Below are 72,089 nucleotides of genomic sequence, written 5' to 3'. Positions count from 1 at the left end.
CGATGAACTCGATGCCCTCATCTCCGTCACCGGTGACAACGACCTGAACAACATGATGCTCGAGTATGATAATCTCTACAGAGATTCCCCTAAAACCGCTCGCATAAGGCTCTTCGTCTTCCCTGGCAACCATTTCAATTTGGATCGCAATCCCGCTTCCACCGAAACCCTAAAAACCAAGAAGACAGTCAAACAAAACTCCAAAGTCAACGGCGACAGTTTAGTTGTTGTTCTTCCGCCTCCGCCAGTTGATGTTAAAACAGAGCGGATTGATTGTTCTGATCCGACCCGATTTAATAGCCTGTTATCTGCTGCAAAGTATGATGTGTTTCTGAGCTTCAGAGGCGAAGACACACGCAACGGTTTCACTTCCCATCTTTGTAAAGCTCTGTCGCGAAAGCAGGTAAAGACCTTCGTGGATTTTACTGTTCAGAAGGGAAATGAGATCTCTGCTTCGATCCACCAAGCAATTGAAGAGTCGTTCGTATCGGTGGTTGTGTTCTCGGAGAACTATGCTTCTTCAAAGTGGTGCTTGGAAGAGCTTGTGAAAATAATGGAGTGCAGTAAAGAAAATGGACTGGTTGCTGTTCCTGTGTTCTATAAAATAGATCGATCACATGTGCGGAAGCAGCTTGGAAGTTACAGTGAAGCATTAAAGAAGTTACAAAATAATAGCATGAAGAAGGTTCAGAAATGGAGGGAAGCTCTCACTGAAGCAGCAAATTTATCTGGGTGGGTCTCCAGCTCCTGCAGGTAACAAACTAACGATGTACTTTTAATTGTAAATTGAGAAATCTCTATTCAGATGATGAATTATAGCGTGCGATAATTGTTTAACTTTTAGTTCAATTTTGTTTATTGCTGATTTGGTTATACCGTATGCAGGAAATATAATTTGCTCCTTATGTATTTTTCCTTTGAACTATTGTAGGGATGAGTCTGAGCTCATTCAAAAGATTGTGAAAGACGTTTTGCAGAAGCTGATTGATCACAACCCACCGAATGATATTAAAAGTTTTGTAGGTATTGACGGAAATCTTAAAGCTATAGATTCGTCGCTAAGAGAAGTCCTTGAAGTCCAAACAAGAATGATTGGAATTTGGGGCATGGGTGGGATAGGAAAGACCACTCTAGCAAAACTTGTATTCGAGAAATACTCTTATCAGTATGAAGGTTCCTGCTTCTTGGAAGATGTTAGAGAAAGATCAGAAAAATATGGACATTCGCTATATGAATTACGCAATGAACTTTACTCAGAGTTGTTGCAGGAAAATAATTGCAAAGACAGCACAAGAAAATCCACCAATGCTAAGGAAAGGCTCCGCAGTCAAAGAAATTTCATAGTTCTTGATGACGTGAGTTGTTCAAAGCAATTAAAATACCTTGTTGGGGAGCATCAATGTTATGGTCCAGGTAGTAAGATCATTGTCACAGCTACAGACAAGAGTGTATTTGCTCAATGGGAAGATGAAGAAATATATGAGATGAAGGTGTTAAATTCTGAGGACTCCCTTACATTGTTTAGCTTGAATGCATTCAATCAAGACCATCCGAAAATGGGATATGAAAATCTATCATGGGAAGCAGTTAAATATTGTGAAGGTTTACCATTAGCTTTGAAAGTGTTGGGTTCTTTTCTTCGTTCCAAGAGTGAAACTGAATGGGATAGTGCATTGCGAAACATCAAGAAGATTCCTGACGCACCAATTCAAAATGTATTAAGGTTGACCTATGAAGGATTAAATTATGAGGAGAGAGAAATTTTTCTAGACATTGCATGTTTTTTTAAGGGATTCCTTAAAGAACACGTAGTTAGTCTGTTAGAAAGTTGTGGCTTCGATGCAGCTAATGGCATGAGGTCCCTTCATGATAAGTCTCTAATAGCTATATCTGATAATTCTCTGAGGATGCATGACTTGATCCATGAAATGGCTTTGGAAATTGTTCGCAAAGAATCTATCAAAAATCCTGAATATCGTAGCCGTTTGTGGGACTATAATGATATTAGGGATGTTTTGGGAAACAACAAGGTAAGGATACACAATTGTTTTCAGGAAGACTATTTAGTAGAACACGTATATACCTTGATGAATTCTTGGACACTATTTTGATTTGATTTATTTCTCTTTTGTTTATCAGGGAACTGATGCAATTGAAAGCATAATGTTAGATATGTCTCATATAGATGATCTACAGTTGAGTGCTGACACATTCAAAAAGATGTCTAGATTAAGATTGCTCAAATTGTATGACTCGTCAGAGAAGCATGGTAAATTAAGTAATCTGCAGCTTCCTATAGGGTTGAAGCCATTAAGGTACTTTGAATGGCATGCGTACCCTTTGCCGACTCTGCCATCAAACTTTTGTCCCGAGAAGCTTGTTACCCTCCGTATTCAGAACAGTCAACTTGCAAGACTATGGGATGGAAAGCAGGTTTGTATATATACATAGTATATGCTTTTTTAACTTTTTGCTTGAAAATGGTTGTGATTTCCTCCCGTCTCTAATGATTTGCCTTTTTGATGTCTCCATTTGATTTTTCGTAGAATCTTGTGAATTTAGAGGAAGTAGATCTAACTGGGTGCCAAAAGTTGGTTGAACTCCCAGATCTCTCTAAAGCAAAAAATCTTAAAAGTGTACAGCTGTCCAACTGTAGAAGTTTGGCCCATGTGCATCCATCTATTTTATCACTTGGCAAGCTTGAGCTTTTGGATCTATTGAATTGCATTAAGCTTGAAATGCTCGGAAACAAGAAGCATTCAAGATCTCTTAAGCACCTGTGCGTTGCTGGCTGCTCAAATTTGTTAGAATTTGCTCTATCTTCAGAAGAAATAGAATACTTGGATTTAAGCCACACTGGCATCAAAGTATTGCACCCATCTATTGGGCGTTTCACCAAAGTGAAAGAGATATCTCTTTGTGGGATAAGACTTGAGAATCTTCCAGACGGGTGGTCTCGCTTGAAATCTCTTGAGAAACTTTCGCTCTTTAAATGTGGAAGGGTGGTTTCCAAGCAGAAATTACATGATATATTTGATGGCTTGCAATCATTGCAAAACCTGTCTCTGGTGAACTGTGATAGTCTATTTGAACTCCCTGGAAATGTCGGCCGCTTATCATCGTTACAAAAGTTACAGTTGGATGGAAGCCATGTGGAGACTTTGCCTGGGAGCATCAAGCATCTTCCAAATCTGAAAACACTCTCATTAATAGGTTGTAAGATGCTTCAATATTGGCCAGAGCTTCCTCCATCCATTCGACATTTGAAGGCCCTAAACTGCACATTGCTGCAAAAAGTAGCATTTGGTTTATTTAGTTATGAGCTACAAGAAGAAAAACGCGTAAGTATTTCGTTGCAGAATTGTGTGAATTTGGATGTGGAGAACTGTATTTATTCATTCCTTCAACATGTAAGAAAACAGGCATATGAATGTGAATTTAGGAGGAGAGGAGTAGGAAGAGAAAACATTGTAGTTTGGAGAAGTGACTTCTTTAAAATTTGTTACCCGGACTCCAGAGTACCAGAGTGGTTCACATATCGGGCAGTGGGGTCTTCTATTACTTTTGAAGTTGCTCCTCCTTCCAGTTACTATTTTGGTTCACTTCTCTGCATTGTTCTCTCTTCGCACAGTTTGGATTTCGAGCTTGATATTAAATGCAGATGCTACTTGGAAGATGGAAAAATGCACAAGTATTCGCTTGGCATATTATTTTTAAGTCACGTTCCAGTGGAAGGGCATTCAGATCATGTTTATATGACGTATAACTTCAACAGAATCTTCGATGTGATCAAGCTGGACCAATTGAATAATAAGATTGCCTCCTCCGGACATAAACCAAAACTCACCTTTGAATTCTTTGTTAGCAGTGGCATGGCTCAGGGAAAAAAAGATTTAAATTTGTTGATCAAAGAGTGTGGTGTCTATCCGTTAAATGACTCCAATAAATTTGTTGATCAAAGAGTTGGAAGTTCCAATTAGCAATGACTGTACTCTCCCGCAAAGATAAAGGAGTTCGGCTAAATGTGTAAAGACGCCCTTCTTTCTTTCAATTTTATATTTGGTCTATTGAATGGCCTATTTGACAAGATGACTCTGTTAAATTTAACAGTAAATAAATTTCAAAAAATTATATGATTGAAGATTTTAAGGTTTTAATACAATGTGTTATTGAAATATATCATAAAAAACGTATGTTGAAATTTTATTTTATTTATTGTTTATAAAATGCATTCTTGAGGTAATAATTAACAACATATTTCAATTATTCAAGTTTTAAAAAAAAATCAGATATTGTAATAATTTGATTTGACATGAACTATTATAAGCCAAGGAGAGGTTACCTTACATGAGGCCTCTAAATATTTATGTATGATCTTTGTTTTGTTTTGTTTTTTTGTTTTTTGCCTCCTCCAATTATGCTTTGCACGTAGAGAGCTCTTAAGGACGTGTTTTCAAATTTTGTTTTGTTTTGGTAGATATACAGGTCCAGGTCTGGTAGCTCTCCCCCTCCTCCAACACTCACATTTCTCTCTTTTTTATTTTTATTTTTGTTATTATCTTTTAATGTTTCTAAACTCTAATAATTATTGTTGGAAGTCAAAGAAAAGCTTTTATTAAGTCTTATCTTCCTCCTATTTTTGTTACTGATATAGTGAATATTGTTGTTTGATTTTTTTTTCCTCTTTTTTTTTTTTAAATATCGTTAAATGAAAGTACAATAGCAAGGTTTCTGTCACAAATGAGATTGTGCACATTGCACAATGAATCAATTGGGGTGACTGAAGCGGCTGAGGAGGAGCACCAAGATTAAGTATTCAAGAGGATGGTTTGTAGCTTTTCTCTGCCTCGCACAGCTGCACACATGGGTAAATGATGGAAAGAGAAGTCAACGAAGAATGGTGTCTAATTCAGGATGGAAATTCTATTCTCTGAATTGCACAAGGTACCATTTTCCACTTTTTAATTTGAATATGGGAGTAACGGTGGTGTTGAACTCAGATATGGGAAATACAGGTGCTTTACGATTATGTGGTGTCAATGGAACAATTCGGAGGGTCCGAATTGTGTTGGATATTCCATTTCATGAAAAAGATTGACAACAACAAACAATTCGGAGAGTCCGTTTTCTAGCTTCTGAAATTCATATTTGCCCAACCACAAGTTGGACCATACGATTTCTTAAGTAAAATTTTAAAATCAAACAACTCGCATAGTCTACTCTAAATTTTTTTCAATTTTTTAACACAAATCGGACCCTCCGATTTGTGTATTCTGAATTTTTTTCCACTTTTTAAACACAAATCAGAGGGTCCGATTTGTATATTCCCACAATTTTAAAAAACACAAAAAATTACCATGTTAAAGTATATTACTCATCTTACTTCCATATTAAAATTTTTTAGCCACCATTTTCTAGGTGTTTTAATTCAACCGTAGTTACATTTTGATCCAATTTATACTTTTATTTTATTTTACTTTACCAAAATATCCTTTTTCAATAAAAAATTATGAGAGTAATTATACTGAAAATGATTCTCTAGTCTATGTTACTCAAATAATTATATCTTAAGGTAACTAATTTAAAATAAAAGTTATATACTTTGTTGGCTTTTAATTTTAAAATATTGGTGTCTATATTTTGCTTTTTCAATTTTTTTTAACAGTAAATTGCAAGATCTTGGTACTTTCTTTATGATTTATCTTTATTAAATAATGATTTCAACAAAATATGTATTCATCATATATTTTATGTTTTTCAAACTAATATGTAACATCGGCAGAGATCCATTTTACTTCATTGTCATTTGTGCAAAATTTTACATTGTTCATCATCATATATTTTATTTTTTCAAAAAGTAACGTTTATTATCACTAGACATTAATTTTAGTTCATTTCTCACTATACAAATTTACAGTTATCGAGTTACCTCAAAAAGGACTATACAATTCTACCGTGCAAAAACTAGTCAACTCATGCATAAACTCTTATTTTGCCGAATGAAATAAATAATTTATTTAATCATTCTTAACGTAATTAATATATTTCACACATTAGATTTGATTTTGAAGTCAATTCAATTTTTGCACAATTATTACACGAGATTTAATTTATAAATAAATAAACTCAAGTCAGGTCAATTTATTTTCAAAATTTAGTCAGTACAACACTACCATAAAGAGTCTACAGGCTGCTCTGCTGCTCTCTTCTCTGGGTTCTCTTCTCAAAAGGTTGAAGCAGGAAGCTCTTAGCCTCATCCAGATGTCCTCCTGTTCTTGCGTTTTTCACTTGCCTAGACCCACAAGCCACAACCACACCCAAGAATTGGCAGCACCACTAGTGCGGCCCGGAGTTATTGCTGGAGAATACAACTGATGGTGTCTCTGGTACTCCCCCTAGATTGTGTGGTCACCTTAGGGAAGACAACCGATCACAGCACCACCCAAAACTGCAGCATTGCTGGCTCTTCATTGGTTCGTTCTTTCATCTCCATTTTCTCTGACTATGCCACTTTTTTATTCTTTTATTTTTTGTTCCTAGGAAATAATTGATCAGTTTATGAACTTTATGTGAAAAACTGCATGCCTTTTCATTCGTATTGTCAACTTAATCTTGTTCTATATTTGTGTATATTGATTAATTTGATTTGTCCATGTATATATCATTTTTGTATTCATCATTTCTGGTTTGGCATCTTATTCGGTGCTGTATCTATTTGTGGCTGTATCTATTTGCAGGCCCTTAGAATGGCATCAAGGTGTAGCTGCGACGGAAAAGGAGTTTTTCTTTGAATCTTTGTGTGATTAGAAGTTAAAACATATAATTTCTTTTTGAAATAATAAGTTCAATTGTTTTTCTTATTCTTATGATCTAATTATCCTTCGTTCTGCAATTATGACATTTTAGATTGAAAATATTTTGTTTGGTGATTCTTGCAGCTTCATATTTAAATATTGCCATATCAAAATGTAGGTGTTAGGAAATTATTTTAATTTTTTAATTTATTTGTGGATAATATATATATTAATTGTAATTACAAATTATGTTATTTTAAATTAAATGACTTATATAATGATGATTTCATTTATTGCTATAAATGCTAAATTGAATAAATCATAATTATTTTTGATTTGGAATTAAATGAGAATAAAATCAGATATTATCTATTATCTTTTGTTCCTTAGATAATTATCTTTTGGATTTTAGATATATTATTTTTTGGACTTTAGATACTATTTTATTTGGGTTTTAGGGTTTAATGGGTGTCATGCTCAAATATAAATAATACCGTTAGGTTTCGGTCCCTAATATACCAAAGCCGCCTTTGTTGCTCTTTTCCCATCAAAAGAGTTGCAATTCAGCTGCCTATGAATACAGAAGATTTTGGTTGAGGAAGATCGAAAGAATCACAAGATTCTAACTCTTCCAATCATGATTCATGTTTATGAATTTAAGTAAGCTTTCGCATTCAAATATTTTTTTGTTAATGATTTACATGATTCAAGCATTTTTTTTGTTAATGATTTAACATGAATAATCTTTGGGCTAAAGAATTCTGATAAAATTCCAACAAGTGATATCAGAGCCGTTTATGTAGCACATGTTAATAAAATTAGAAGAGTACATAAAGAGGACATAAATAGTACACAAATAGTACATGAAGAGTATATAAAGAATAAACAAAGTATATATATATAAAAAGATAAATTCTATCCAACCTCTTCTAAAGTAACATGTAAGTTACCTTTCATGATGTGTCAAATTTTAATTGGTTATCATCTTAATCATAGTTAGATTATTTTGTAATTTATTATTTGAGATGGGTAATGATATAATTTTTTAAAATATCAAAACCCCACTTCCGTTAATTGAAGCACCTTTCCACTCTCCCATTCTTTCTTCATCATCTAGCTTCCGTCCTGTAATCATCGCCGTCGTGAAAAGAAGCGTCAATGTAAATATTTGTAATCATCGTCGTCGTCATCATCTCTTAACGACGTCGTTAATGTAACTTTGTCATCCTTCCCAATATAGCCTGCTGACCTTATCACTATCTCCTATCCTCTCATTCGATCCCTTTTTCTGTTGTGATATTTAAGAGATAAATATGAAATACATACCTAAAATAAATAAAACAGACAAAAATAATTCTCTATTTCTCAAGAGTACTTCTATTTATATGTTTTATTTATTTTAGGCATCTATTTTATACTTATCTGTTAAATATTTATACAATTTATTTTTATAATTAAAATTTTTAATATTGAATATTTTTTATTTAAAATATTATTTTTACGTTATTTTTTAAACTGTTATATTGATTTTTTTAAGATAATACAAAAAATTTAAAGTACTAATAAATTAAAAATTAAAAGAATAAAAATACTATAAAAAATACAGTAAAAAAGTTAGATTTTATCATTTTAAATTTTTGTTATTAATTTTAACAATTTATTCAATTTTTTAAAATAATTTATGTATTATAAAGCATATGTTTACTTGTTTGGAGTACAAATTTTACTATTATATTTATATGTTCATGATTTTAATTATATTTTAAGTATTCTAAATAGATTTACATTATTATATTAATAATATATATATTTTTTAATAAAAAAATTTAATAATCAAACTAATCATTAATTATCTTAGTAAGAAGTGATTCACGTTAAAAAGAGGGATCGAATTAGAAGATAGCGGAGATAGCGATGGCATCAGTGAGAAGACTGCGGAGATAGCGATGGCATCGGTGCTGGCTATATAATTAAGGAAGGACGGGAATTTAACAACATAATTAAGGAATGATGCATTGAAAAAAAAGAGAGATTGCGCAAGAGTGCAGTAACGACGACGACGACGCTTCTTGTCACGACAATGACGATACTTGGAAAGACCGAAGCTACGCGATGAAGAAAGAATTGAGGAGTGGAAATGTGCTTCAATTAAGGGGGTGAGATTTTGATATTTTAAGAAATTACCCTATTAACCATCTCAAATAATAAATTACAAAAATAACCCAACTATGGTTAACATAATGACCAATTAAAATTTAACACATCATAAAAGATAACATACATATTATTTTAGAGAGGGTTGGGTAGCATTCACCTTTTCTGTTGTTCTACATTGCTAGTGTGGTCTTGACATTCAGATGTTTCAAGATCCATTGGTTCCCCTTGGTTTTCTTTGTATGGTTCATCAGCAGTCATATCATGGACGTTATGATGAACTTCTTGTAGTTTTTCTTCTAAATGTTTGGCTTCTTCCATACTATCTGGCAGATCATAATAATTTTCATTTGAAATGTCCTGGAACACATTGTTTTTAACTCAATCAATACATAGAGGCAATGCAGCATTAGGTTCAATTGGTGTTTCTTCAATTCCTTTGCCTTTGATCTGCACAATGTAATTTTAAAATAGCGGTAAAATAATTATGACTATGTTTGTAATTATGGCATGTTTTGAGTAAGATGGAATGAAGTCAACAAAGCTTTTTCAATACTTCTCTAAGAACTCAGGATTATAAAACACTTCCAGCCTCTACCAATAATATTATAAGAAGGTAAACAACTATGGTAGATATACAACTATTTTTTCTAATTTTATTGACTGATAATATAATTATTTTATACTGTCAGAGTGTCAATATATAAAAATTAATGTCAGACATAAAAGAAAAATTTTTACTTACTATGTTCTCCTCATCACTTTTTCCACCACTAGCCTTGTTTTCATTGGGAGCGGATTCCATCTTCTCTTCTGAAAATGTCAATTATAATGACTAATAAATAATATAATTGCAAAAATTTTACATTATCCGTACTTTTAACTAATATAATTGCAAAACTGACCAAATTGTAGTAAATAACCATTCACCTTAATACAGTTTATGTACAATGATTTGACAATTTGTGTGGAAATGGTACTAATTTATTACTGTAAAAGCATAATTGTATGAGATTAGTGAGGTGAATTTTTACTACAATTTAGTTACTTACCGATTTTTCGATCAAAAGATGATTGTTCATTCATTTCTCTTTTTCGCTTTGATATCTGGTTTTGGATGTCATTGCTCTGCTTCTCATCAAATCTTTCTTTCTTTTTGTCTTGAGGTGGAGTCTGGACATGGCTGTGATGTTGAGATCCATGTGGTGGATGAAAGTGTAAATGCTGCACTGATGATTCCTCCTCCATGTCTTTTTTCTTCTTATCTAATTCCAGTAAAAATCTCTGCAATTCTAATTCATTTATGATGTGGACACCACACTCTTTAATAATAATGGAGTCATCAACTTCCCGTGTCAGTTGCAACACTGAACTTAAGATGAAAACTTGGCCCATATTGTCCGAGAATTTTGTCAGTGAGGAATGGATCATACCATATATATACATGATCTGAGTTTAATTCACTTATGGTTATGTCCTCCCACGAAGAATTCTTGCCTCCTGCAAAGTTGTATTCGCATCGGATTTTGGCACCGTTCTTTTCCATTCCATGACGCGGTGAAAGAACAACTGAATAGATAAAGCCAAGAAAATTGGAAGGAGATTCAGGGAGTTCAATTGTTATGGAGGAGGATTTCTCCGTTTTATATGCAAATTGCTTCGGGATTGTATCTCCTGGCAAACAGACCTCCACACTATTGTAGTTGTAGCTATGGACATCAATTGCATAGCTTCTTACCGTGACATTGCTAGATACAGCACTCACCATTGTTGAATGGATGCTTTCCATGATCGAATGCAATGTGTGTCCAGCCGACAATTTCAAGCTATTATTGAAGGAGATGCATTTCGTCTTTCCCACCATCTTTGTTGCCAGAGTGTTTAGAGCTGATACAGACTCCAATGAGATGCAGTTATCAGCAGAGAACTCCTTGATAGAGGATGGAAGCTCTGGCAGTGTCTCAAGAAACTTGCAATTATTTAGGGACAAAATTTCCAGCTCTTGAAGACACTTGATGGTTGCAGGCAACCAGGTCACATTGCTTCCATCTAGCCTTAATTCGCGCAATTTCGATAAGAAATCAATGTTGTCAGGGAATTCAAACAAGTGACTACAATCCTTCAAATGTAGTATTTGTAGAGATGATAAGCCGTTAAACAGGCCTTGCAGCTGATGCTTATCAATTTCTAGTCCACTGTATAAATGCTTCAACTCCTTAAGCAATTTTAAGGCTGATAGCTCCTTTGGAAGATGCTTAACTCTTGAACCTTCTAGAATGAGGCATTCAACCTTATGTAATTTCCCGATTGATTTGTCAAGCTTTTCAACCTTTGTGTTGCTCAAATCCAAGTTTTCAATTAAATCTCTGACGATACCACAAATTCTGAGATTTGAGCAGCTTTTGACACTTATGTGCTGCAGAGAATTCAAATGCCTTTCGGCCTAAACACACTGCAAATTTGTACACTTATCCAGGATCAAAGAAACAAGTGTGTTGGAGGAAAAAACAGATGAATGAAGAATAGGCAAAGTCTCACAACCGGAGAGACTCACCCATCTGAGTCTTTTAGCCTCAGACAAATCTGGAAGCTCTTCTAACTCTTTGCATTCGCTTAACTCGATCCCTTCTAAATTATTAAGTTCCTGTTCCAATTGCACAAAGTACTGAGTCATCAGAATGGAAAATCTTCAAATCTGAATTTAACAAAAAGAAAACCTTATCATGACTCATGAGTATGTATGTTTATATCTTTACCTGCTTTTCCTCCCAGAGTTTCTTGACATGGCTGTGGGGCATGCAAATCTCAACAAGTAACTTAGCATAAAAACTTGGTTCAGAGCTAAAGAAATTCCCCCGGCATACTTAACAACCTTATTCACCAGAATCTCATAAGGCTTTGGACGGATGCTTTCCTCGAATGCTTTCAGGCTAAGAAGCTCTATAGATTTTGAGTCGTCTCATTGTTTGACCTCAAATATCCAATCAACACTGTTTTCAAGCAAATGCTTATGTGTTGTTGTTATAATAAGTTTACTTTCTCGACTGTGGCTCTTGTACCCTTCACACACTGCTTCTAACAATGGTTGATCAGAATCCTTCACATTGTCAAGGATAATGAGAACTTTCTTATTGCTAAGGCTGCTCATACTGTTCACGAACCCTGTTGCATCAGTGGTAATTCGTTCCCTCAATAGCTCTGAGAGAAGCCTTTGAGGCGTATATTCTTTTGCATTTTCCGCATAGCAAACATGGTCATAATGAGGAAAGGATTTTGCAAATAACATTTTAGCGATGGTTGTCTTCCCTATCCCACGCATACCCCAAATTCCAATTACTCGGTGTTGCTTCATGTTGACTTTAACAATCTTACGGATTTCTTCAATTCCAACCAGGCTTGTTGGCACTATGGGATGCTTTAGGATATGCATTTTCAATACATTATTCACAACCTTTCTGATGAGTTCATGATCGTCCCTACAATGAATTCAAAAACCAAATAAACTGGCTCTCTTCTTCTCTAAGAAATATCATGTTATTACATAATTTTCGTAACTGTTTTTTGGTGTTTAAAAACCTAAAATACTTCAAGTCGTCAAGTACTCAGACTTCCATTCTCTATTACCATTTCTACTAAGATAAGAGAAGTGCTAGGGCTAGGGCAAGTAGATTTTGTGATTTGTAGTCATTAATTCACTATCATTAGTATTTGTGATTTGAATTTGGATCCTCTAAATTTTAAATTTTTATTTTAGATGATAAAGTGTGATTTATCATCTTTGAATATTTTTTCTCTCATATTTTCTCTTGGTCCCACATATATAATAAATAGTGAGATATCATACTTTACCCTCTAACGTGAAATTCAAAATTTAAAAGATCTAAATCTTTGTGATTTGTAGCCATTAATTAACTATCATTAGAGTTTTTAATGGTGTGAGATTATATCTAATAGTATGAGATTACTCACTTTTCTTTTGTTGATTAAATAATGGACATATTTACTAATTCTAAAAAGGGACCTACACTATTGTCTTGCTATACTTTTTCCTTTATTGTACTGGACACATCAATGAATATCTTTTTCATTTTTCTAATTTCTAATTTCAAATATATGTATTCTGTATATTTTCAAAACAAATTATGAATGAAATTATTTTTTTTAAAACCATTCATCAATTTTTAAGACTATATATTTTGAATAAAGGAAAAAGATGGCCTGTATTCCAAATTACTTGATTTTCGTTTCTTAATTTTTTTTATTTTTTGTTTTAAGATTTTGTAAAGTAAAAAAAGAGTTTATTCTTTTATTATTTTCTTTTTTTTTCTTTATATAATTCTAAAACAAATACTACTAAACAATGAAAAAAAAAGGTAAAACCAACTTATCCAACTTTAACTATTAATTTCATTTGAACATAAAATTTGATTATCTTAAATTTTATTGGTTTTGATATATATAAATATTTTATTTTAATTTTAGTCCAAATATTTAAAAATTGTTTTGATTTGGTTTCATATAGAGCAGGTCATAAATTTTCAAAATATTAGATTTTAGTCCCTCAAACTTTTCAAAAAAAAATTGGAACTATTATTTAATGGACTTAAACAAATTATCATTATATCAAAGTCACCAAAAAAAAACAAATTATCATTAATTTTAGGGTAAAAAACTAAAATAAGCTATGGTAGGTTTAATATTACACGAATAAGCCAACAGAAAAATTGATTCAGCAATCAACCAACGTGCATAACTATATAATTCAAATCACCACAATTCGAACTCAATTTGAATGTAGTTCGAATTAGTGCAATTCGAACTACTCACACCCACGCATGCAACGTAATTCGAATTGATACAATTCGAATTAGCTTCATATAATTCGAATCATGCTGATTCGAATTAGCATGAGGTTGTAGCACTATATAATTCGAATCTCACTGATTCGAACTATGCACGTTTCGCCACTAGTAGTAATTCGAATTGGGATATTTCGAATTACACATTGGTGAATTCGAATTGTGCTAGTTCGAATTAGTGAGGATGTTCACATTTTGTATTGTTGGTTCACCATAGAGGTCTAGAAATTAAATGCATACATGTGGGGGACAATAAGATAGTTACTGAAAGTAGCATTGAAAGGCCGTTTTCAAAGTACAACATCATGATAAAGTTCTAACGAACCGAAACATAAATAGTCAAAGTACAATAACAAAGTTCGCTAAAATACAACAATGAACATGAAAAAAAGCCATACAAGATACAACAATCATCTAAAAAGATGTGAACCGGTGAAGCAACAACGGGGTACCCGTGTCCTCTGACCACTCCGGATAAGCGGCTCCTCGTCCTCAATCTCATCATCCTCGTCGTCCAGGGCAGGCTGTGCATGTGGCCTAGGCTGGACGGAGGCCCCAGACGGCCTGGCACCTGAATGTGACGCAGCAGTATAGGCGAAAGGAGGAGTACCACCCAATGTAAAAGGGTCAGCAGCTGGCATCGTAGGAGGCTCGTTAAGATCGACAGCTAAAGGTGCAGGCGTGCCGGAACTCTGACCACGCCGACGGGCCGCATCATCCTCCTGCATGATGGCAGTAAGCTCATCTAGAAAGTGTGAACCGCTGTATGCCGCATCAAGCCCGTCAGCTGCCAGGAAGTCTGAAAACATGGAACCCGGGCTAACCCAAGGCGTACTCTCCTGAAGTGTCTAATCATCGGCAGGGACACCAACGAAGTAATCGCCTAGTGGGCCTGAGCAACTCCACCGTCACCCTGATCTGTGCCGTCACCCATATCGGAGCCGTACCACTCACCTCCATGCCCTACATGATGGGGACTAACACCCCCTACTGCAGCATGCCCTCCAGCATCCCTACCAGATCGTCGTTGTCGTCGTGACCATGATGTCCGTGATCGTCGGCCGCAGCACGCCCTCTCTGTCTGCCTCCGGGCCTCGTCGTCGTCCTCCAGGGTGGCCGTCCCCATCACCCTCCTCCATAGCCTGATCCAGCCACCTCCACTCGCGCTGGCTCTGACGTGTTCCCACACGAGCTCTCCTCTCGACCCGACGCCTATCCGGGACGTCGTCAGCACGATACATGTCGGGAACTCGCCCAGGACCCCTCTGCGACGTCTCCACAGGAATAGGAACGGCTCTCGGATCACCCAAATACATCTCTGGTGACAGAAACCTCTTTCCATGCCGACTCCACCACTGCAGGTAATCATGTGATGGTCCAGGGTCTGCAACAACATCAAACCGAAGAACGTGGTCGGCACGGCTCTCCCAATGAAGATGCCATATCTGAAGAGCCGACGGAAACCAACGATCACCCCCTCTCCCGTCCTTCGACATTAGAAAGTCGATGTTTAAGGCGGGATGTGGACGGGGTTGGACTCCGCCGAACTGCGGTAAAACCATATCTATCTGATGTCACTCTATCACGGCAAAGTATATCAGTGATGTCACAGATCGCCACATCGCCGTATGCCGAGGCTCCAACACCTCCGGATGCACAACCTGCAATACCTCGGGAGTGCTATAGGGCATCCAGATAAATTGCAGAAAGATTCCATCATTTTTCTGTTCAATCCATGATCTAAAGTCATAAAGTTTAATTAATTAAATAAACATTGCCGGTTAGTATACTCACATTGGTGGCCTATAACATGTCTAGCCTTAGTCTCCAGTTCTGCACTCTAGGTCCCTTCTCGCCACCGGGAGGGTTGTAACCTGACCACCTACATCTCACATTGGTGTTACAGCTAATTAAAAGTGTGACAGATTTGTATAACATAAGAAGCGAACATGTAATCAACTATTTTAAATTGAAATAGAAAGGTCTACGTACGGTACCTCGAGGCCAAGGGCCAGCTGCACGTATCATACCCAGCCGGCCTAAACCTAGAAAAGCGCCAGAAGATCCAGGACTGAAGTAACTGAAGTGAGCCCGCTAACTTTACCACATGTCTGTTCGCCACTCAGCACATGCACCGGTACAACTATGCTAGTGCTGCAGACCCCAGCTGTAGGTACCCATCTCCTCAAGCCTAGCAACGTATGGAAGCCATCTGATGTGAATGCGGTTGCCGGACTTGTCGACAAACAGCTGAGTACCCAACAATATCATGATATATGCACGAGCAAAGCGCCGCACAGTCTCCTCATCGGCTCCCACGGGGCACTCCCCAAAAGTCTCCTGGAACCAAGTGCAGTTTACAGCGAACTTTTGAACTTGGCTCGGAGGAGGAATCACTCCAAGCAACTCCTAGAACCACACCCAGGCAGGACGGCCACCCTCGATGTATACATGAAAATCTGTAAGGCAACCAGTGACATAGCGTCCGTCCACTGACAATCCCAACTGGTATGCCACATCCTGAAGTGTGATCGTGCACTCTCCGAACGGCATGTAGAAGTTGTGCGTCTCCGGATGCCACCGCTCGACGAATGCACTAACAAGGGGCTCATCTAATCAGAACCATCTATCGTTCAGTCTAGCAAGATAGTGTAATCCGGCCATCTGTAGGTACGAAACGTATCTCTCATCCAGTGGCATGCCCTGCTGTCGCCGCATGCTCGAGATGCAACGCTGGGGCTGCCAAAACCATGACCGCATACAAAAGCAATATAATAAACCACATAGAAAAGCCATATAATAAACCACATACAAAAGTAATATAATAAACCACTACCGAAAGCGCATTTAAATCCACTTACATAAACCGCATACAGTACCGCTACAACATGCAAAACCACTGAACATAAACCACTACCAATACCACATGCAAAGCCAGTAACAGAAACCGCTAAACTAAACCGCCTATCAAACCACAAACGAAACCACTTCAACAAACCACATGCAATACCACCAACAAAAACCACGTGCTGCATCACAAAAATAACCAACCAAAAAAAATACCAACCTCCTCGTTGATGACCCCGGCAATATGAGCCACTCCATCCAACCGATATAGTCTACATGGATCGTCCTCCATCAGCTAAATACTCTGCTCCAGCCTTTATCGGAGCGAAACTGGGTCATTTTTTCTAGGATTTGGTGGGGTCTGAGAGTGGGAAAGTGGTTCGAATGGGGTGGATTCGAACTCCTTTTATAGAAAAATCTTGTGTAATTCGAAATACCCCAATTCGAATTACTACTAGTGGCGAAACGTGCATAGTTCGAATAAGTGAGATTTGAATTATATAATATTGCAACCTCATGCTAATTCGAATCAGCATGATTCGAATTATATGAAGCTAATTCGAATTGCATCAATTCGAATTACGTTGCATGCGTGGGTGTGAGTAATTCGAATTGCACTAATTCAAACTACATTCAAATTGAGTTCGAATCGTGGTGATTCGAATTATATAGTTATGCACGTTGGTTGATTGCTGAATCAATTTTTTCATTGACTTATTCGTATAATATTAAACCTACCATGGCTTATTTTGGTTTTTTACCCTTACTTTTATGAACTTAAAACAAACATAGTATTTTCATATAGTATAGGGTCCAAAAACCAAGAGAAACAAAACAAGCTAGACATTTTCGTATTTATAATCAAACTTTAAAAGTAATGTAATTAAATTTTGCAAATAATATAATTAAACTTAATTTACATTTATAATAAAATATATATAGTATTTTGAAACTAAAGAAAACTATAATTTTTAAGGGCCAAAACAAAAATATTTATCATGTGTACATGTATGTGCCTTTGATACAACTATATTTATCAGTATATTAATAGGTATTATTTACTCTTTTATTTATTAAATATGTATAAAAATTTTAGTTGAGATTATAAGTAATTTATAATTTAAGTATGACATGTTGAATTCAAGTCTTGTAAATAGCAAAATAAATATTTTTTATAGATTTTATTTTAAGAAAAAATTGTTCACTAACTTTTGTTATATTTCGATTATATATAGTATAAAAGTATACAGAAAAATAAAAAAGAAATTAATTAAAGCAGATTTTTTTATTATTTTAATATAAGATAATTAAAATTTTAAAAAACTTTTCTCCTTAGCAAGGGTTTTATTGCTGTATCTGTAGGAACTTGTTAATTAGCTAACCTAACCAAGACACTTTCTAATTACTAAACTTGATCACATGATGAATAATACAAATTTATTAAAATAACTTCTTTTTTTTTAAATGCATGGTGTAAGACAATATAGGCAACATTAATAATCTCAGGTAAATAATAATAATAATTGGAGCATTTTTCATATATAAACTTAGTAACTTACGCATAGTTTGTGGAGTGCTATCCAGAAATATTAGCTGATTTCTTGAGAGCGTCTCTCCAGTTGCTTATCTTGTCTCTGTTGGATTCACTCTCTGCAAGATCTCTTTTGTATTTTGCAAACGCCTTCTCAAAACTCCCATTTTGGTTCTGTATATCTGACGGATCTGTTCTATAAAAAACGGGTATAACAACCTGACCGTGATATTCCCTCCATTGAAGAATCTTGACGAGCTCTTCCAAGCGCGTAATTTTCTGAGAAAACCACGATCGATATTAGCGAGCTCTCGATCGCTTTCTCGAGTGCTGGCCAGACTTCATCTCCTCTCCGGAGAAGACAATCCATGTATGCTCGGATTGTCTTGTTTGCCAGAAGGTTAAACAGATAGACAGTGAAAGTTTTGCGGGTGTCCTCACGTCTGAAGCTAATGAATACATCGTACTTTGTTGTACAGAAAGACGACGACATATTATCGAATTACAACTCTAACTATTATTGAGATTATTATTGCAGAGAGTAAATATAACATAAAACATATATCACGCTCTTCTAGCTTCCTGTATCGGCTTTTAGATCTCTTTGGATTGTATTAGGAGAAAATGTTTTGATTGCGTCTTATTCTTATATATATGGTCAACGATTGCTCAGTCTCTAAATCCAACGAACTATTATACTACCAAGTACCAACTTGATACTAAACAATCACAAAATTAAAGTTGTCTTAATATGAAGATTATTAATTTTTTTAATAGAAAATATTGATTAATATTAATATATATTAAAATTAGTTGCTAACAAAAAATATATATTAAAATATAAATATATATAAAAAATTAATAATATATATATAACTAATTTTGATCTACAAATAATATTTTTTTAATTTTATATGCACAATTTTCATATACATCTCATATATTTTTTATTTTGGTATTCAAAATGTACAAAATAATAATACAAATTAAACATCATTTTCCTTTCTTGTTAAATATTACGAGGAGAAAAAATAATATGAATTAAGTCCATTCCTTAAATCTGCTGCATCTAATTTTCTAGTCATCCTATGACACTGGAAGAAGGAAATTGCTGTCAACCAACTAATTGAAAAATGAAAAAAAAAGAATAAAAATATTAAAAAATGCAAGCGGTTGAATGAGTTATGCAGCGAGCAAAGCACACGGCATGTGTTGTGCAGTGCAGCATAACAATGATGTATTAGGTTGGTCAACTCCAATATTGTAATTGTTCTGGCAAGGATATCGCGAGCTATAACTTGTTACCACTCTGAGATGAATGCTTTGACAATTGACACTTTTCTTAACAGCAAGAATGCTTTGACAATTGACACTTTTCTTAACAGCAAGAATGATGATTTTCGGAGCTTCAAAATCTTAAAGTAATAAATTTATGGGTCTCTTATTTTATAAGTTTTTATTTTTATTTTTTAATGTAAAATTAATTTCATACACCTCACACTTGCAACATGAACGTAATATTATGAATACCATTGCCAAAGAAAATGAAACGGCCACTGTTAGCATTAAATTAAGGAAAGACTGGAAGATCACTCATGTATGTCACCTATTCAAATCATACTCATTAGTGCCATGCGATTTATAAGCAAATCTCCAGCCACCAAGTACAAGAAATTTACCTTATATATGGCTACACTTTTTATTAATTAGTTATGCTTATAAAGTATAGCCTTTTCTAATAATAGGGTATGCTTGGACTGCCTTTCAAGTTTCATCAAGTTTCATGTATATTTTTTTTGGTGTACTTTTCATTTTAATGGTATATATAAAAAGTAAATTACCATATATATCCATGAAAGATACAGACGCTAATAAATACGCTAATAAATGTATCAATTAAATAAAAAACAATTATTATACCCATAAAAAATGAGTTCCTAATGATAGAAATACCTAAACCCTACAAAAAACCCCAAATTTCCCACCTTTCAACTGCCACCATCATCCTCTCTCTTAATTTAACAATTAATACAATTTTAACAAGAATTAACTAATAAACTAAAAAATTAACTAATCATTCAATGATCCAATCAATCAAAAAAAGGAAACAGAGTACAATACAGTAGTACAGAAATACAGGTTATGATGCATGTACATTGATATAGATATAGGATACAGCACGACATGGGACACATCGACACACAAATTTTAAAAGTTTATAAGACACGGGGACACATGCATACATTTTTTATATTAAAATGTAAATTAATTTTTTAATTATTTTTAATGTCTTATTTTAATTATATAAAGTATTAAGAATAAGGTTGGACACACCGACACGTGATGATATTTAGGTGTGTACAAACATGTCCGAGAAAGAATTTTTTATTTTTTATTTAGACATGGTTGAACACGGCAGACACGCGTGTTAGACGAGTGTCGATAAGTGTCGTGTCCGAAATGTTTCCGACATGCTGACATAACAACTCATTAAAGTGTCCGTATATCATAAACATAGCCAATCATTCAATGATTCAAATTTAAAAATCAATGAAGAATAGAGAAAATAATTACCAGAATCCAAATAAAAAATCAATATAAACGGAGTTTTAACCAAATTTTTACCATAATTTTAAATTTTTAATAAAGATTACAAGGTTAACCAATGAACTAAATCAACTAAATTAACACCGTTTTAACAAAGATTAACCAGTGAACTAAAAAATTAACTAATCATTATGATTCAATCAATCAAAAACAAGGAAATAGAGTACAATACAGCACATAAACACATTCAATGGTTCAAATTTAAAAATCAATGAAAAACAAAGAATAGAGGAAACAAGACCAGAATTCCCAAAAAATCAAAATAAATAGAGTTTTAACAACATTTTTAGCATAATTTTTAATTTTTAATAAAGATTAATAAGGTTAATAGTGAACTAAATCAATTAAATCAGCACAGTTTTAATAAAGATAAACCAATGAACTAAAAAAATAAAGTAATTATTCAAGGATTCAATTAATCAAAAACAAAAAAATTGAGTACAATATAGCATAAGAATAGAGTTAATCATTCAATGATTCAAATTAAAAAAATCAACAAAGAACATTGCACAAAAAAAATGAAGATCAGAATCCCAAAGAAAATCAATGTTCTAGCAAAATCTAAAAAAAAAATCATTGAATCAATGTTCCAAGCAATGAATGAAGAACAAAGAATGAAAAATAAAAAAAATGTGCCTTCGTTCTGCGCAGTTTGAGCAGAGAGGCAGAAGCACGGCAGAGACAAAGATTAGGCGCGAGCAGGACGATGGATGGCGGCAGAAACACGGTTGGAAAAATGAAGAGCAGACGGCGAATGATGTGCTTGAGTAAGAAGTTGCGCTTAGTGAATGAGGAGAGGAGTTGGAGACTTCGACCACGACTTCTAGACCAGGACGGTTGTGTCTGAGCGCGACGAACGGTGACTGTGAAGACCAGCAACTAAAGACAAGCTCGAGAAAGATGCACAGTTTATTAAATGAGGAAAAAGCGCAGAGCCACGAATGACCAGACGAAAACACGGTGATGTCTGAGCTCAATCAACAGCGGCGCTGAGTGAGACCTTTGTGGCGGAGGGGGAATAACCTAGGGTTTGTGTTGGGAGGGTGGGGATATATCTAAATGAGGAGAAGGAGAAGTGAAGAAGAAGACGACTTTCTTTTTTTTTTTTAAGAAAATGCAAAACAGTACCATTTTAACAGAACCGGTCTTATATCGGTTCGATTCGACTTATCGATTCTCACTCAGTTCAACGGTATTTGAACAATTTTATAATCGGCAATTTTAAATGTTGAGCCAAATCGCAAAGAGATTCGGTTCATGGTTGGATTAGTCCGTCTAGACAGTCTAGTCAGATTTTCAAAAACATAATTATATGAAATCAATATGTGTAAAAAGTTGGTAGCGTAATTTTTTAGAATTTAACTATCTTAGTGCATATTTTAATAGCGTAATAATAGAAATTTTTTAAGTTTTTGATATGCTCACTATATTGAAAATATAAAAGAATTTATTTTTTTAAATAATTTTTAATAAATTATTTTTTATGATATTCTTAAAATGTGCCTTGAACAAATGATAGCAAGATCTAATATTTTATTAGGAACAAAGTCATCCTCTTGATACGCAGACATTGTTTCAAAATGAACGACTGCTAATAGTTTCTTGTAACACATAGCCTCAAACCATATGGACAAAGTTTCGTATGAAGCTTTCCAACCTCCAAAAATTGACTCCACTGCCATCTACTTTGCTAATCATGCTTTGCAATAACTTATGGTGTAGTTAAATTTCGACTGTACTTCTGCAATCACTGATTTCACCTTTATAGATGGGTCAATTTCTACCAATGGCTTTATTTCTTTTGCAATTATGTTGGAATCTAGTTTCGAATGATCTTGAGAAATGGTGGCCCTAGTACAGGTGTGACTACCAGTGTACCTCCTTATTTTCCAACAGTACTTCTTGGACATTTTGCTAACTCTGATAAGCCAATCACAACCTGCGTCATATTGGGTACATTTAGCATAGAATGTCATTAGTTCTGACTCATGCACCCAATAATCTACACCTCTACGGATGGTATAATCTTTCACCGCCTTAATCACTGTCTCCCTAGAATTAAATTTCATTCTCACAGTGAATTCACCATTCGTCATAACAGGAAGTTCTGCTGCAATCACGCCACAAAATTTATGTTTTGATAAATAATTCTTAAATACGTGTTTTAATAATAAAATTTATCTATCTATGATCCGTAAATCAAGAATAAATCATTCAAAAATTAATAAATTAATAAAATTGGACCGTCCGATTTGTGAGAATACAGAAATTGGACTGAGAGATTTGTGAAATCGGACCGAAGAATTTGTGAGAGTACAGAAATTGGACCGAGGGATTTGTGAAATCGGATCGAGGAATTTGTGAGAGTACATAAATCGGACCGAGGGATTTCTGTTAAAAAAAATTAAAAAGTTTGAAGTATAAAAATCGGACCATCTGATTTGTGTATCTTCCACACTTTTAAAAAACACCAAAAATTACAATGTTAAGATATATCACTACTTTTACTTCCATATATATAAAAAAGAGCCCATACATGTTTACTTGATAAATAATAATTAAACAGGTAGTAATTGCATGCATGAAATTAGTAGGTCCGATTTTTTTGCATAAAAAAAATTTCTTTCAAACTTGAAATTGATGGGTCCAATTTTTTTGCAAAAAAAAAATGTATGAAATTGGTGGATCCAGGGACGGACTTACGGGGGCGAGTGGAGGCCTCGGTCCCCAACTTTTTTTAAAAAAAATTAATAGTAATAAGTTATTAAGTATGATTTAATTTTTTAAAATTGTATTTAGTATTTAGTCTAGTATAAATAAAAGTTTAGTCCAATCTAAATATTAATGATTTCTAATATCTAAAAAATAAGTAATAATATTAAAAAAATTTGAAAAAGATATTATTACTAATATTTTTTAATTAAACAAAAACGAAGTGGATTCTTTTTCTTCTTGTGATCGTCCTTCTTGATTCATTTGATATTAATTCTCGTTGTTTCAACTGGTATAACTCAAAGATCTTTTTCAGCTATGAATATTGTGAAAAAAATTCAGAAACAAGATGAAAGATAAATTTTTTGTTAATTGTCTTTTAATTATATTAAAAAAATTGCTAAAAATTTTGACACAGATTCTATTATCAATAAATTTTATTATACGAAAAATCGACCACTTCGTTAGTAAAAAGTACATATATTTTTTATACTTTAAAATATATTCTCTATCAATATATTTTTATAATACATCTTACGTTATATAATTTTTACATAATTTTTAATATCATATATGTTATTGACCCCCATAATAATATTTTTGGATCCGTTCCTGGGTGGATCCGATTTTTTAACAAAAAACTGTTTGTCCAGCACAAATCGGACGATTTAATTTGTGTTCGTCTCTCTCCAAAAAAAAAATCAAACTGTCCAATTTTTTTAAGTGTACAATGTGTACAATAGGCTAAATCTTTAGTACAATATGAACATCATCCATACTATTCAGAATAACCATCCGAGTTTTGGAGTTCACAAAGGATTGAACTGTTGATTTTTCAAATCTAAAACTCTAATACCATATTATGAAACCGGCAAGGAAAAGGTAATGCTAATAATTATATCTCTAATATTGAATAAACATTCATTGTACACATTGTACAAAATTTCTATTGGCTCTCTGTACTTTCTCTATCAAAAAAATTAGCCTAAAATTTTGTATAAATTAATGGTTTTTAATCCAAATACCTAGTATACTTTTTGTGCAAGTAACCATTTTGGAGCAAATTTAGTGGGAACAATCACTTTTGTCTTCTCCAATACAACTTTTTCCCTCACCGAAAACAAAAGGAAATACTGTGTGTTGACTAAACCTAATCTGGAACCTTCCTGGTAACTTCGTTGCCGATAGCAAAATTAAAAAGAAGTTATTTCATTGATTTCTATTGCTAACGCTCCTTCTGATTACAAACTCCAAACGCAGAAAGAAAAGTTCAGAACATGGAGAATTACGACGTGAAGTTTCTCTGCAGCTATGGCAGCGAGATCCACCACCGCCCCAACGACAAGAAGATCTCCTACGTCGGCGGCCGCAACAAGCTCCACTACGTTAACCGTGGAATCGACTTCACCGCCATGCTCGCGGAACTCTCCGCCCTCTTTGACGCCGCCAGTGACATCCACTTTAAGTATCAGCTCCCCGGCGATGACTTCGACGCCCTAATATCCGTCACCAGTGACAACGGCCGAAACAGCCTGATGCTTGAGTATGATAACCTCTACAGAGATTTCCCTAAAACCGCTCAGATGAGATTATTCATCTTCCCTGGTAACGGTCCTGATTCTGCGTCCACCCAACCTTTCCCAGCTAAACTGAAATCAAAAGTCAACGGCGGTGCTGTTGTTCCTCCGCAAATTACGCCGATGAAGTTCTAAGATCTGCCACCGATTAACAATTTTAATACCTCATACCGGGTGTTGGATTCAGATCCAAAAGTGAATCGAACGGTCGAAGATTCTAGTTCTTCCTGTTTGACTAGTCCGTTACCTGCTTTACAGTATGATGTTTTCATCAGTTTCAGAGGTGAGGATACACGCACAAGCTTCACTTCCCATCTTTTCAAAGCCCTGTCCCGAAAGCAGATAGTTACAAACACTGATGACTTGCTTCACGAAGGAGATTCGATCACGACCTTCCTCCTCAGAGCAATTGAAGAGTCTTACCTTTTGCTTGTTGTATTCTCAGAGAACTACGCAACCTCAAAGTGGTGCTTGCAAGAACTGGTTAAAATAATGGAGTGCAAGAAAGAATTTGGACGGCTTGTTATACCTGTCTTCTACAACGTTGATCCATCACATGTAAGGTACCAGCTAGGAAGTTACAGTGAAGCATTTAAAAAACACTTGCAGAATAACAAGAAGGCGGAGGTTCAGAAGTGGAGGGAAGCTCTCACTGCAGCAGCAAATTTAGAAGGCTTGGACTCCCTTTCTTATAGATAAGTATGCGTTTATTGAGTTAAGGAACCCCTTTTGTTCAATTTTGTTGATGATCGTGTTACACTGCTCCTAATGTTATGTCTTGACCCCCCCTCTTCTTTCCTCTTCCTTCATATTGTAGGGACGAAATTGAATTCATTCAGAATATTGTCAAAGATGTTTTGCAGAAGCTGATTGACCATTACCCACCCAATGATAGTAAAAGTCTCGTTGGCATTAGTGAAAATCTTGAAAAGGTAGAATCACTATTAAGTGAATATGTTGAAGTCAGAATGATTGGAATTTATGGCATAGGGGGTATAGAAAAAACAACTATAGCAAGACTTATATTTGAGAAATATTCTTATACGTTTGAAGGCTCCTGCTTCTTAGAAAATGTACGGGAAAGATCAGGAAATTATGGACTAGCTGAGTTACGTCGTCGACTTTATTTGGAGCTCTTACAGGGAAAATTTTGGCAAAATAACACAGGAAAATCCACTTTTGTTGAGGACAGGGTAAGAAAACAAAGAAATTTCATAGTTCTTGATGACGTGAGTAGTTTAGAGCAATTAGATTACCTGGTTCAGAAGCTTCAATGGTGTGGCGCAGGTAGTAAGATCATTATCACAGCTAGAGACAAAAATGTGCTGGTTCCAACGGTTGAAACAATATATGAGATGAAGATATTAGATTCTCATGAATCATTTAAACTGTTTAGTTTGAATGCATTCAATGAAGACTATCCACAAATTGGATACGAGGAGCTATCATGGAAAGCGGTTGGCTGTTGCAAAGGCATCCTACTAGCCTTAATAGCATTGGGTTCTTTTCTTCATTCAAAAAGTAAAACTGAATGGCATAGTGCATTGCAAAAGCTTGAGAAGACATCAGATCCATAAATTCAGAATATTTTAAGATTAAGTTATGATGGATTAGATGATGAGGCAAAACAAATTTTTCTAGACATCACATTTTTTTTAAGGGAGAGCTTGTAGAATACGTAGTTAATCTGTTAGACAGTTGTGGCTTGTATGCAGCTATTGGCATGAGATCCCTTCTTGATAGAGCTTTAATAGCTATATCTCATAATTGTGTGCGGATGCATGACTTGATCCAAGAATTAGGTTGGGATATCGTTTGTCAACAATCTAGTGGAAATCCTGAAAATCGTAGCCACTTGTGGGATTCTAATGATATTCGGGATGTTTTGGGAAACAACAAAGTAAGCCACACACTCTTTTCTGGGAGAAAATTTGTTAGAACAGAGATATAGTTTAGTTGAATTCCTAGAGGCAATGTTTTGATATTACTTGATTTCATTTGATTTAATTCATTTCTTTTTCTTTTTGTTTATCAGGGAACTGATTCTATTGAAAGCATAGTGTTTGATATGTCTCAAATAGTAGATCTACAGTTGAATGCTGATACATTCAAAAAGATGCCTAAGTTAAGATTTCTCAAATTATATATCCCATCAAAAAGTGATGGCAGATTAAATAAACTGCAGCTTCCCGTAGGACTAAAGCCATTTCCTTCTAAATTAAGATACTTGGAGTGGGATGCCTACCCTTTGCCATCTCTGCCATTGAATTTTTGTCCTGAGAAGCTTGTTACTCTTCGCATCCGGAATAGTAAACTTAAAAGACTTTGGGATGGGGTTCAGGTTTGTACACAATGCATGTTTTGTCATTTGTTTGATGGATGGGTGTGATTTTTTAACCCCATATTTTGGTTTACCATTTTGGTTTTTCCATTTGCATTATTGCAGAATCTTGTTAATTTAGAGGAAGTAGATCTAACAGATTCCCAAAAGTTGGTGGAGCTTCCGGATTTCTCCAAGACAGATAATCTCAAAAGTGTACATCTGTCTGGCTGTCGAAGTTTGCGTCATGTCCATCCATCTCTTTTATCACTTGGAAAACTTGAACTTTTAAATCTTCTGAACTGTGCAAAACTTGAGATGCTTGAAACTAAGATGCATTCAAAATCTCTTAAGCACCTCTATATCAAGAGCCGCACAAGTTTATCCTATGTCAGTCACTTTTCATCTTTACGGAAATTACTTCTAGATGGAAGCCCTGTGGAGACATTGCCGGTGAGCATCAAGCACCTTACGGAGCTGAAAACACTGTCTCTAAAAGGGTGTAAGATGCTTTAACATTTGCCAGAGCTTCCATCATCCATTCGTCATTTGACTGCTTTAGACTGCATAATGCTGCAAAATGTGACATTCAGTTCAAATATTCCTAGACTACAAGAAGAAAAATGCATAAACATCTCGTTCCATAATTGCATGAAGTTGGATGTGGCGAATTGTATTTATTGGTACCTTAAAGATATAAGAAAACTTGCTTACGTGTGTGAATCCAGAAGAGGAGAAAAAGGAGTAGTTCAGAGAAGTGATTTCTTCAAGATTTGTTACCCCGACTACAGAGTACCAAAGTAGTTCATGCATCGGACAAAGGGTATTTCATAACTTTTGAAGTTTCTTCACCTTCCAGTTATGGTTTTACTTCCCTTCTCTGCGTTGTTATCCCTAAGTATAGTTTAGATTATGAACTTGATATTAAATGCCGTTGCTACTTGGAAGATGGTAGTAACATGCACAAATATTCATTTGGCATATTATTTCTAAATCACATTCCGGCAGAAGGGTGTTCTGATCATGTTTATATGGCATATAATTATGGAGGCATCTTTGATGTAATCAAGCTGGACAGATTGAATAATAAGATTGCGTCTTCTGGGCAAAACCCAAAAGTCACATTTGAATTCTTTGTCAGCAGTGGCGATACTGGAAGTAAACAAGATGATAACTTGTTGATCAAAGAGTGTGGTGTCTATCCACTAAATGACTCCAATTTTAGAACTGAATAGACGCTACTATTTTGGAGTTGGGCATGAAAAACAAGGCATTGGGATGCTGGATTTTGTAGCACATGGAACCATGAGGTTGGAGTTGGAAGCTCCCGGGCCCCAGCTAAAACTCGTGTACAGTTGTCTTTTTTTTCTCTTGAATTTTTATCATTCATGTTTGCCTTGCTTTCTCTTGTTACCTTAGGTTAATTTCTAATTCCATAAAGAAAATCTTGCTTTCATGAATTCCTTGACAAAATCTTACAAATGAGAATAAAAGGTATAAAACTGTTAGATTTTTCATAATTGAAACTGAAAAAACAAAAGTTTTTTTGAACCAAATATGTTCATTACTATGTTTTATAAGGGGAGTAATCGTGCATTTGAATTATACTATAATTTGGTTTAAGAAAAAGTTAATGAATTTCATTTCTATCTGTTTTATGAATCTAAAATCAAATAAATTTGATATTTAATGATAATATTATTTTTTTTATTTTATCTTATGGATCACAATTGTATTCTTACTAAATAGGAGATAAGTGAAAGAAAAATAGAAGGAAGAGAAGTTGTAAAACACCCTTTATAAATTACACATAAAAATCTGCAATTTTTCTTTCATTCCTTCTATTTTCTTCCATTTTTTCTCCAACCAAACATAACTTAAAAGGACCTATTTTAAGCTTTTCATATATTTGATTTCTGTTGAGAAGTTTTTGATATTTTTAATGTATTGAATATATAAAATTTTTTTAAAGAGTATATTATTGTCCTTAGAAATCTTTTAACTAAATCATTAAATTAATTATTTTTGGTACTATTTATTTCAGGTTAGTCACATGAAAGTTTAGTGATTTATTTAAATGTCTGTATAATTTTTTTCTTTTCTAACATTTTCCCCCCTCCAGATTTGCTCTTGGCTCTATCTAGAAGTGCACGCTACCGCCAATGGTGGCGGTGGCGGTGGCAATGGTGTGTGGATAGGACAGGGTCAAATTTGGAAAGAGAGAGCTGAATAATGGTTGACAATTTAATTAGATGGACAAAATTGAAATACTTTGGAAATGTTGAGGGAATTACTTTAATAATTTGAGGCCAGTTATACGGTACAGATACATACAAATCACAGGATATGTTGACAAGTGGCAAGCCGTTGGTTGTTGGAAATAGGTTTGGCAGAGCTCTGTAAGCTTGTCTGCCTTGTTAGTTGGAGGGGAGAGCCAGCTAATGGAAACAGTGAATAACGGATCTAATTATTTTTTTTGTTTTTGATTCAATATAAGGGGCCAATTTGAGAGATGGCCAATTGGATTTACAGAGCTAGGCTGTACCGTTTGTTTATTATTTTTGGTCATGGTGGGTGGACTCTTTTAATCTGTATGGCCTTATATGTCTTCTATTTTGTTTATGGGTGTGACCAAACACTGCAGTTATGGAATTGAATGTTCTAGTTTCATACTCCATAGTATTTTGCTTCTATCATGACAAAGCATGGAATTCATTCTTCACACTTATTATGAATATGTCCCTATACGTAATCTCTAACCATATGGACATGTCTAATTTATATGTCCAAAAATGATAAAGAAAGTGATATTGTCACTTTTCTATTTTGTGATTTTTCTATTTTTTTCTATTTTTGTTATTTAATTTTCTATAATGGTAGACGAAGCTTTTCATTGTGAGGATAATTTCATAAGAATATATTAGATAAGTGATATTATTAATTAAAGAATAATAATATACACTTCCAAATTATAAAAACCTTTGATATAGATGAACTCTTAAGCCTTAAGCAAAATTGCTGGATTGTTACTTTCAAATTTCAATTTTATTATTTTACAAGACATGTTTCTTTTGTAAAGTTGTCCTTATTTTCTAGGTTTTGGGTATATTTTTCTTGTTATTGATCTTAGCTTCTTACAGTTACTTGGTCTTTAGTAAAAGAAGGTTTCTGCCATCAATTGCTGGATAGTTTTTAGAGAGGTGAAAGATAAAAAAGAATGCAGATTTAGTTGCATTTGGACATTATTCGAGACAGAAATACAAAAATAAATGATACAAAAACTCATTTAGTTATAAAAACAGAAACAAACACACAATTGCTTTGTTGCCAATCATAACATAATGCTGCAACATTGAACGTGTGTGAATGCCATCAGAAATTATAGATAGAGCAGCAAAAAAAACAAGCATTTAATCATAAATGAACTATGATCAAGTTGACTAATTTCCCATTTTGCATTTCCATAGGGTTGCCCAAGAAAACTGGGATTATATAGTTAAAATAATGAAACAAAAACATGCAATGTATACACAAGCCTTTTCATTGCACTAAATCTGACAATCTATCAGTTAGAAAGATTGAGATAAGAGCTTCACGCATTCACTCTGGCACCTCCTAAGATTTTGATAAATAAACACTTTTGAGATTATCTGCCTTGGAGAAATCCGGAAGCTCCACCAACTTTTGGGAATCTGTTAGATCTACTTTCTCTAAATTAACAAGATTCTGCAATAATGCAAATGAAAAAACCAAAATGGTAAACCATAATATGGGGTTAAAAAATCACACCCATCCATCAAACAAATGACCAAACATGCATTGTGTACAAACCTGAACCACATCCCAAAGTCTTTTAAGTTTACTGTTCCAAATGCGAAGAGTAACAAGCTTCTCAGGACAAAAATTCAATGGAGAGATGGCAAAGGGTAGGCATCCCACTCCAAGTATCTTAATTTAGAAGGAAATGACTTTAGTCCTATGGGAAGTTGCAGTTTATTTAATCTGCCATCACTTTCCGATGGGATATATAATTTGAGAAATCTTAACTTAAGGCATCTTTTTGAATGTATCAGCATTCAACTGTAGATCTGCTATTTGAGACATATCAAACACTATGCTTTCAATAGAATCAGTTCCCTGATAAACAAAAAGAAAAAGAAATGAATTAAATCAAATGAAATCATGTAATATCAAAACATTGCCTCTAGAAATTCAACTAAACTATATCTCTGTTCTAACAAATTTTCTCCCAGAAAAGAGTGTGCGGCTTACTTTGTTGTTTCCTAAAACATCCCGAATATCATTAGAATCCCACAAGTGGCTACGATTTTCAGGATTTTCACTAGATTGTTGACAAACGATATCCCAACCTAATTCTTGGATCAAGTCATGCATCCGCACACAATTATGAGATATAGCTATTAAAGCTCTATCAAAAAAGGATCTCATGCCAATAGCTGCATACAAGCCACAACTGTCTAACAGATTAACTACGTATTCTACAAGCTCTCCCTTAAAAAAATGCGATGTCTAGAAAAATTTGTTTTGCCTCATCATTTAATCCATCATAACTCAATCTTAAAATATTCTGAATTTCTGGAGCTGGTGTCTTCTCAAGCTTTTTCAATGCACTATGCCATTCAGTTTTACTCTTTGAATGAAGAAAAGAACCCAATGCTATTAAGGCTAGTGGGATGCCTTTGCAACAGCCAACCGCTTTCCATGATAGCTCCTCGTATCCAATTTGTGGATAGTCTTCATTGAATGCATTCATACTAAACAGTTTAAATGATTCATGAGAATCTAATATCTTCATCTCATATATTGTTTCAACCGTTGGAACCAGCACATTTTTGTCTCTAGCTGTGATATCTTACTACCTGCGCCACACCATTGAAGCTTCTGAACCAGGTAATCTAATTGCTCTAAACTAATCACGTCATCAAGAACTATGAAATTTCTTTGTTTGCTTACCCTGTCCTCAACAAAAGTGGATTTTCCTGTGTTATTTTGCCAAAATTTTCCCTGTAAGAGCTCCAAATAAAGTCGATGACATAACTCAGTTAGTCCATAGTTTCCTGATCTTTCCCGTACATTTTTTAAGAAGCAGGAGCCTTCAAACGTATAAGAATATTTCTCAAATATAAGTATTGCTAGAGTTATTTTTTCTATACCCCCTATGCCACAAATTCCAATCATTCTGACTTCAACATATTCACTTAATAGTGATTCTACCTTTTCAAGATTTTCACTAATGCCAACGAGACTTTTACTATCATTGGGTGGGTAATGGTCAATCAGCTTCTGCAAAACATCTTTGACAATATTCTAAATGAATTCAATTTCGTCCCTACAATATGAAAGAAGAGGAAAGGGGAGGGGGGTCAAGACATAACATTAGGAGCAGTGTAACACGATCGTCAACAAAATTGAACAAAAAGGGGTTCCTTAACTCAATAAAGGAATACTTACCTATAAGAACGGGAGTCCAAGCCTTCTAAATTAGCTGCTGCAGTGAGAGCTTCCCTCCACTTCTGAACATCCGCCTTCTTGTTATTCTGCAAGTGTTTTTTAAACGCTTCACTGTAACTTCCTAGCTGATACCTTACATGTGATGGATCAACGTTGTAGAAGACAGGTATAACAAGCCGTCCAAATTCTTTCTTGCACTCCATTATTTTAGCCAGTTCTTGCAAGCACCACTTTGAGGATGCGTAGTTCTCTGAGAATACAACAAGCAAAAGGCAAGACTCTTCAATTGCTCTGAGGAGGAGGGACGTGATCGAATCTCCTTCGTGAAGCAAGTCATCAGTGTATGTAACTATCAGCTTTCGGGACAGGGCTTTGAAAAGATGGGAAGTGAAGCTTGCGTGTGTATCATCACCTCTAAAGCTGATGAAAACATCATACTGTAAATCAGGTAACAAACTATTCAAACAGGAAGAACCGGAATCTTCAATCGGTCGATTCACTTTTGGATCCGAATCCAACACCCGGTCTAAGGTATTAAAATTGTTAACCGGTGGCAGATCTTGGAACTTCACCGGCATAATTTGCGGAGGAACAACAGCACCGTTGTTGACTTTGGATTTCAGTTTAGCTGGGAAAGGTTGGGTGGACGCAGAATCAGGACCGTTACCAGGGAAGATGAATAATCTCATCCGAGCGGTTTTAGGGGAATCTCTGTAGAGGTTATCATACTCAAGCATCAGGCTGTTTAGGCCGCTGTCGCTGGTGACGGATATTAGGGCGTCAAAGTCATCGCTGGGGAGCTGATACTTGAAGTGGATGTCACCGGCTGCGTCAAAGAGGGCGGAGAGTTCGGTGAGCATGGCGGTGAAGTCGATTCCACGGTTAACGTAGTGGAGCTTGTTGTGGCCGTCGACGTAGGAGATCTTCTTGTCGTTGGGGCGGTGGTGGATCTCGCCACCATAGCTGCAGAGAAACTTCACGTCGTAATTCTCCATGTTCTGAACTTTTCTTTCTGCGTTTGGAGTTTGTAATCAGAAGAAGCGTTAGCAATGGAAATCGATGAAATAACTTCTTTTTAATTTCGCTATAGGCAACGAAGTTACCAGGAAGGTTCCAGATTAGGTTTAGTCAACACACAGTATTTCCTTTTGTTTTCGGTGAGGGGAAAAGCTGTATTGGAAAAGACAAAAGTGATTGTTCCCACTAAATTTGCTCCAAAATGGTTACTTGCACAAAAAATATACTAGGTATTTAGATTAAAAACCATTAATTTATACAAAATTTTAGGCTAATTTTTTTGATAGAGAAAGTATAGGGAGCCAATAGAAATTTTGTACAATGTGTACAATGAATGTTTATTCAGTATTAGAGATATAATCATTAGCATTACCTTTTCCTTGCCGGTTTCATAATATGGTATTAGAGTTTTAGATTTGAAAAGTCAACAGTTCAATCCTTGGTGAACTCCAAAACCCGAATGGTTATTCTAAATAGTATGGATGATGTTCATATTGGACTAAAGATTTAGCCTATTGTACACATTGTACACTTAAAAAAATTGGACAGTCTGATTTTTTTTTGAGAGAGAAGAACACAAATTAAATGGTTCGATTTGTGCTGGACAAATAGTTTTTTGTTAAAAAATCGGATCCACCCAGGAACGGATCCAAAAATATTATTATGGGGTCAATAACATATATGATATTAAAAATTATGTAAAAATTATATAATGTAAGATGTATTATAAAAATATATTGATAGAGAATATATTTTAAAGTATAAAAAATATATGTACTTTTTACTAACGAAGTGGTCGATTCTTCGTATAATAAAATTTATTGATAATAGAATCTGTGTCAAAATTTTTAGCAATTTTCTTTTTAATATAATTAAAAGACAATTAACAAAAAATTTATCTTTCATCTTGTTTCTGATTTATTTTTCACAATATTCATAGCTAAAAAATATCTTTGAGTTATAGCAGTTGAAACAGCGAGAATTAATACCAAATGAATCAAGAAGGACGATCACAAGAAGAAAAAGAATCCACTTTGTTTTTGTTTAATTAAAAAATATTAGTAATAATATCTTTTTCAGATTTTTTTAATATTATTACGTATTTTTTAGATATTAGAAATCATTAATATTTAGGTTGGACTAAACTTTTATTTATACTAGACTAAATACTAAATACATTTTTAAAAAATTAAATCATACTTAATAACTTATTACTATTAATTTTTTTTAAAAAGTTGGGGGCGAGGCCTCCACTCGCCCCCCTAAGTCCGTCCCTGAATCCACCAATTTCATAAATTTTTTTTTTGCAAAAAAATTGGACCCATCAATTTCAAGTTTGAAAGAAATTTTTTTTTGTGCAAAAAAATCGGACTTACTAATTTCATAATTTTTTTTACAATTACTTTTACTTCTCTATAAGATCTTTTAAAAGAAGATAACTCGAAAAAAGATCTTTTCTTACAAGCTCACCCAAAAAAGCCCAAAATCCTTTCCTCATTATGACCATGTTTGCTATGCGGAAAATGCAAAAGAATATACGCCTCAAAGGCTTCTCTTGGAGCTATTGAGGGAACGAATTACCACTGATGCAGCAGGATTTGTCAACAGTATGAGCAGCCTTAGCAATAAGGAAGTTCTTATTATCCTCGACAATGTGAAGGATTCTGATCAACCATTGTTAGAAGCAGTTTGCCAAGGGTACAAGAGCCACAGTCGAGAAAGTAAACTTATTATAACAACAACACATAAGCATTTGCTTGAAAACAGAGTTGATTGGATATTTGAGGTCAAACAATGGGACGACTCAAAATCTATAGAGCTTCCTAGCCTGAAAGCATTCGAGGAAAGCATCCCTGCAAAGCCTTATGAGATTCTAGTGAATAAGGTTGTTAAGTATGCCGGGGGAATTCCTTTAGCTCTGAACCAAGTTTTTATGCTAAGTTACTTGTTGAGATTCGCATGCCGCACAGCCATGTCAAGAAACTCTGGGAGGAAAAGCAGGTAAAGATATAAACATACATACTCATGAGTCATGATCAGGTTTCTTTTTGTTAAATTCATATTTGAAGATTTTCCATTCTGATGACTCAGTACTTTGTGCAATTGGAACAGGAACTTAATAATTTAGAAGGGATCGACTTAAGAGAATGCAAAGAGTTAGAAGAGCTTCCAGATTTGTCTGAGGCTAAAAGACTCAGATGGGTGAGTCTCTCCGGTTGTGAGACTTTGCCTATTCTTCATTCATTTGTTTTTTCCTCCAACACACTTGTTTCTTTGATCTTGGATAGGTGTACAAATTTGCAGTGTGTTAAGGCCGAAAGGCATTTGAATTCTCTGCAGCACGTAAGTGTCAAAGGCTGCTCAAATCTCAGAATTTGTGTATCGTCAGATTTAATTGAAAAATTGGATTTGAGCAACACAAAGGTTGAAAAGCTGGACAAATCAATTGGGAAATTACTAAAGGTTGAATGCCTCATTCTAGAAGGTTCAAGAGTTAAGCATATTCCAAAGGAGCTATCAGCCTTAAAATTGCTTAAGAAGTTGAAGCATTTATACAGTGGACTAGAAATTGACAAGCATCAGCTGCAAGGCCTATTTAACGGCTTATCATCTCTACAAATACTACATTTGAAGGATTGTAGTCACTTGTTTGAATTCCCTGACAACATTGATTCTTTATCGAAATTGCGCAAATTAAGGCTAGATGGAAGCAATGTGACCTGGTTGCCTGCAACCATCAAGTGTCTTCAAGAGCTGGAAATTTTGTCCCTAAATAATTGCAAGTTTCTTGAGACACTGCCAGAGCTTCCATCCTCTATCAAGGAGTTCTCTGCTGATAACTGCATCTCATTGGAGTCTGTATCATCTCTAAACACTCTGGCAACAAAGATGGTGGGAAAGACGAAATGCATCTCCTTCAATAATAGCTTGAAATTGTTGGCTGGACACACATTGCATTCGATCATGGAAAGCATCCATTCAACAATGGTGAGTGCTGTATCTAGCAATGTCACGGTAAGAAGCTATACAATTGATGTCCATAGCTACAATTACAATAGTGTGGAGGTCTGTTTGCCAGGAGACACAATCCCGAAGCAATTTGCATATAAAACGGAGAAATCCTCCTCCATAACAATTGAACTCCCTAAATCTCCTTCCAATTTTCTTGGCTTTATCTATTCAGTTGTTCTTTCACCGCGTCATGGAAGGGAGAAGCACGGTGCCAAAATCCAATGCGAATACAACTTTGCAGGAGGCAAGAATTCTTCGTGGGAGGACATAACTATAAGTGAATTGAACTCATATCATGTATATATATGGTATGATCCATTCTTCACTGACAAAATTCTCGGACAATATGGGCCAAGTTTTCATCTTAAGTTCAGTGTTGCAACTGACACGGGAAATTGATGACTCCATTATTATTAAAGAGTGTGGTGTCCACATCATAAATGAATTAGAATTGGAGAGATTTTTACTGAAATCAGATAAGAAGAAAAAAGACATGGAGAAGGAATCATCAGTGCAGCATTTACACTTTCATCCACCACATGGATCTCAAGATCACAGCCATGTCCAGACTCCACCTCAAGACAAGAAGAAAGAAAGATTTGATGAGAAGCAGAGCAATGACATCGAAAACCAGAAATCAAAGCGAAAAAGAGAAATGAAATGAATGAACAATCATCTTTTGATCGGAAAATCGGTAAGTAACCAAATTGCAATAAAATTCACCTCACAAATCTCATACAATTATGCTTTTACAGTAATAAATTAGTTCCGTTTTCACACAAATTGTCAAATCATTGTACATAAACTGTATTAAGGTGAATGGTTATTTACTACAATTTGGTCAGTTTTGCAATTAGTTAAAAGTACGGATAATGTAAAATTTTTGCAATTATATTATTTATTAGTCATTATAATTGACATTTTCAGAAGAGAAGATGGAATCCGCTCCCAATGAAAACAAGACTAGTGGTGGAAAAAGTGATGAGGAGAACATAGTAAGTAAAAAATTTTCTATGTCTGACATTAACTTTTATATACTGACACTCTGACAGTATAAAATAATTATATTATCAGTCAATAAAATTAGAAAAAATAGTTGTATATTGTCATAGTTGTTTACCTTCTTATAATATTATTGGTAGAGGCTGGAAGTGTTTTATAATCCGGAGTTCTTAGAGAAGTATTGAAAAAGCTTTGTTGACTTCAATCCATCTTACTCAAAACATGCCATAATTACAAACATAGTCATAATTATTTTACCGCTATTTTAAAATTACGTTGTGCAGATCAAAGACAAAGGAATTGAAGAAACACCAACTGAACCTGATGCTGCATTGCCTCTATGTATTGATTCAGTTAAAAACAATGTGTTCCAAGACATTTCAAATGAAAATTATTATGATCAGCCAGATAAGATGGAAGAGGCCAAACATTTGGAAGAAAAACTACAAGAAGTTAATCATAACGTCCATGATATGACTGCTGATGAACCATACAAAGAAAAGCAAGGGGAACCAATGGATCTTGAAACATTTGAATGTCAAGACCACACTAGCAATGTAGAACAAACAGAAAAGATGAATGCTACCCAACTCTCTCTAAAATAAATGTAAGTTATCTTTCATGATGTGTTAAATTTTAATTGGTCTTAACCATAGTTGGGTTATTTTTGTAATTTATTATTTGATATGGTTAATGGTATAATTTCTTAAAATATCAAAATCTCACCCCCTTAATTAAAGCACCTTTCCACTCCTCAATTCTTTCTTCATCGCGTAGCTTCGGTCTTTCCAAGTATCGCCGTCGTCGTGACAAGAAGCGTCGTCGTCGTCATTACCGCACTCTTGCGCAATCTCTCTTTTTTTTCAATGCATCATTCCTTAATTATGTTGTTAAATTCCCGTCCTTCCTTAATTATATAGCCAGCACCGATGCCATCGCTATCTCCGCAGTCTTCTCACTCGATCCTTTTTTTGAAGTGAATTACTTCTTACTAACATAATTAACATAATTAATGATTAGTTTGGTTATTAATTTTTTTTATTAAAAAATATATATTAATCTATTTAGAGTACTTAAAATATAATTAAAATCATGAACATATAAATATAATAGTAAAATTTGTACTCCAAACAAGTAAAGATATGCTTTATCATATATAAATTATTTTAAAAAATTGAAGAAATTGTTAAATATAATAACAAAAATTTAAAATGATAAATCCAACTTTTTTACTGTATTTTTTAATAATATTTTATTCTTAATATTTTATTCTTTTAATTTTTAATTTATTAGTACTTTATTATTTAATTAATGATTAAACAAATTATTTTATGAAAAATTATTTTTTGTATTATCTTAAAAAAGAGATCAATATAACAGTTTAAAAAATAACGTAAAAATAATATTTTAAATAAAAAATATTTAATATTAAAATTTTTAAATACAAAAATAAATTATATAAATATTTAACAGATAAATATAAAATATATGTCTAAAATAAATAAAACATATAAATAGAAGTACTCGTGAGAAATAGAGAATTATTTTTGTATGTTTTATTTATTTTAGGCATGTATTTCATAAAAAGAGGATCGAATGAGAGGATAGGAGATAGTGATAAGGTCAGCACTGGCTATATTGGGAAGGATGACAAAGTTACGAACCACGAGAATTTCACGGCGGCGATGATTACAAGGACGGAACCTAGGCAATGAAAAAAGAATGGGAGAGTGGAAATGTGCTTCAATTAACGGAAGTGTGGTTTTGATATTTTAAAAAATTATATCATTACCCATCTCAAATAATAAATTACAAAATAATCTAACTATGGTTAAGATGATAACCAATTAAAATTTGACACATCATGAAGGGTAACTTACATGTTACTTTAGAGGAGGTTGGGTAGAATTTACCTTTTTTTATATATACTTTGTGTATTCTTTATGTACTCTTCATGTACTATTTGTGTACTATTTATGTCCTCTTTATGTACTCTTATAATTTTATTAACATGTGCTACATAAACGGCTCTAATATCACTTGTTGAAATTTTCTCATAATTCCTTAACCCAAAGATTATTCATGTTAAATCATTAACAAAAAAAATACTTGAATCATGTTAAATCATTAACAAAAAAATACTTGAACGCGAAAGCTTACTTAAATTCATAAACATGAATCATGATTGGAAGAGTTAGAATCTTGTGATTCTTTGGATCTTTCTTAACCAAAACCTTTTGTATTCCTAGATGACTGAATTGTGACTCTTAAAAGAGTGACAAAGGCGGCTTTGGTATATTGAAGACCGAAACACTAAAAGCACTATTTATATTTGATCGTGGCACTCATTCAACCTTAAAACTTGTATCTAAAGTCCAAAAGATAATTATCACAAGGACAAAAGATAATATCTTATTTTATTCTCATTTAATTCCAAATCAAAAGTAATTATGACTTATTCAATTTAGCATTTATAGTAATAAATGAAATCATCATTATATAAGTCATTTAATTTAAAATAGCATAATTTGTGATTATAATTAATATATATATTATCCAAAAATCTTTATCTTTATCTTTATAGTATACAAATCTTTATAGTATACAAATGGGGAGCTCATATGCTGACGTGGCGCTCATACGTTGAGTCTGGGAGTTTATTTGCTTAGGTGTCGTCACTAAATATGTTGAGTCTGGAAGTTTATTTGCTTAGGTGTCGTCACTAGAAATTTTTAGATTTATATTTATAAATTATAAATTATTATTTGTTTAGGTTGTTATTTTCAAATTTTAAATTATTTGTTTGGATTGTTATATTTAGGTTGTTATTTTTTAAATTTTAAATTATTATTGTTGATTCTTTTTAGCACTATTTTTTAAAAATTTTTGTAGATTTTTTTCAAAAATTGCAGCTACATACATAAATTTAATTCAAATTTAAATTAAAGTAAACCAAATTTAAAAAATTTTAGCTATGAGTCAACTATAAAAGTATAAGTTATGAGATATGTGCAGCACCACAATTCAAAGTACATCAAATCTTTTCTTTACATACATCCAAAATCTAAAATTTCTCTACTTATTCCAATGGCTGGTATTCACAAAATCGCAGAAATCAATCATGCAATCGACAATTTGTGTCTACATATACGAGTGATATGATTATGGATACTACCAAGTTACGGAAATTCTTCATTGCTATACTCAATTGAGATGGTTTGGCTCGATGAAGACGTGGGTAGGTGTAATCGTAGTCTTTGACTACACCGATGGTTTGTTTCCAATTTCAAAGGCATTCTTAATCATTGAATGAGAGAAAGTAGAAAGTACTAAGATATTTGTTCAAAAAATGAATTTTTTGTTTATTTATTTTCTCAAAGTTAGATCTTTATTTTATTCAAAAAAATATTATTGAGATAAAATCAAAGATGAGAAGGAAGTCTTTAATTTAACGTAGTATTTTGTACAAAATTTGTTGCTTGTATTCTCTAATTTGGAGGTGCATTCCACAAACCAAATTCCAATCAATCTTAGAAGCTTGCCATTAGAGAATATTTAAACGTAGTATTTCCTAACACCCACATTTTGATATGGCAATATTTAAATATGAAGCTGCAAGAATCACCAAACAAAATATTTTCAATCTAAAATGTCATAATTGCAGAACGAAGGATAATTAGATCATAAGAATAAGAAAAACAATTGAACTTATTATTTCAAAAAGAAATTATATGTTTTAACTTCTAATCACACAAAGATTCAAAGAAAAACTCCTTTTCCGTCGCAGCTACACCTTGATGCCATTCTAAGGGCCTGCAAATAGATACAGCCACAAATAGATACAGCACCGAATAAGATGCCAAACCAGAAATGATGAATACAAAAATGATATATACATGGACAAATCAAATTAATCAATATACACAAATATAGAACAAGATTAAGTTGACAATACGAATGAAAAGGCATGCAGTTTTTCACATAAAGTTCATAAACTGATCAATTATTTCCTAGGAACAAAAAATAAAAGAATAAAAAAGTGGCATAGTCAGAGAAAATGGAGATGAAAGAACGAACCAATGAAGAGCCAGCAATGCTGCAGTTTTGGGTGGTGCTGTGATCGGTTGTCTTCCCTAAGGTGACCACACAATCTAGGGGGAGTACCAGAGACACCATCAGTTGTATTCTCCAGCAATAACTCCGGGCCGCACTAGTGGTGCTGCCAATTCTTGGGTGTGGTTGTGGCTTGTGGGTCTAGGCAAGTGAAAAACGCAAGAACAGGAGGACATCTGGATGAGGCTAAGAGCTTCCTGCTTCAACCTTTTGAGAAGAGAACCCAGAGAAGAGAGCAGCAGAGCAGCCTGTAGACTCTTTATGGTAGTGTTGTACTGACTAAATTTTGAAAATAAATTGACCTGACTTGAGTTTATTTATTTATAAATTAAATCTCGTGTAATAATTGTGCAAAAATTGAATTGACTTCAAAATCAAATCTAATGTGTGAAATATATTAATTACGTTAAGAATGATTAAATAAATTATTTATTTCATTCGGCAAAATAAGAGTTTATGCATGAGTTGACTAGTTTTTGCACGGTAGAATTGTATAGTCCTTTTTGAGGTAACTCGATAACTGTAAATTTGTATAGTGAGAAATGAACTAAAATTAATGTCTAGTGATAATAAACGTTACTTTTTGAAAAAATAAAATATATGATGATGAACAATGTAAAATTTTGCACAAATGACAATGAAGTAAAATGGATCTCTGCCGATGTTACATATTAGTTTGAAAAACATAATATATATGATGAATACATATTTTGTTGAAATCATTTAATAAAGATAAATCATAAAGAAAGTACCAAGATCTTGCAATTTACTGTTGAGAAAAAAGGAAAAAGCAAAAGATAGACACCAATATTTTAAAATTAAAAGCCAACAAAGTATATAACTTTTATTTTAAATTAGTTACCTTAAGATATAATTATTTGAGTAACATAGACTAGAGAATCATTTTCAGTATAATTACTCTCATAATTTTTTATTGAAAAAGGATATTTTGGTAAGTAAAATAAAATAAAAGTATAAATTGGATCAAAATGTAACTACGGTTGAATTAAAACACCTAGAAAATGGTACCTTGTGCAATTCAGAGAATAGAATTTCCATCCTGATTTAGACACCATTCTTCGTTGACTTCTCTTTCCATCATTTACCCATGTGTGCAGCTGTGCCAGGCAGAGAAAAGCTACAAACCATCCTCTTGAATACTTAATCTTGGTGCTCCTCCTCAGCCGCTACAGTCACCCCAATTGATTCATTGTGCAATGTGCACAATCTCATTTGTGACAGAAACCTTGCTATTGTACTTTCATTTAACGATATTTAAAAAAAAAAAAAGAGGAAAAAAAATCAAACAACAATATTCACTATATCAGTAACAAAAATAGGAGGAAGATAAGACTTAATAAAAGCTTTTCTTTGACTTCCAACAATAATTATTAGAGTTTAGAAACATTAAAAGATAATAACAAAAATAAAAATAAAAAAGAGAGAAATGTGAGTGTTGGAGGAGGGGGAGAGCTACCAGACCTGGACCTGTATATCTACCAAAACAAAACAAAATTTGAAAACACGTCCTTAAGAGCTCTCTACGTGCAAAGCATAATTGGGGGAGGCAAAAACAAAAAAAACAAAAAAACAAAACAAAACAAAGATCATACATAAATATTTAGAGGCCTCATGCAAGGTAACCTCTCCTTGGCTTATAATAGTTCATGTCAAATCAAATTATTACAATAACTGATTTTTTTTTTAAACTTGAATAATTGAAATATGTTGTTAATTATTACCTCAAGAATGCATTTTATAAACAATAAATAAAATAAAATTTCAATATAAGTTTTTTATGATATATTTCAATAACACATTGTATTAAAACTTTAAAATCTTCAATCATATAATTTTTTGAAATTTATTTACTGTTAAATTTAACACAGAGTCATCTTGTCAAATAGGCCATTCAATAGACCAAATATAAAATTGAAAGAAAGAAGGGTGTCTTTACACATTTAGCCGAACTCCTTTATCTTTGCGGGAGAGTACAGTCATTGCAAATTGGAACTTCCAACTCCAACACCCCACAATTCAGTGGTCTCACCTATTGTTATATATCCCCCAACACCAAAAGATTATCTATTCCACGCAATTATTGGAGTCATTTAACGGATAGACACCACACTCTTTGATCAACAAATTTAAATCTTTTTTTCCCCGAGCCATGCCACTGCTAACAAAGAATTCAAAGGTGAGTTTTGGTTTATGTCCGGAGGAGGCAATCTTATTATTCAATTGGTCCAGCTTGATCACATCGAAGATTCCGTTGAAGTTATACGTCATATAAACATGATCTGAATGCCCTTCCACTGGAACGTGACTTAAAAATAATATGCCAAGCGAATACTTGTGCATTTTTCCATCTTCCAAGTAGCATCTGCATTTAATATCAAGCTCGAAATCCAAACTGTGCGAAGAGAGAACAATGCAGAGAAGCGAACCAAAATAGTAACTGGAAGGAGGAGCAACTTCAAAAGTAATAGAAGACCCCACTGCCCGATATGTGAACCACTCTGGTACTCTGGAGTCCGGGTAACAAATTTTAAAGAAGTCACTTCTCCAAACTACAATGTTTTCTCTTCCTACTCCTCTCCTCCTAAATTCACATTCATATGCCTGTTTTCTTACATGTTGAAGGAATGAATAAATACAGTTCTCCACATCCAAATTCACACAATTCTGCAACGAAATACTTACGCGTTTTTCTTCTTGTAGCTCATAACTAAATAAACCAAATGCTACTTTTTGCAGCAATGTGCAGTTTAGGGCCTTCAAATGTCGAATGGATGGAGGAAGCTCTGGCCAATATTGAAGCATCTTACAACCTATTAATGAGAGTGTTTTCAGATTTGGAAGATGCTTGATGCTCCCAGGCAAAGTCTCCACATGGCTTCCATCCAACTGTAACTTTTGTAACGATGATAAGCGGCCGACATTTCCAGGGAGTTCAAATAGACTATCACAGTTCACCAGAGACAGGTTTTGCAATGATTGCAAGCCATCAAATATATCATGTAATTTCTGCTTGGAAACCACCCTTCCACATTTAAAGAGCGAAAGTTTCTCGCTTGAAATGAGAGATTTCAAGCGAGACAACCCGTCTGGAAGATTCTTAAGTCTTTATCCCACGAAGAGATATCTCTTTCACTTTGGTGAAACGCCCAATGGATGGGTGCAATACTTTGATGCCAGTGTGGCTTAAATCCAAGTATTCTATTTCTTCTGAAGATAGAGCAAATTCTATCAAATTTGAGCAGCCACAAACGCACAGGTGCTTAAGAGATCTTGAATGCTTCTTGTTTCCAAGCATTTCAAGCTTAATGCAATTCAATAGATCCAAAAGCTCAAGCTTGCCAAGTGATAAAATAGATGGATGGACATGGGCCAAACTTCTACAGTTGGACAGATGTACACTTTTAAGATTTTTTGCTTTAGAGAGATCTGGGAGTTCTACCAACTTTTGGCACCCAGTTAGATCTACTTCCTCTAAATCCACAAGATTCTGCGACAAATCAAATGGAGACATCACAAAGGCAAATCATTAGAGAAGGGAGGAAATCACAACCATTTTCAAGCAAAAAGATAAAAAAGCATATACTATGTATATGTACAAACCTGCTTTCCATCCCATAGTCTTTTAAGTTGACTGTTCTGAATACGGAGGGTAACAAGCTTCTCGGGACAAAAGTTTGATGGCAGAGTCGGCAAAGGGTACGCATGCCATTCAAAGTACCTTAATGGCTTCAACCCTATAGGAAGCTGCAGATTACTTAATTTACCATGCTTCTCTGACGAGTCATACAATTTGAGCAATCTTAATCTAGACATCTTTTTGAATGTGTCAACACTCAACTGTAGATCATCTATATGAGACATATCTAACATTATGCTTTCAATTGCATCGGTTCCCTGATAAACAAAAGAGACAAAATAAGTCAAATCAAAATAGTGTCCAAGAATTCAACAAGGTATATACGTATTCCACTAAATAGTCTTCCTGAAAACAATTGTATATCCCTTACCTTGTTGTTTCCCAAAACATCCCTAATATCATTATAGTCCCACAAACGGCTACGATATTCAGGATTTTTGATAGATTCTTTGCGAACAATTTCCAAAGCCATTTCATGGATCAAGTCATGCATCCTCAGAGAATTATCAGATATAGCTATTAGAGACTTTTCATGAAGGGACCTCATGCCATTAGCTGCATCGAAGCCACAACTTTCTAACAGACTAACTACGTGTTCTTTAAGGAATCCCTTAAAAAAACATGCAATGTCTAGAAAAATTTCTCTCTCCTCATAATTTAATGCATCATAAGTCAACCTTAATACATTTTGAATTGGTGCATCAGGAATCTTCTTGATGTTTTGCAATGCACTATCCCATTCAGTTTCACTCTTGGAACGAAGAAAAGAACCCAATACTTTTAAAGCTAATGGTAAACCTTCACAATATTTAACTGCTTCCCATGATAGCTTTTCATATCCCATTTTCGGATGGTCTTGATTGAATGCATTCAAGCTAAACAATGTAAGGGAGTCTTTAGAATTTAACACCTTCATCTCATATATTTCTTCATCTTCCCATTGAGCAAATACACTCTTGTCTGTAGCTGTGACAATGATCTTACTACCTGGACCATAACATTGATGCTCCCCAACAAGGTATTTTAATTGCTTTGAACAACTCACGTCATCAAGAACTATGAAATTTCTTTGACTGCGGAGCCTTTCCTTAGCATTGGTGGATATTCTTGTGCTGTCTTTGCAATTATTTTCCTGCAACAACTCTGAGTAAAGTTCATTGCGTAATTCATGTAGCGCATGTCCATATTTTTCTGATCTTTCTCTAACATTTTCCAAGAAGCAGGACCCTTCATACTGATAAGAGTATTTCTCGAATACAAGTTTTGCTAGAGTGGTCTTTCCTATCCCACCCATGCCCCAAATCCCAATCATTCTTGTTTGGACTTCAAGGACTTCTCTTAGCGACGAATCTATAGCTTTAAGATTTCCGTCAATACCTACAAAACTTTTAATATCATTCGGTGGGTTGTGATCAATCAGCTTCTGCAAAACGTCTTTCACAATCTTTTGAATGAGCTCAGACTCATCCCTACAATAGTTCGAAGGAAAAATACATAAGGAGCAAATTATATTTCCTGCATACGGTATAACCAAATCAGCATTAAACAAACTTGAACTAAAAGTTAAACAATTATCGCATGCTATAATTCATCATCTGAATAGAGATTTCTCAATTTACAATTAATAAGTACATCGTTAGTTTGTTTACCTACAGGAGCTGGAGACCCACCCAGCTAAATTTGCTGCTTCAGTGAGAGCTTCCCTCCATTTCTGAACTTTCTTCATGCTATTATTCTGTAACTTCTTTAATCCTATCAGCAATGAAGTTACCTGGAAGCTTCTCATATTGATTCGTGTTCTTTCTCTTTAATTTCTTTTTTAATTGATTTTCCTTGCGTGCTTACCTTTTATGAGTCATTCATTTCACTAGTTTTGTCGGCTTTTCTTTCAATAATTGCTGCAATAGACAAAATGAATGAGGAGATACGGGATTCGCGTTTGGATCTATTGTGAAGGTAAAGTAACTTAGCGGGTATTTTTATTCTTTAGATCAAATTTTCATTATTCGCGTTTTAATTACAAGTGATTTTGATTGTACAAGCTTAATGCTGATACTACTATCTCTTTTGTAAATGACTTTTTAAAAAGTGTTTTTTTAAATTGATGTTGCAATTGTCTGCGATTGTTGCAGCTATGCGAAGCACCGGTCAATTAACACAAGAAGAAGAGTACTCTGTACAGATTAGGTGTCAATCTTAGATGGGCCTCAAGTTCTAATAGCACAAGTGAGGTATAAAGAATTATATTTTTGAATCAATTTAGTGTCTATGGATTGCAACAAGTAGCAAGATATTTAGAGACAAAATGGTACCTTTAGACGGGATAAAGCAAGATAATATCGTAATGTGATTTTATGGCAGCAACAGCGGGTGAAATATGGTAAAGATAGAGAGAGGAAGAGAATCGGTGATGAGAGAGAGAGAACAAATATGATCTAAGAAAAATTTTATTGAATGGATTGTTGTGAAAGGAGCTGCCAAACCAAAAGAGATGGATTGTAGGAAATGAGTATTTTAGTTATCTTATCCTTATTTAATACTAATTAGTTGTTCTTGTTGCTATTCGGTTTGTTAGCTATTAGTCAATGCTTGTAACTACTGCTCCTCACTCCCAGAGTAGTATATTATCCCTAACTGTTTGTTCTATATTAAGAAAAAGAATTAATAGGGTTCTTTGTTTTTCGGTTCAAGTCTTCATTTTTTGTTATTGTTTTTGGAGTGAAATATCAACCCGATCCTATCCATTTGACAACGCGACCTTTCAAAATAAAATCTATCCAACTTTGGTCTTTGTCCCCTGATTCCGTCACACAATACGGTCTCTGTGGGTATTTTTCCGTCAACTCTGAACGAAAAATGCTAACGTGTCAGATTTAAAAATGGATAGAAGTATAATTGTCTCTAAATTTAAATTGGTTAGGGGTTTATTTGTCTTTATAATTTTTTAAACAATATTTTTTTAGATTATTTTTATTTATTATATTAATATTTTTTCTAATAAATTATTAAATATATGATATAATAAATACAAACTAATTAATAAATTATTCAAATTTAAAAATATTATTTATTATGAAACTAAATAAATCATTCTCAAATATAATGTTTAAATACATAAATTATACACATTAAAATTCAGTTAATACATTAATAATAATAACCCTATGATATACTATTATTAGTATTATGATCTAGATAATTTTTTACAATAGAGTGAAAACTAATGAACATATTACTTGATATATAGTAAAATATTTTTGAGTAATAACAAATTTAATTTTTTATCTCTTTAAACTAAATTAATAATTTTATTTGATATTTTTGTACAAAAATACACTATGAGTAAACCACTAATACTAAATGAAATAGGCACTGGATTCGATGGTCCCAGAACATTTGGACCATTAAATGGTCTCATAACAAAACATGTTTTTTAAATTTTTTAATAATTGCTATATAGTCATTTTCTAATTTTAATTACAAATTAACCCCATATATTTTATTTAATTATAAAAACTATTTTTTTATAAATTATTATTTTATCATTTATCTATTATGTTCATTAACAATAAAAAACAAAAACAATAAAGAATTAGATCTTCCATTGATCGTAATAACTTTTTGGCAATTCCAATCGATTAAAAGTTTATCTTTGATCCGTTACATCCGTCGAGGATTGTAAAATCATGTTTCTTAAAAAATCAATCGATTGGATTAACAAAACAATCGATTGAATTTCAAGTTTCCAATAACTCAATTGATTAGACTTCAGGTTATCACAAAACAATCGATTGAAAGTTGCAAAGCGATATGGTTTGCCCAAAAATTAATCGATTGGTCTCATCAAAACAATTTGAATTTATTTAATTCAATCGATTGATTATGAGAATTCAATCTATTGGTTATATTTTAAAATTTATACGTGATTAATGGCATATTCCAATTCAATCATCGCAAAAAGGTCTTCCACTTTCACCTCCACCACCACAATCATCGCAGTAACTAATACTGTCCTTCAGCTTCTGAAATCCGTCCTTGAAAACTCCGAAGCCAAAGAGAAAACCAATGGCAATCACCACAAGAACCAGGCACATGCATAACATGTATATTCTCGCCCCACAACATATCTCTCACCGGCAAGCTGCAATCACCAAAGTTTGAATTTTTTCCTTCTGGGTATTTCGGATCTGAGAAAATTTTTGGATGGGTTGATTGAGAAAATTTGTGAAAAGATCAATCGATTGGGATTGATAAAAAGTTATTACCATCAATGAAAGATTTAATTTGTTATTTTTTTTGTTTTTTATTGTTAATAAACATAATAGATAAATAATAAAATAATAATTTATAAAATAAAAAATAATTTTTATAATTAAATAAAATATATGGGATTAATTTGTAATTAAAATTAGAAAAAGACTATTTAACAGTTATTAAAAAACTTAAAAAATATGTTTTGTTATGAGATCATTTAATGGTCCAAACGTTCTGGGACCATCTAATCATTTGCCAATGAAATAATTAAAATATAATTAATATATGATGGAGACCATTTATAAACTCAATAAATTTAAAATATCAATAATATTATTAATCTATTAATAATACATATGATGATAAAGCTATAGATTGATAAAGGTTTATCAATATAAGAATAATATAGATTAATTAAAATTTTAAGTATATTGAAAATCAATTAAAGAGATAAAAAATAGAATTATTTCAATTAGTATTTAATAATTTCATTAAAGGTTATATATTTTAACTATTTCATTTAGTATTAGTAGCTTGTTCATAGTGTATTTTAGTACAAAAATATCAAATAAAATTATTAATTTAGTTTAAAGAGATAAAAAATTAAATTTGTTATTACTCAAAAATATTTTACTATATATCAAGTAATGTGTTCATTAGTTTTCACTTTATTGTGAAAAATTATCTAGATCATAATACTAATAATAGTATATCATAGGGTTATTATTATTAATGTATTAACTGAATTTTAATGTTTATTATTTATGTATTTAAAAATTATATTTGAGAATGATTTATTTAGTTTCATAATAAATAATATTTTTAAATTTGAATAATTTATTAATTAGTTTGTACTTATTATACCATATATTTAATAATTTATTAGAAAAAAATATTAATATAATAAATAAAAAAATAATCTAAAAAATATTGTTTAAAAAATTATAAAGACAAATAAACCCCTAACCAATTTAAATTTAGAGACAATTAGACCCCTGTTCATTTCTGAACCGAACACGTCAGCGTTCAGAGTTGACGGAAAAATACCCACAGAAATCGCGTTGTATAACGGAATCAGGAGACAGGAACCGAAGTGGATCGATTTTATTTTGAGGAGTCGCGTTGTCATTCTTAAAAATGGACAGGGCCGAATTGGTACTTCACTCTTGTTTTTGTTTTCCTGTATATTATTTCAGGTATATTAGAATGCGTTGCAGCTTAAAATGAATTACTTGCTGGAAGAGAATGCAAGACTCAAAAGCTAGCAACATCAGACATGCATTTATATACATACATACATACATTATATTACTCATTTAGACCAGATTTTCATTCTTCGCATTTTAATTACAAGTGATTTTGTTAGGTTATGTTTGCTTTTATGGTGATACTAAGATCTCTTTTGGTGGCTACATGATCTAGTAAATGTTTAGTAAAAGCTTATAGTAGCAATTGTAATTTGTAATTATTATGCATCTTGTGCTTATTTTGATTACATAAGTCTTTACTCTTTTTTTTTTAAACCGTGTTCTTTAAAAAAATTAAGTCTTTACTTTTTTTAAAACAGTTTTTATGTATATTTATATATGTACTAAAATGAGATCCACGCAATGCATAGAGGTAGATTATTTATACTATATTCGTGACTGTCTTCCCCCTCAGAGTTCTAATGACTTTTGGACATGGTGGACTGCATCAACAGAGATACTTAACCCGTTGAAGAATGCTGACCGTAATCCTCAATTGCTTGCCATCATTTGCTGGAATTGTTGGAAAGCTCGCAACCAGTTGATTTTTGAAGGTTCTACTTCTATGCCGTCTGCCATTCTAGCAAGCTCTGTCAAGTTGCTCCGTGAAATCCAAAGAACTCTCAGTTTAAGTCGTCATCTCCATGAGACAAGCTCTTAGATGCATTCAATTTGATTTATCATTATTTCTTCTTTAAGATTTTTCTTCGTTTTTCGACCACGCACCGTTGGATGAATACCTTCAGTGTAGTATTTTTGGGAAATCCCCACCTTTTATTATGCTGTCCTGCTTTTGGACATCTTTGTATTTCATTTTTTTAATAATTAATGAAATATAACCTATTATCTTTGGAAAAAAAAAAGATTATTTATACTATATAATATATTTTAATAAATGTTATATAAAAAATATTTTAGATAACATATTGTTGAGTTAAGAAATTAACTAAATTAATTAATGATGACAAACATTATTTTTGGGCAAAATAAATAATTAGTGTTGATTAATTATATTTGCATATTACTAATTATTTATTATGTGTTGCAGGCCAAAACTTAGCAGCCCAAAATTGAAATGAAGATAACATAGCAAAGCTGGTGGGTCAATGAATAAACAAAGCCCATAAGGAAACAAGGCTGAAAAAATCAAAACGGGCAATAAGAAGTGATCCGATCCAAGCCTGATTCGATTTCACCAAATCCCTCCAACTTGCTCCCAAAAGCAACGTTCTTCTCATCTCTGTCCCATTCAAATCACTAAACTTAGAAAAAGTAAGAAAGAGAGCTTAGTCCCTAGGCTAGTCATGAAAGAAGAAGGAAAGAGAAGGTTAAGCAAAGAAGGGTGAGGTCTAATCAACCATATCAAGAAAAGATCAGAAAGCTCAAGGTAATCCATTTCCTCTTACATGCAACATACTTTCTTCTCTTCATCTTCAACCCTCTGTATCTCCGTTTTGAGCTATATGGAAAAAATGGTTTATGTTCCTCTCTGCTGTATATCCGGTCTCAAACATATATTGGGGACCAAGTTGGTTTTCAAGGATTCAGATTAAGTTGACCACTAGAAGACTTTTGTGGTTGCTGCTTTATGGCTTTCGGTCAAGATGAAGAAGTCAGAAGCAAAGTTTCCACTCTAAGGTTTAAGGAAGAAAAAAAAAAGTGAATCTGCGGATTGATGAAGCTCAAGGCTCAAGGTGTTGACCTTGGAAGAAGAACCAAGGAACATGCAATGAGATAAAAAGAAGCTTGCTGTTCATTCAGAAGGCAAGGAGAGATAACCAGAGTATTGAGGTTTTGTTCTGACAAGTGTTCTTTGAGAAAGTTCATCTAACTGGACAGTGTAACCTAATCAAAGGTGCATTCCGCCAATATGAAGAACTGAATCAGAGGCTTGCTAATCTGGTTTTCGCATAGCACAAAGGCTATTGATGAAGTCAATCTCCTTCATGTTTTACTGATTGTAATATGCTTTTCCATGATTATCTTTCTGTAATTTCTTGTGAGAAAAGGCATTGTGAGAAAGCTCAAGTAAAAGTCATGAGTGGAAAAAGGTTGAGTGATACACTTGAGAGAAAAGCCTAGAGTTATTTTTCTGATTTCTTTAGGTTGGTTAAGTGTCTTGTATCTTGTACATGTTAGGTATCCCTTTCTTAGTTGGGTTAGCACTAAGAGTGAATAGTTAGGTGTTAGCATAGCCAATGTCAAGTTAGGCTAGAACTTGAGTGTGAAATTGGTGTATGTAATACTTTTAACTATAGTGGAAATTCCTCCATTGTTATGGAGGAGACTGGACGTAGGTTGCATAGCACAAGACAACCGAACCAGGATATATGTTGGTGTTAGCTCTTCTCTTCTCTACTGTGTTCTATTTTCTGATATTCATGAGACAAAAATAAATTGTCTCATAAATTTTTGCTGCTGAGTACAAATAGAATCAGAATTGAAAGTTTGATTTAAAAGGTCATAACAGCAACTTAAAAGGAAGGCATAGATTCAACCCCCCTTCTCTAAGCCTACCACAACCTTCAATTGGTATCAAGAGCTAAGGTCTCAAGAATCAAGCTTAACCGCTTGGAGCAAAGATCCAATGGCAAACAACTTGGGCACAACCACAGTTGCCTACACCCTCACTAAAGGCCAGTCAAACAACCGGCCACCTTTCTTCAACGGGAAGAACTACTCCTACTGGAAAGAAAGGATAAGGATCTTCATCCAATCCATTGACTACAACATATGAAAGATTATTGTGAGCAGTCCCAAGATCCCAACAAAAACAAGTGTTGATGGAGTGGTGACTCCAAAAGAAGAAGCTGAGTGGAACGAAGATGAGAAGAAGAAGATAGAGCTGAATGCCAAAGCAATAAACCTTCTTCACTGTGCTATCAACTTTGAAGAGTACCGGAAGGTGTCTAGATGCAAGACAGCCAAAGAAATCTGGGAAAAACTCCAAGCTACACACGAAGGCACTAAACAAGTCAAATAAACGAGGATTGATATGCTGCGAAAAGAGTACGAGATGTTCAGCATGAAGGATGGAGAAAGCATTGATGAAGCGTTTGAGAGATTCTCAATCATAATCAACAACCTTGATGCTATGGGTACAAACTATGCAGAACAAACCTTGGTGAGAAAACTCCTTAGAAGCCTCACAAAAGAATGGAAAAACACTGCCACTGTCCTAACCGAGAACAACAACATAAGTCCCATAACCTATGATGAGCTGAGAGGAAAACTCCTTGCCTATGAAGCCACACACACAAACACAGACTCAAAAAAAGGGAATAGCCCTCAAATCTCAGATAGAACTGAAAGAGAGTGAGTCTAGTGATGATATTTCAGATGATGAGCTTTTATTTTTTGCTAGGAGATTTAGAAGGATGATGAAGAAAAAAGGCAAATACAAGGGTTCAAGTTCAAAGGAGCACAAGTTCGAATTGAGCAAGGTGACGTGCCATCACTGTAAAGAGGCTGGACACTTCAAGCTAAATTGTCCAAAGCTCAAAAAGGAGGACAAAGGAAAGAAGGAAAGAAAGAGAGTACTCATGGCAGCTTGGGAGGATCTTGAGAATGACTCAAATGAAGAAGAAGAATCTGAAGGTGAAGATAAAGATTGTTTCATGGCTGGAAACAACAATCTTGATGAGGTAAACTACTATGATTTGACCATAGATTATTTACATGCTATTATTGATTATCTCACCTTAAATACATCAAGGTTGCTAGATAAATACAATGAGTGCAGATCTGAAAGAGATGTGTTAAGATTTGAAAATGATTTTTTGAAAGAAAAAGTGAAGGAAACTAAATGTGCTTTGGACATTATTGAAGAAAACAGATTTTTAAAATCCGAACTTGAAAAATTAAAAGGAAAGCACATTATGGATCATTTCCAAGAGCTAATTGCTGAAAATGAAAGATTAAATGATATGATTAAAAGGCTAAATGGTGACTTAGCAAAATTTGCTCAAAGTTCTAGTAACTTGGACAAATTACTTGCAAACCAAAGACCATTGTTTGAAAAATCTGGTTTAGGTTACATAACCAAGAAAAGTGCAGTTTTTAATAATTCCTCTATAAAATTTGTGACTTCTTCATCAAATACAAAAACCATATCTAACAAATGTGGTATTGGGTATGTTCCCACACCTGAGGAGAAATTTGATGAAGTTCACACAAGTGAAACTGAACCTTCACCAAGAACCAAACCTACTTCAAACAGGGCAGGTTTGGGATATCTTTCGAAAAATGAGGTTGCCTTCAAGAAACCACCATTTTACAACAAAACCTCATATTCGAAAAATTCAAAGGTTTTCAAAAATTCTAGTGAAAATGCTTTTGCAAAGAGGAATAATTATAACAAAAATTAGTTTGTCAAAAGAAATACACCTCTTCCAAAAATCAGAAAATTTCAATCATTTAATCATTTTCAGTATGGTAGCTCATCTAAATTTCAGCCATACACATCAGAAAATCATTGTGTTAATTGCAAGAAATTTGTTCACTCATATGCACAATGCTTCATTGAAAAGAGAGTTGTAGGAAACAAAGTTTACAATGTTGTTTGTGATTTCAATGCACTTGGGCAACCAAGATGAATTAACTTCAAAGGATCTAAATTAATTTGGATACCTAAGGCTACTTGAAACTCATCATGCAGATATGCCTAGCATCCAAGAACAAAAATGACATGTGGTATATGGATAGTGGATGTTCAAGGCACATGACTGGAAGGTCAACCTACTTCATCAAACTAAATAAGTATGATGGAGGTTTTGTGACCTTTGGAGATGATGGTAAAGGTAAAATTATTGCTGTTAGAAAAGTAGGTAATGAGCAATCTACTTTCATTGATGATGTACTTTTGGTATGTGGTTTGAAGCACAATCTTTTGAGTTTAAGTCAGCTGTGTGATTTAGGATACTTAGTGACTTTCAAAAGACTTGACTACTGTGTTCTTAATGAAAAGACAAATGAAGTGATGTTTGTTGCCAAGCGTTTTAATAATATGTATGGACTTACTCTTGATGAACTAAAGGATCAAAATGTAGATTGTCTTCACTCTATAAAAACTGAAAAGTGGTTATGGCACAAGAGATTGGGCCATGAAAGTATGTTTCAAATAAACAAACTTGTAAAGAAAGAATTAGTAAGAGGTCTTCCTTTGATAAAGTTTGACAAAGACATCACTTGTGATGCTTGCCAAATGGGAAAACAAACAAAAAGTTCTTTTAAACCTAAAGAAGATATCTCTACTAAAAGACCACTTGAGTTGCTACACATTGATTTATTTGGTCCAACAAGAACTCAAAGCCTAGGTGGTAAACATTATGGTTTAGTAATTGTGGATGACTATACTAGGTTTGGTTGGGTTTTATTTCTTGCACACAAAAATGAAGCATTTTCGGCCTTTGAACCTTTTTGCAAGAAAATTCAAAATGAAAAGGATTTGAAAATCTCTTCTATAAGAAGTGATCATGGAACTGAATTTGATAATAATTTATTTGAATCCTTTTGTAAGGAATTTGGAATATCTCACAACTTCTCTTGTCCAAGGACACCACAACAAAATGGTGTGGTAGAAAGGAGAAATAGAAGCATACAAGAGATGACAAGAGCTATGCTTTGTGAGAGTAATGTTCCAAAATTCCTTTAGGCTGAAGTGGTTAACACGGCTTGCCACATTTGAATAGAATAATTATAAGGAATTTTTTGAAGAAAACCCCTTATGAACTTTGGAAAGGCTACCCACCAAACTTAGACTACTTACACATCTTTGGATACAAATGTTTTGCTTTAAATAACAAGGATAAGTTGGGTAAATTTGATCCAAAGGCTTATGAGTATTTGTTTGTAGGATATTCCACAACTAGTAAAGCATATAGGGTTTATCATCAAGATGCTAGGATTATTGAGGAGTCCATACATGTTACATTTTGTGATACTAACTTGGTGCAAAGCATTTTGGAAGATTGTGATGCAGGAAATCAAGCTCAAAAGGACGTTGAAACTGGGCAAAATCAAGAAAATAGAAATTCTGCTCAACCTGACCTAGAAACTGCAGTTGCTAAAAATTCTAGAGACAATTCCATTTTGTCTCATGAATCTGAGGGAGATCCTAAAGCCAATAGCACCCAAAATCCCTTGGTAACTGAATCTGCCTCCAAGTCCACCAGACTTCGTGAATGGAGATTCTTGAAGAATTATCCAGAGGAATTTGTCATTGGGGACGTTGATGCGTGAGCATCTATCCTATCTTTTCCTAGTGAATTTGCACTTAAATTGCTGAGTTTAATTAAGAATTAATTGTATTTTAGCCACTATGGATGCTATTTTACATTTTGGGCAATTTTATTTATTTTAGGTAGCATTCGGCTGGATTTGATGGAGTTTCTGCAGCTCAATAATCAAAGGAGATCGCAGCAAGGAGCGACGCGCACGCGTGCGCGTGATCTGGAAGTATCCATGGCGACGCGTACGCGTGACTGACGCGTACGCGTGATTTGAAGATTTGTTCAGCGACGCGTTCGCGTGACCGACGCGTCCGTGTAACTTGCGAAGAAGACCAGCGATGCGTACGCGTGACTGACGCATACGCGTGACATGCACCACGTACAAAAATGCAGAAAACGCTGAAGGGTGATTTCTGGGCCCCATTTTTAGCACCCAAGTTAGGCGCGGATCCAGTGAAGCCAAGTGGTCCACACGTTACAAGACGCGGAGAAGTTAGTTAATTCTGATTTAAATTCAAATTTGATTTTAAATCTTATCTTTTAGGAAAAGATATTATCTTAATTTAAAATGTTAGATTTTAAATTAATTAGGATTAGTTATAAAAAGGGGAGACTTCTCTTCTATTAGGCACATTCCATTAGGGAATTCTATACAAATTTACATCTCACATTCCATGAGCAACTAATCCTCCATTGTTAAGGTTAGGAGCTCTGTCTATTTGTATGGATTGATTTTATTGCTTTTTCTATTTTAGTTTATGTTTGGATTTTTTTTAAGAATTGTTTTCGCTCTTTATTTTATGAATTTGGGTGGAACGTAAGTATGACCCTCTTTCTATTTGAGTTCTTGTAAAACTTGGAAAAGCTCTTTACTTGAACAACAGCTTGAAAACAATTTCTCCTAAATTTTAATTATCTGGATTTAACGGGATACGTGACATATAATCCTTTTATTTTTGGGTAATTAGAATTTTTGTGGCATATAAACTGGAATTTGAACTTCACCTTCTAATTGGAATTAATTGACCAAGAAATTGGCAGTTAATGAATTTTAGAGGAGACTAGGAAGGTCTAAAGAATTAGGGTCCAGTCACATATAGTTTGCCATAAATTAAATCCTACATAATTAAAATAGTTAGTAAGGAAAGTAAATCCGGAAAAATAGATAACTCTGAAGCCTTAACTGTTTTCTCCATATTTTATTCCCAATTTATTTAATTGTCTATACTTTTGATATTCTGAATTCGAACTTAAACCTTTTGAACATCTCAAAACCAATTTCTTCTTGCCTAACTAAGCTTGTCATTCAATAACTGTTGCTTAATCCATCAATCCTCGTGGGATCGACCCTTACTCACGTAAGGTATTACTTGGTACGACCCGGTGCACTTACCGGTTAGTAGTGTGGGTTATAAATACTGCATCAGACGTCACTCAAGGGGTTAGAACTTGGTCATCCACTAGAAAGGCAAATAAAGAATCAAACATTGCCCTCCTCTCACAAATAGAGCCTCAAAATGTTAAGGAAGTCTTTAGTGACCCTTCTTGGGTTAAAGCAATGGAAGAAGAGCTTCTTGAGTTTGAGAAGAACCAAGTATGGACTTTGGTTCCAAGGTCAAGTGAAAAGAAAGTGACTGGCACCAAGTGGATATTTCGGAACAAGTTAGGAGAAGATGGCAGCATTGCAAGAAACAAGGCAAGGCTTGTGGCACAAGGATATGACCAAGAAGAAGGAATAGACTTTGATGAATCCTTTACCCCTGTTGCCCGAATGGAAGCCATAAGACTTCTATTAGCCTATGCTGCATTTTGTGGTTTTAAATTATATCAAATGGACGTGAAATGTGCATTTTTAAATGGTGTGATAGATAGAGAAGTGTATGTGGAGCAGCCACCTGGTTTTGAAAATAAAGAGCATTCTGATCATGTTTTCAAATTATCTAAAGCTCTCTATAGTTTAAGACAAGCCCCTAGAGTTTGGTATGAGAGACTTAGCTCTTTTCTTTTGAAAAATGGTTTTCAAAGAGGCACCACAGACACAACTCTATTTATCAAGAATTCTAATGATTCTTTTATTCTAGTCCAAATATATGTTGATGACATTATTTTTGGATCAGCAAATGAATCCCTTTGTTCTGAATTTGAAAACTCATGACAAGTGAATTTGACATGAGTATGATGGGTGAACTTAATTTTTTCCTTGGGCTACAAATTAAACAATATGAAAATGGTATTTTCATTCATCAAGAGAAGTATGCCAAGGAATTAGTTAAGAAATTTGGTATGAAAAATGCCAAACCCATGGGAACTCCCATGCACCCTAATTCTAAATTAGATAAGGGAGAAACTGAGAAAGATGTAGATGAGACTAGGTATAGAGGAATGATTGGTTTTCTTATGTACTTAACATCCTCTAGACCCGACATTGTGCAAAGTGTTGGATTGAGTTCAGGGTTCCAATCCAAACCTAAATAGTCACATCTTTCAGCAGTTAAAAGGATCATTAGATATGTTCATGGAACATCTAATTTTGGTCATTGGTGTCTTAAGATTGATGATTTTTCTGTAGTTGGTTATTGTGATGCAGATTTTGCTGGTGATAGAGTTGATAGAAGGAGCAATTCAGGCCTATGTTGTTTCTTTGGAAAGTCCTTAAATGTTTAGTCAAGTAAGAAGCAACCAACAGTGGCCTTATCCACTGCAGAGGCTGAGTATATAGCTGCTTCTTCTTGTTGTTCTCTGCTTTTATGGTTAAAAACACAGCTTGTTGATTACAAATTAAATGCTGAAAATATTTCTTTGATGTGTGACAATATGAGTGCCATCAATATTTCTAAAAATCCAGTTTTGCACTTTAGGACTAAGCATATTGAAGTGAAATTTCACTCAATAAGAGAACATGTCCAAAAGGGGGATATTAGTATTCAATTTGTTAAATCAGAGGAGCAATTAGCAGATATTTTCACAAAACCATTAGCTGAGGATAGATTCTGCATGCTTAGGACTTGTCTAGGAATTTTGAGTTATGATTCTCTATTTGAAAAAGGCTGATGTATTTGCTGGAGCTTTTTGTCTCATAAACAGGTATGAGACAATTCTGGGCAGGTGATGAATGTTTTCTTCAAATCAGTGTGTTCTGGGCTTGTTTCAAGTGAAGGTTAATCTGGACCAACCTCAAAATTAGATCTAGAGTGGTCCAATGTGTTTCCTTAAATCCAACCATCTCTGGGCTCATATATGAATGTTACAATTTTTGTTTGGTTGTTGTGTTTGTTGGGCTGTATGCTTAATTTTTTTAAAAGGATTTTCATTTAATGTTCTTGATCCAAAAAGATTTTATGTTTGATTTTATTTTTAAAAGTTTTTAAAATTTAAAATTAGTTTCCTGTTTTAATTTTTAAATCAAATAAAATCTTTCCTTTATGAGGTCAGGTCTTTTTATGTCATTTCAAAAGGTGATGCAGTTGCATGGTTTTGGAAATCCACTTTTGGGTACGGTTACCAACACTCCATCTTTTTCCTACATAACTTCTCCTCAAACCCTTCGGTTTCTTCCCACTCACTCTTCTGCTTCTCTTCCCTCAAAAGCCTAAATCTAACCAAATGGGGAAGAAAGTTATTGCTAAAAGAGCACCGCGTGAAAAGATCCATAAGCTTCTAGGATATCCTAGACCATCAACTTGCTCTCAAGACCCCACTTTCACTCTCTCACCTTCTCCTCCTACCTCTCCTCCTCGCACTGCTCCCATGGCGCGGACCAAGACCACGCCACGATTTCCAGCCCCTGCCAAGCTGACGCCACCACCTAAGGCAGCGCCAACCAAACCAAGTTTCTCGAAACCTAGTTCATCCAAGGGTAAGCGTCCTGCTGTCGAAGGTAAGCGTCCTGCCGTTGAAGACCCTGTTCCTGAGACAACAAAACCTAAGCCAAGGTCTGTTCCTGTGCGTTCACAAAGAGGTAACCCTTATCTCCCTCTCAAATCTGTTAGAGAACCCGATATTGATCCTTTTGCTCACAAATCACACTTCATGACATCTCACTCAGACTATAACCCCATCGTTTCAAATCTACCATGAACCATGATTTTTATGAGGGAGTTATTCAGTATCATACTCTGTGTAAAAACTAAAAAGAAATAGCAGTATGGCCTCTAGCCTCCATCTTTTCTTGTGGATTTACCTACTTTGAAAAAGAAAGGTTTTCCTTTTGTTGAAAATTTAGAATTTTTATACTGGAATCACCTTTTCAAAATAAAAAAAACCTTTGTATCCTCTGTTAGTCAAAGAATTTTATGCAAACATGACTTACCATGAAGGAAGTGTGCACTCTTATGTTAAGGGCAGAGACATTCTTTTAAATAATAAAAATATCAATGATTCTTTGAAGTACACTGATGTTGGGCCGTGTGCTTATACGTCTGTAAAGTGGGATGAAGGAGTTGGTATCTCTTATCATGATGCTTTGGCTCACATCTGTGAACATGTTTCCTTAATTAACGGCATCACACCCACTCACAAAGCCCTAGGATATGAACGTGCTCAGTTGCACCGAATTGTCAACCACATTTTACTTCCTCAAAGTGGTTCATATCAACGGGTTTCTTACACGGACACACTTGTTCTGTATGCCCTAATCACTAAAACAGAAATCTCTTTTACCTATTTGATGGCTAGATACATGTTTGATTCTGTGAGAAGTGAGAAAGATAAAGCATTACCTTATGGCATGTTTTTAACTTGCATATTTGAGCATTTTGGTGTTGACCTGTCAAATGGGGATTATAAAAACAGACATTCATACCTAAAAGGGGGTGGTTCAGTGAAACAGCAAAAAATACCAACTCGATCTAAGAGAGTGGTTCTAGATAATAATGATGAAGAGTTCATTCCGGATGACTCTCCTCCTCCTTCTACCGAGGGAACTTCCATCTCTACTGGGAAGCAATCTGCTGTGTTAAATATTGTCAAGGATATGGTCCAGGAGTTTGTCTCCCAATCTAATCATATGATTGCCATGAGCAAGGAACAAAGGAAGCTGGCTAGCAAGCATGAGAATTTCCTCCAAAAATCAAGGGATAGAGTGGCTGTATTTATGAAGTTCATTGATAATCTAAACCAGGATGAAGATCAGACCACTGAGGATGAAGAAGAAACTGTCTCAGAGGGGAATGGTTCTGATGCCTAAGTTTTGTCTCATAAATACTGCTGCTGCTGTGATCTCATTTTGTCTCATGAATTCTGTTTAGTGTGCTACTATTGAACTGTTTTATCTTAGATGACTGTAATAACTCTAAATACTATTACTTTGTTAGACTAGTTAGAACTTTGGACTGTGATCTAACCTTTTCTTGCAGGGATTAAGGTGCTGTTTTTTGTTGATCTTGCTTATTGTCCGTCCTTGATGACAAAAGGGGGAGTAATAGCAATAGGAATAGGAAATGTTGCTTTTGCTTTTGACAGATGAAGTTTATTGGTATTACTGCAGCTACTATTATTTTCGTGTGACTTCTATTTGACTGCTGCATTAGAAATTGCTTTCATATGATATCAGCTTGCTCTTGATTAAATTTTGATATTTTGTCTGTATTGCTTACATGATGTGTTGGGCTGATTCTGTGGTGATTGTTTGTTCTATATCTCTTAGACAGATAAATCTGTGTAGCTCTTTATTATGTTCTCTTTAAGCACAATGTAAATCAGGAACAAAGAGGAAAGCATAAATCTAGGGGGAGCTACTATTGAAAAGAAAAGGGGGAGCAACACAATAGCAAGAAACATTAATCAAAGGAAAGTTTTCCAACTTTACTAAATTTCAATTCCTTTTGGTTAATTAAATATGTTTGTCATCAAGGGGGAGATTGTTGAGTTAAGAAATTAACTAAATTAATTAGTGATGACAAACATTATTTTTGGGCAAAATAAATAATTAGTGTTGATTAATTATATTTGCATATTACTAATTATTTATTATGTGTTGCAGGCCAGAACTTAGTTTAGCAGCCCAAAATTGAAATAAAGATAACATAGCAAGGCTGGTGGGTCAATGAATAAACGAAGCCCATAAGGAAACAAGGCTGAAAAAATCAAAACGGGCAAAAATAAGTGATCCGATCCAAGCCTGATTTGATTTCACCAAATCCCTCCAACTTGCTCCCAAAAGCAACGTTCTTCTCATCTCTGTCCCAGTCAAATCACTGAACTTAGAAAAAGTAAGAAAGAGAGCTTAGTCCCTAAGCTAGTCATGAAAGAAGAAGGAAAGAGAAGGTTAAGCAAAGAAGGGTGAGGTCTAATCAACCATATCAAGAAAAGATCAGAAAGCTCAAGGTAATCCATTTCCTCTTACATGCAACACACTTTCTTCTCTTCATCTTCAACCTTCTGTATCTCCGTTTTGAGCTATATGGAAAAAAGGATTTCTGTTCCTCTCTGCTATATATCCACGATCTCAAACATATCTTGGGGACCAAGTTGATTTTCAAGGGTTCAGATTAAGTTGGCTACTAGAAGACTTTTGTGGTTGCTGCTTTATGGCTTTCGGCCAAGATGAAGGAGTCAGAAGCAAAGTTTCCACTCTAAGGTTTAAGGAAGAAAAAAAAGTGAATCTGCGGATTGATGAAGCTCAAGGCTCAAGGTGTTGACCTTGGAAGAAGAACCGAGGAACATGCAATGAGATAAAAAGAAGCTTGCTGTTCATTCAGAAGGTAAGGAGAGATAACCAGAGTATTGAGGTTTTGTTCTGAGAAGTGTTCTTTGAGAAAGTTCATCTAACTAGACAGTGTAACCTAATCAAAGGTGCATTCCGCCAGTATGAAGAACTTAATCAGAGGCTTGCTAATCTGGTTTTCGCATAGCACAAAGGCTGTTGATGAAGTCAATCTCCTTCATGTTTTACTGATTGTAATGTGCTTTTCCATGATTATCTTTCTGTAATTTCTTGTGAGAAAATACATTGTGAGAAAGCTCAAGTAAAAGCCATGAGTGGAAAAAGGTTGAGTGATACACTTGTGAGAAAAGCCTAGAGTTATTTTTCTGATTTCTTTAGGTTGGTTAAGTGTCTTATATCTTGTACCTGTTAGGTATCCCTTTCTTAGTTGAGTTAGCACTAAGAGTGAATAGTTAGGTGTTAGCATAGGCAATGTCAAGTTAGGTTAGAATTTGAGTGTGAAATTGGTGTATGTAATACTTTTAACTATAGTGAAAATTCCTCCATTATTGTGGAGGAGACTAGACGTAGGTTGCATAGCACAAGGCAACCGAACCAGGATATATGCTAGTGTTAGCTCTTCTCTTCTCTGTTGTGTTCTGTTTTCTGATATTCATGAGACAAAAATAAATTGTCTCATAAATTTCCGCTGCTGAGTACAAACAGAATCAGAATTGAAAGTTTGATTTAAAAGGTCATAACAGCAACTTAAAAGGAAGGCATAGATTCAACCCCCTTCTCTAAGCCTACCACAACCTTCACATATTATAAATAGATTTTAAATTTATTTATTTTTAAAAAAGACATAAGTTATTTATATTAGAGTTATACAAAATTGCATTTTTATTTTTTTTCATTTTTTTATTTGCATTATTGGCTTTTTATTTTTTTATTTACATTAATGGCTACACTTTATTTTTTTTTTCTTGCGATTTTTTTGTTTGTAAATAATTAAAAAAATAAATGAATGAGAATGAAAAACATATAAAAATGTTATATTAAATTTAAAGAATTTTTGATAATTAGTATGAGAGATTAAGAAATGAAGGGTAAAAGAGTCTTAATATATATATAAGTTGTAGAATTTGAATATTTGTAACTGAAATTTTTTATAGTTATTATTATTATGAAACTTTTAATGTACGTTTATTGCATTTAATTAGTACTTGATGTTTTAATTGAATAATAATATATAAGAGTTTTTTGTTTTAATTTTTTAAAAATATTTTTACTAAATAGTGGTTGGTTGATTTTCATCTTTTGCCAAGTCATTAGAATTGCTAATGTGGCATCATTAGAAAAGAAGAGATGGCTTAAACTCATTGTGGAGAGAGTTGGTATCAGCTTTTATATATTACTAGAATGAGACCCGCGCGATGCGTGGGACGGTAAATTAATGATAGTATATAATAAATATTAAAAATTGTTATGTTTTGTAGAAATAAATTAAATATGTGTAAATTGAAGTTAAATTTAAAAGGTGTTTTATTTTAAATAATTTGTAATATAAAAGATTTGGATGTTGGAGTTATACAAAGTGACATTTTTATTTGGTGGTTTGATTTTTGCATTTGTTTTAGTTGATGGACTTAGTCATTTTATGTGGTGCTCGTCCTCCTTTTTTTTTTTGTTAGAGTTGCTGCTTTCTTCTTTTTGTCGTAGATTCTTGTGAAGACATGTTCTTTATGAATTGTTGAGTTTGATGCTCTTTCTATTGTGTCATTTGGTTCCCTTTGTATGTATGTTCTTCTTCTGAAGATGTGTCTTGAATTTGTATGGTTTTCTTTCTCCTTAATCTCTTGATGGGGTGGTGCTTCAATGTCATTATTTTTCTGAAATGTCATTAGATTTGAAGCAGTTGTACCCAATAAGTTTTTTGCGTCGCCATCAAATAGTACAAAAGTTGTTGTAACACTTTGATCTGAAACCTTTAATTGAATTATGAACCTAAAATAAGTATTGGGTTAGCAACTAATAATTTGATATATGAGATTATGAAAAGTATATAGAGTTACCTTATTGTTAGATATTGTGGTGTTTGATTACATGTGCCACAAATGTAGTTGTTTCTTTTTTTTCTTTTATATGCTTTCTACTGATACTTTTTACATTTAACATAGTTTCATCCTAATTTGTCATGAATTTCGTTTATAGTTGCTAAAATTGTGAAGATCTTTTCCTATTCCAATATTCAATTTATGTTATCATTAGGTATATGGTATTTGAATAAGTATGAATGTATGATGCATGTTGTGATTTTTTTTGTCATACCTAATCATCAGATTCTCATTGCATGGCCATTAGATTTTGGATAGTTATTCGATTTCTAATCGTTCTACTTTGAAAGAATGATGCTCTATTGAGTAAGTTTGAAATGTGTAGTCCGGAAATAATTTTTTTGTGCTAAATTTGATGTTATGTGAAGGTATAGTGATAAGAGACTTATATATGTAGTTTAAATCGTATAGAATTTAAATACTTATAATGTAAAATTTATTATGATTAGTAATATTATTATGAAATTTGTAACATGGATATTTATTACCTTTAGTGAGTTATTTATAAAAAATTAATAAATTAATTATTGCGGTTATAAATTTATTGTATTGTTTATAACGGTAAGATATAATAAATATAAAAATATGAATTTAATGTATTTGTAGGTTAGAAATTTATTAGATTCTATTTTTTAGTTTTTTATTTGTATATTTTATTTTTTGCTGATTTGGAAATAATAGTTGATTTGACAAGAATTGAGTGGTCGATTTTAAAGTTGTGCCAAGTAAAAAATATTACTGACATAACATTAATAGAAAAAAAGAAATATCTCAAAAGTAATGTAGTGCATGCTTATGTATCTACTTTAATATATTAAAAATAGATTCTTTTGAAACTGTGGATTTATGTTCTTATTAAACTTCATGCCTTACTGTTTATGACAATGAACGACGCAAAAAGCAGTGTTGAAAGAAATATTTTTTTTCTTTTTCAGTGAAAATAAAAAAGAAACGTATTTTCAAAAAGTAATTGTGTTATTTGATTAGTAGCTAAGATTGTGCATATACTTCAGTAATATGAGATTGTCGGAAACTTGCACAGAAGGTGTTTGTGAATTTGACCAGATGGCGACACGGAAGGAGAGAAAGTATTACATGCTTGGTGGGAAAGGGAGTGTGGGAAAAACAAGTTGTGCCACCTCCCTTGCAGTTTTCCATATTGGTGTTTTACTAACGGTTTGTTTCATTCTTCATGTCCCCTTATTTCATCCTTCGTTAGTCATGGTTCCTTCACTCTCACGAGTTGTTCTTGCTGAACTTTGTGAAAACTTCCTCGTTATTGAAGCATGGATATGGAATGTATAACAATACAATCCAAGCAATTGACAAATGTTACTCAACATTTAGCAGAGCACGCAGAATAGCTAACGTTACCACTTGCAACAAAGCCAACACAGCAGTAAAGGAAGGCATAGCAGTAGAGGTCAATCGGCAAAATAGAGCAACAATGCTTATGAGTTATGTAAAAAGTTTAATATCTCGTATTCATAGAAAAATTTTCTATTTGTGAAAGTCGTAATCCTCCAAAGATGTCAAGATTCAATATAACTCAAACGAACTACATAAAAATCTCGTAAGAAAAAATATTGGCAGTAACAAACAAGTCTTAGTTTAATATTTCAGAAACGACACTACCGAATCTAGAGAAATATCATGATAATTGAGATATATGATAAAATAATTCACTGCATAAACATCCGAACAAATATATTGCCATTATTATTAGTAATAAAAAATTATTAAAGAAAACCTAATTTGCCTTGTTGATATCCTCGAAGAGAACATGCTCAACACTCAACAGGTTGTAGAACCTCAACCATAGCAAGAAGAATAATCAGACTATCAGTAAGTGGGAGATTAGTGTGCATTAAAGTCGAAAATGACACGAGCAACCCATAAAGTACGAAAAATATACGCACATAATAATAATAATAATAAATCAGATACAATGTTCAACTGAAAGGTAAAGCACAGATTATATACATATATGTGCATAATGTATATATACAAACCTGCACCCTATCCCAAAGTCGTTCAAGTTGACCTTTTGCCATGCAAAGTAACAAGCTTCTAAACACACGTGTTCTTTCTCTTTTTCTTTTTTTTCTTTTTTATATTAGTAAATGACTCCAATCACATAGGAAGCTGCAGATCACATAATCTTCAAAGTTTAATTGGGGAGATGATTGAAAGTGCCAGTACTCAATCATAGCTTTTATCAACTTTGAGACATAACTTTATTACTCGTTCAATTGAATGAGTTCCTTGATAAACAAAATAAATTAAACAAAATCAGAATTGTGTGTGGGAGGTCAAACTAAATTGATCTCTATTCTACTCAATTTTATTCCTGAAAACAAGGATAAGTAATACGAACTTCTCCTGATATTAAGCAATATTACATATAGAACTCCTCAATGTGTAAAAACATACACTAACCTCTCTGGAGGACTAAGTGATATTACACTCACTACCCTTCATTTTTGAATAAAGTACATTTTGTATTCTAAAGTTTGCTAAAAATTTTAAAAATACCCTTAACTTTGATTTTGTTTCAATTTTATCTTAAAAGTTTTAAATTTGGAATTTTGGATCAAATATACCTTTAGCGCCTAATTTTTTAAAAAAACTTATGATCAATTCAACAATAATTTCAGAAGAACAACCTTCAACACAAGCAAATCATACATAATTGTCATGCATTATTGCTAGATTGATTCTAAACATAGTAAAATTTAGCTGTCAAAAGTATATTTAATACAAATCGAAAACTTCTATGACAAAATTGAAACAAAATAAAACTTAAGAATATTTTTTAAACTTTTAACAAATTTCAATGACAAAAAATATACTTTACCTTTTTATTTTTTGATAAACGTGACTCTGATGATATGCGAAATTGGCATATCCTATAAACATAACATTAAGGGATGCTAATGTAAATATGACAAATCAGCAATGCCAAGTGTAATATCAGATAACCTCAAGAAAGGCTAGTGTAATTTACCCTAAAAATAATTATGTCCGATACCTTGCTGTTTTCCAAAACATCACAATTATCACCAAAACCCCACAAATGGCTATGATTTTCAGGATTCTTGATAGATTTCTGACTAATGATTCCCCTCCCCATTTCTTGTTCAAATCCTGCAACAACTCAAAATGTTCATATATAGCTAATAGAGCCTCATCAAGAAGGGAACTTATTAATACATCAATTCTCTGTTCTTTTTGCTCTCCCTTAAAAAATGTTGCAATGTCTAAAACAATGTGATTCTGCTGATAATCTGACCCATCATAACTCAATCTTGACACATTTTGAATTGATGCATTAGGATTCTTCTCGAGTTTTTGCAGCGCACTATCCCATTCAGTTTCACTCTTGGAATGAAGAAAAGAACCCAATACTTTTAAATTTAACGGGACACCTTTGCAATAGGTAACTGCTTTCCATGATAGCTCTTGGTATCCCGTTTTTGGATAATTTTGATTGAATGCATTCAAGCTAAACAAAGTAAGGGAATCTTGAAAATCTAACACCTCCATCTTATAAATTTTTTCAACTCTTTTTTCCAGCACACTCTTGTTCCTTGTAATTACAATTATTCTACTTCCTGCACCATAGCATTGAAGGTCTCCAACTAGGTATTCTAATTGCTTTGAACTACCCACATCATCAAGAACTATGAAACTTCTTTGTCTGCTGCAGAGACAGCACTTTGCAGAATTTGTATCTGCCATGCTATTTGGGAAGTCTTTTCCTTCTAACAACTTGGAGTGAAGTTGATTACACAACTCATCTATCTCCTGCCCATACTTTTCCAATCTTTCCAGAACACCTTCTAAGAAACAGGAACCTTCATACCGATAAGAATGTTTCTCAAATAATTTCTTCACTACAGTCGTCTTGCCTATTCCTGCCAACCCACAAATCCCGATTATTCCAGTTTGTCATCAGGAACCGAACTTAATAACAATTCTAACTTTTCAAGATTTTTATTAATACCAACTACACCCTTGATATCCTTAGGCAGGCAAGGATTATTCAGCTTTCGCAAAACATCCTTGACAATCTTTTCAACAAGTTCAAAGTCGTCCCTACAATATGAATACAACAAATGTAAGGAGCAGACAAGATTTACTGCATCATATGATCAGAAATTAAAATTGACTAAAGAAGTCAAATAGTTATTTCCTATTACAAAATCGATCATCTAAACAGCTATTTCTTAATTAAAAACAAAGGATTTACCCATCTTATCCTAAAGGTACATTTTACTAGCATAATGATAAAAATCATTTATATAATTTTTGTCCGTAACTTCGCTATTTTCTTCAAAAATAGCCAAACGTTTAATTTCATTAATTTTGTCCTAACCCTTTTTATTCATTCAATTTTGGCCTAATGCTTTCAATTTGGGTTAAAAGTTAAAACTCTCATGAATGTTTATTTTAGACAGTTAAACTTAAAATTTTTTTAATAAAATCACAAACATATATTTATCCAGATTTTTTCCAAATATTGTAATGCATTGAAGACGTAAATAAAAACTATACTTCCAACAATTTTTCAAAAATGTTTGCTTTTATGCTGCTCTTAAAATGTAAATCTAGAGAGAACCCAAAATAAATTCATCCTTACCTACAAGAGCTGGAATCCCAGCCTTCTAAATCTGCAACTTTGGCGAGAGCATCCATCCATTTCAGAAGATTGTTAATGTTACTCTGCAAGTGAGACTTGAATTTTTCACTGAAACTTACTAGCTGCTTTCGTACATCAGATGGATCCACACCATAAAACACAGGTATAACTTTCCTCCCGCACTCCATTATTTTCAATAACTCATCGACGCACCAACTTGAGGTAACAACATTCTCTGACAAGATCGCAATAGATATAGACGAATTGTCAATAGCTCTTGTAAGAGAATCCGAGATGCAATCCCCTTTGTGAAGCTCATCACCAGTGAAGGTTTTTATATGTTTTTTATTCAGAGCTTTGACAAGATGGGAAGTGAATCCGGTAAGAGTGTCCTTCCCTCTACAGCTGATAAACACATCATGCTTCCAAAGATTCGAAGATAGCCCATTAGAGTCTGGCTTAACCGAATCGAGAGGTTTGTTAGGGTTTGGGAAGAGGAATAGTCTCATGCGGGGGAGTCTAGGAGAATCGCGGTAGAGTTGATCGAATACGAGCATCATGTTGTGGAGGTCTCTATCGTTGGTGACGGAGACTAAAGCATTGAGGTCATCGCTGCCGGGGACTTGGTATTTGAAGAAGTAATCGCCGTTGCAGGCGCCGTCAAAGAGGCTGGAGATTTCGGCAACCATGGCTGTGAAGTCAATTCTACGGTCAACATAAAGAAGTTTATTGGTGCCACCGACGTAGCGAGCTTGTTGTTGCGGCCGCGGGGATTGATCTCGCCGCCGTAGCTGCAGAGGAACTTTGCTTCGTCGATCTCCATGACACTGAAAGTATTATTATTGTGTTATTTGGTTTTGAGTTTGAAATTCACATATGCGGCAGCAATTTCAGTAATTGAAATACTCCTTGTCGGAGCGCTTGACCTGAAACTGCAAGATAAGTTCGAGGAAACATGGAGGAAGGCTCCACATTTGGATTTTTGATATTTTTGAAGTGAAATTGCTGCTTTCGAGGAAGATGCAAAGTAATTGTGTTGAAAGTTGAAACTTGACAGAGCATGTGGGACGCACTGAAACTACCTTACGTGCTTACCATTACTGCGTCAACCGTTCATTTGGATTCAATTTGGTCCGTGCTTCTTGCATTATTATTTGGGTAAGTTATATTTTTTTTGTCTTTGCAATTTTGGAAAAGATTTTAAAAATATTCTTAATTTTTATTTTGTTTTAATTTTATTTTTAAAGTTTTGAATTTGTATTAAATATATTATTGACGGTT

At 33.8% G+C, this 72,089-nt stretch overlaps 3 protein-coding genes, 1 long non-coding RNA gene and 4 pseudogenes across 11 annotated transcripts in view; 4 read left to right on the top strand and 4 right to left on the bottom strand.

Annotated features, from left to right (window-relative positions):
* Positions 1-6,937, top strand: part of LOC107465397 (disease resistance protein RPV1) — a 7,272-nt gene extending 335 nt beyond the window's left edge. Inside the window, exons 1-7 of one of the 7 annotated variants that reach the window (XR_008002571.1) lie at positions 1-753; positions 932-2,030; positions 2,140-2,433; positions 2,547-4,026; positions 4,724-4,944; positions 6,159-6,473; positions 6,738-6,937. The exon at positions 1-753 is cut by the window's left edge and continues 335 nt beyond it. Coding sequence is in view for 1 of the 7 variants with exons in the window: in XM_052253886.1 (XP_052109846.1) it covers positions 1-753; positions 932-2,030; positions 2,140-2,433; positions 2,547-3,980 (3,580 nt within the window). In the remaining 6 variants the exon portion in view is untranslated. Of the gene's footprint in view, positions 754-931; positions 2,031-2,139; positions 2,434-2,546; positions 4,088-4,715; positions 4,945-5,015; positions 5,243-6,131; positions 6,474-6,737 lie in introns of those variants that run through there. The other 6 variants (XR_008002570.1, XR_008002567.1, XR_008002568.1 and 3 more) reach the window with 6 other exon arrangements.
* A 7,128-nt stretch (positions 6,938-14,065) lies between these two features.
* LOC107465377 (uncharacterized) lies at positions 14,066-18,765 on the bottom strand. 2 transcript variants are annotated; one of them, XR_008002579.1, is made up of 4 exons: positions 18,214-18,765; positions 15,805-16,546; positions 15,602-15,689; positions 14,066-15,487 (listed from the first exon to the last, which is right to left on the bottom strand). It is a non-coding gene; the product is annotated as an uncharacterized LOC107465377 (long non-coding RNA). The 2 variants fall into 2 exon arrangements; XR_008002580.1 differs by lacking the exon at positions 18,214-18,765 and adding an exon at positions 16,875-17,107.
* Positions 18,766-26,769: 8,004 nt separating this feature from the next.
* LOC127741540 (disease resistance protein RML1B-like) lies at positions 26,770-28,860 on the top strand (annotated as a pseudogene).
* Positions 28,861-31,448: 2,588 nt separating this feature from the next.
* Positions 31,449-32,600, bottom strand: LOC107465376 (disease resistance protein RUN1-like; annotated as a pseudogene).
* Positions 32,601-35,499: 2,899 nt separating this feature from the next.
* Positions 35,500-37,301, top strand: LOC107465375 (disease resistance protein Roq1-like). The gene is made up of 3 exons (XM_016084353.1): positions 35,500-35,891; positions 35,960-36,092; positions 36,195-37,301. The coding sequence occupies exons 1-3, from the start codon at positions 35,500-35,502 to the stop codon at positions 37,299-37,301; spliced, it is 1,632 nt and encodes a 543-aa protein (XP_015939839.1).
* Positions 37,302-41,517: 4,216 nt separating this feature from the next.
* On the bottom strand, positions 41,518-48,014 carry LOC107465374 (disease resistance-like protein DSC1; annotated as a pseudogene).
* A 12,995-nt stretch (positions 48,015-61,009) lies between these two features.
* On the top strand, positions 61,010-61,483 carry LOC107465373 (extensin-like). Its single transcript, XM_016084351.1, has one exon. The coding sequence runs from the start codon at positions 61,010-61,012 to the stop codon at positions 61,481-61,483; it is 474 nt and encodes a 157-aa protein (XP_015939837.1).
* Positions 61,484-68,870: 7,387 nt separating this feature from the next.
* On the bottom strand, positions 68,871-71,631 carry LOC107465372 (disease resistance protein RPV1-like; annotated as a pseudogene).
* Between the last annotated feature and the right edge of the window lie 458 nt (positions 71,632-72,089).

The sequence above is a fragment of the Arachis duranensis genome, chromosome 9 (genome assembly GCF_000817695.3).
Source record: "Arachis duranensis cultivar V14167 chromosome 9, aradu.V14167.gnm2.J7QH, whole genome shotgun sequence".
Classification (NCBI taxonomy): Eukaryota; Viridiplantae; Streptophyta; class Magnoliopsida; order Fabales; family Fabaceae; genus Arachis; species Arachis duranensis.
Note: the sequence above shows the minus strand (reverse complement) of the source record. Positions and strands in the feature narration are given on the sequence as shown.

What these genes read in the sequence shown, in the direction of transcription:
- LOC107465375 (XM_016084353.1), top strand. Translation starts at nt 35,500, where the DNA reads ATGAGCAGCCTTAGCAATAAGGAAGTTCTTATTATCCTCGACAATGTG. An exon ending in AACTCTGGGAGGAAAAGCAG is followed by an intron (nt 35,892 to 35,959) that starts GTAAAGATATAA and finishes TCATATTTGAAG; the next exon opens with ATTTTCCATTCTGATGACTC. An exon ending in AGGCTAAAAGACTCAGATGG is followed by an intron (nt 36,093 to 36,194) that starts GTGAGTCTCTCC and finishes ACAAATTTGCAG; the next exon opens with TGTGTTAAGGCCGAAAGGCA.
- LOC107465373 (XM_016084351.1), top strand. Translation starts at nt 61,010, where the DNA reads ATGGGGAAGAAAGTTATTGCTAAAAGAGCACCGCGTGAAAAGATCCAT.